Source organism: Amphibalanus amphitrite, unplaced genomic scaffold (assembly GCF_019059575.1).
Source record: "Amphibalanus amphitrite isolate SeventyFive unplaced genomic scaffold, NRLGWU_Aamphi_draft 000134F_arrow, whole genome shotgun sequence".
NCBI classification, from domain to species: Eukaryota; Metazoa; Arthropoda; class Thecostraca; order Balanomorpha; family Balanidae; genus Amphibalanus; species Amphibalanus amphitrite.
This window is the reverse complement of record NW_024881629.1, coordinates 936,163-1,007,660: the sequence shown is the minus strand read 5'-3', so window position 1 is coordinate 1,007,660 and position 71,498 is coordinate 936,163. Positions and strand designations below refer to the sequence as shown.

The following is a 71,498-nucleotide window of genomic DNA, read 5'->3' as shown; positions in this document are numbered from 1 at the left end:
TCTGCTAAAAAAACATACAAGCAAATAAACACATACACACATATACAAGAACTTAAAATGGATTCAAACAAACTAAATCGCCGGTCGCCGCCACCAAGCCGAACGCGTCGCGCATTAGAGGTTGCCCAGAGAGCCCCGTTGCCGACGCCACCCCACCGAGACACGCCCATCCCGCCTCGTAATTAAATAGTCAGAGTGTTGGGATTGTTAAGCGCCCAGAATTAAGTAAGAATGTGACCTGAGAATGTGACCTGAGATCACGTGACCTGAGATCAACCTTTGACCTTGACCTTCCGAGGACAACATATACATATATGATTAGATGCGGATTGACGAGAGGATCATGATGGTGCCATTAATTAGTTCCTAGCTTGGCTACTTCAAAAGTTATTCGAGAAAACTCTTCATTTCTAGCGCCGCCATTTTGACTTTTTTGACCCCTGTAACGTCATCTTTGACCTGACCTGAAAATGACCTTTTAAATATTGTAGACCTCGCGTCCGTGCGTACCCCATACCGTTTACCGCTTGTCGCTATCTTGCTTTGTTTTCGAGATCTCAGGGGAGTGGTCAATCGCCCCCCCCCCCCCCCGTCGGTTCAAGTTGGCGCGGACCCCTGTCGGTGCGTGGGTAAACGTTCTCATCAAGGCCAGACACGTCCTGCCCCACTCAAGTGACTTCAATTGGCTGCGTCTGCTCCCACCAACCAGAGACCATATCCGTCAGGAGACCCATATATCGAACGCCAGAACGACTTTATCTGGGCCCTCACCACTAAGAGTCCAATGCTCCAATTCTTTCCCAGAGCCGTTCAGTACCTAATGGCCGTTTTCACGACGGAATAGCAGGCATCTATTTGATACCAATATAATCCTTTGGTTCCTCAGGAATTTTAGTAGTTCTTTTTAGTAGGTTTACCAGCTTTCGAATGAATGGCGCGTTAGTTTGCTATTTTTCTATTAAATATCACATCGATTTACTTTATCTAAGAATTTATCACTAACATCAACATAAAGCGTAAGCACAATTACAAAATTATGAAATTAGTAAATACTAGTACAATAGTTAAAAAAAGATACTGAGTTGCCACACTACAAAAGATATATTCATTTATGGCGCACGACAGACATTTAGAAAGCAGCGCCCTGTTTTATTGCACGCTGCTAGCCGCTTCCATTGGGTTTTGCAGGCCGACGTTATTGGTTGTTACACGTATGATGTCACGCGACTTGTGGCCTATCACGGCTCTTTAATGATCTCCACTAAATGAATGCAACAATGGCCTTTTAAGTTGATATCTGTGGCCATCTGTCTATGGAGCGACCAATATGAAAGTTAGATGAATTTACCGGGGTTACATGACTATGAGCAAGCAAATGTGTATCAGGAATGGATTCAGGTGGAGAATTGCGCTGGACCATGAGTGCTCGAGCGCTCCCAATTCCACGCCGGTTTGGCTTTGGAGCCGAGACAGACGATGCGGGTCAAGGTCACCGCTGGGGTAACGCTGGATTGGCTGCGCCCGAGCACCCGTAACGCGGCACAATTCTCCATCTATGGATTTTCCTATTCGCTCAGCATTGTGATAGGCGTTCGTAATAGCATTTACTCTGCTCATGTACCTATCCCCGGTTATTTAAAAGAAGTTTTTGTGGGGGAATATCACGGCTTTAGGTACTCGGTGGCCCTATTCACGACTTTCAAAGAATGCTCCGATAACTAAACACCGCACAGACCTACTGCATTAGTGAATCTGACAGGTCTGTGGAATTACATCCCCCCTCACCACACCCCTAAAAACTCATCCAGTGTCCAAAACCACTTTTATCGACTCGCCAAAAAAAACAACAAAAAAACACACACACATACACACACAAAGCATGGGGCATGTCAGCTCTCAGTTCATTTATCATTGTCTTTACCATGGTTCAATTGCATTGCGCGATTTAAAGCACGTGAGTGCCTATATAGTATATATGTAGAAAATAATATCTACAGCAAAACATCCAAAATTACAAAGGCTACAATGCTTAAAAAGTAGGTTCATCAAGGAAGCCCATTTTTACTTGCGTTGTGTTGCCAACCATGCGATTCCAACGCGGGCTATTCGCAACGTCTGTTAAGGCACGTTAACAACTGACAAGCCGCCACCGCTGCCACTTATTCATAGATGGTTGATATCGCAGCTTGGGCGTCAGCAGCGCGGCCCACAACGCGTCGGCGCCAGCGCACGCAGCTGTTGGCACTCGGCAGCCGGTGTTGCGACTTAACGGCCGGCCGGCTCCATGAAGGAGAAGCTCTTGGTGAAGCTTTGTGATCGCCTCATAGCCGCCTTGGATGTCATCTTTCTTGGCAGATCCATCCGTTCAGATGGTACGGTGCAGTCTGGATAAAGGACGAAGTCCAACGCCGCTAACCCCGCGACCGCCACCCCACAACGTGGCCGCAGACCGAACGGGCGTGAGGGCCGTAAGGGCCACCCGCCATCCGGTAGGTGGCTGAGCAGCCGGGCGCAGCGGCGCCTGGGCGGCGGCCGCGCTGAGATGAAGTCCCAAACCGCCATGTCGCCATCACCGCCATCACCATTGCTGCAGCTGTTCCCAACCGCCTCAATCGCCGCCGTTTTGCCAGCAGTCGCGCCGCGGAATGGCAGAAGCTCCAGAGTAGCCTCCAGCGCCCCTCTCCGCACGTGTGCAGGTGCACTGCGGCCGCCGGGTCCGACGTCCAGGCAGAACATGATATTTCCATGCTGCTCCGACGGTGGGCTGGTCTTGTTTGGGCGTTCCTCCACTGTGACGTCGGTCACGCCTGCCCCGGCCAGGGCGCAGAGGCCGACGTGTCACCATCCGGTTGCGGTCCTCAGTCGGGTCGCAACGTGTACCTCTTCCGCAGCGTGGAGCGCGCTCCCGCTGGGCAGCGATACAGCCAAAAGTAGCATGCGGGCGGCCAGCGCTGCGCCGGACAGCGGACCCATGCCGGGGGTATGCCGGTCTCGGCCATTAGCGGGGTCGTCGGGGCCGAGGCTGTACATACAGCTGGTGACCGCGTGAGCCGCCAATCGAAGCTCACGGCTTATAAGCTCGACGCGGGCATCACACGCCGTCCCGATGGGAGCTCCACGACGCCGCCGCGAACTCCAGCGCGGCTCGCAGCGCGAAGACCAGTACGGACGGCCGGGGCAAACGGCGTGCGGGAGTCGCAGGCGACGTTCTGCGGACAGAAAGGGTTGGGCATAAGCTGGTCGGCAGGACACTCTTGAGCCGAGCCTTTGATGTAATTACAGATGATCCAGAAGCATGCACAAAAATTCATGACACACTATTCTCATTTATGTATTTGCTACATATGATATGATATACCAGCTCATGATCAGTGACGCATTCTGGGCAATATGTTCTAAAGTGAAGTAACTGAAGTTACAGCTTAAAAGCTTAAAAAAACAGCTTAAAAAAACACACACACACATTCGATAGCTTATGAGAATAACATGCCTTGTGTGCTTAATGCAGGAAAATATTTTTTTTTAATTCGTTAAGTGCTTGCTGAATGTAAGGCATTTATTTTAATCGTTTAATTGTTTTTGGATGACCTCCTTACAAAATTATACTTTTCATTCATGTATTTTTGTTTTAGATGAATTTTCGGCCACGGGCCATGATCACATCAATGCCAAATATAAGAATATTGGAAGACAAAATACAAATTAGGTACAAGTCGAATCATCGTCAGTTTCTATCTTTCTACTTTTCGCGTGATAAGAATGACAGGCACTTTCACACTTGGTAATGGGTACACTCAAGTAATCGTTACATTCGCACATATCTGCATGGAAACATGAAAAAACACACTTAACCTCATCCTATCACTATAAAGGTAACACTTTGCTTTCCATGATACACATTTGGCACAAAATACTTAGGTATGAATTACTGACTTATGAATGTGCGTAGGCATGATGTCTGCGGCGAGTGATAACAGCTACAAAATGTGCCAAGAAGATATGTTTCGGTTGAGAATCGGTCTGTGTTTGCGAATTTGGATAGATTCACATATTTTTCTGTGTGGATGGTCACTTGTCTTTTGCAGGATTTCTACCGATAAAGGTGTGTTCCCTGAAGTGTCAAGATACTCCAGATGAGTGGCGGTAAACTCTCAAAAGCGCTCTAACTCGTTCAGCTTTCTCTCAGCCACAATGCCCGTCTGGCACACGGACATGTCATGCTTGTGAGTCTGGTCTTAAAGGTAAATGCTTAACTTCTGGGGTAGTCTACAAAATCACCTGTGCGCTGTGCAAAGTAAGGGGGGAGGATGTCACATACGTAGGAGAGACAAAAAGACCCATCAGGCTGCGATTTAACGAACACCTTAGAAACGCTAAAAACAAAACACCGGATACGCCCATCGGAGATCATTTTACCGCCACTCATCTGGAGTATCTTGACACTTCAGGGAACACACCTTTATCGGTAGAAATCCTGCAAAAGACAAGTGACCATCCACACAGAAAAATATGTGAATCTATCCAAATTCGCAAACACAGACCGATTCTCAACCGAAACATATCTTCTTGGCACATTTTGTAGCTGTTATCACTCGCCGCAGACATCATGCCTACGCACATTCATAAGTCAGTAATTCATACCTAAGTATTTTGTGCCAAATGTGTATCATGGAAAGCAAAGTGTTACCTTTATAGTGATAGGATGAGGTTAAGTGTGTTTTTTCATGTTTCCATGCAGATATGTGCGAATGTAACGATTACTTGAGTGTACCCATTACCAAGTGTGAAAGTGCCTGTCATTCTTATCACGCGAAAAGTAGAAAGATAGAAACTGACGATGATTCGACTTGTACCTAATTTGTATTTTGTCTTCCAATATTCTTATATTTGGCATTGATGTGATCATGGCCCGTGGCCGAAAATTCATCTAAAACAAAAATACATGAATGAAAAGTATAATTTTGTAAGGAGGTCATCCAAAAACAATTAAACGATTAAAATATTTTTTTCACTTTTTTAGAAACAGCAAAAGAGTTGTTAACAAGCCATGTCAACTATCTAAACAATTTTTATGGAAACTGCTCTAGCTAGCTTAAAGTTCCACAACGTTTCCGGAGCACCGTACCCAAACTCAGTTCATGTTACAAGAAAAACAGTAATAATGCCTCCTAATTTTGAATGAAATATAGGTATGAGTAATTTGATTTGGAAAGCAACAAATTTCCGCACATCATTTTAGCAAAATTAATATTTTCTTCAGCCATCAGGTTACACAAAACTATAGTAAACTTTATGATCTAGTTTACACAAAACCAAAGCACCGATTTTAACAAATGTAGGTAGATTAAATTTAAACAATTTTAAAAAATGTATCGTGGAGAAAATGAAAAGTGTAGATTTGTAAAGCCGGGATATTTCACGGATTAGGCACTTAAAGAAATATCTTCACCTTTCTTTGAGCCACCAGCCTTCACCCAAGTTTTACACGAATGTAGTGAAGCAGACAATGTGGCAACTCAAAATTGTGATGGTTTGAGATAATTATGACGGTAAAAGAAAAAGCAACACAAGGTTCCTTACGCTCGTTTTTTCACATGGGTTCAGATGAGGCTTCAACTGTTGCCGACCTGAGGAGCTATAGGGACTTGAGCTTTCCAAAACTCAATTTCTAAGGGCACTGAGCAGTGTTTGGCTTTCACACGAATGCGATAGTAAGTTATATGAAGTTGACAAAGCAAGCAAAGCAAAGCATGATGCCCCGCGCATCCGCCCGCGACCACGCCCCGCGTCCGACTCCCGACCGCCGCGTGACCCGAGGCGCCCGGCGGTCACGTGACCTACCGGCCGGGACTGCAAACGGCCTTCACCACCATTCTTGTATGACGTCATATCCTACTGAGGTGCTGATTGGTCGGAATTAGATACCTGAAGGTAATTATCTGCCGTAGTTATTTTTGTTTCATTGTTTTGCGTGTTTTCTTATATGAAATGTAATTAAAAAATTTGCCATATTTTAATCACCATTAAAACATAACTGAATAGGTATGAAAGAGAACTCGATATATACTTTCCTTGTTTTTAAGAATTCCGGAATTAGATACCCGAGGGAGCAAAAACCCGGTTTACATAGGGTTTGTTGCAAGCTTATATCTCCGTCCGTGATGTTGCAAAAGATGCCAATGGTGCTTCACAATTTACAAAATGATCCCTCTAAATATTTGAAGACCACTGCATCGAAATTATCGCCAAATTAACAAGCTAGAGCCTCGTCAAAAATGCTATGTAAACCGGGTTAAAGAGGGAGCAAGTTGCCACGCTGATTTGATACCTCATAGTCGAAAGGTGGGCTACTAGAACCGAAAATTGCTGTGTTTGTAAATAAATAAGTGATTTGAGGGCAAAGAATGCCCGGATTTAAACTTCTAAAATTATTTTGAACATAAAATATTTCAGTTTGAGGGATGTTAAGGCCTCAAAGAGTAGGTACTTTTTAGGTATCAAATAAGTTCCTCTGCGAAAGTTCCGTCGTGAAAACGGCTAATATGTATATATTGGTCAACTGGAGGTCTGAGTTACGGGACAGCCCAGGCATATTATTCGTAGTAATCTCCCCAGCTTGGGGTAAGGTGGCGACTGGGCCACGGCCTGTGGCTGGTAGAAGCCCTCGTCGGCAGAGACGGCGGCCACCACGGCCAACAGCAGACACACGGACAGCTTCATGGTGAAAACAGTATACAGTTAACAGGGAGCCTAGATACCAGTAAAACGCCTTTTGGGCGAAGAACGAGCGAGCGAGATAGTGAGCCCTGCACGTGCGCAAGGGCGAGAGGGTACTTCCAACGGGCTTGTGCAAAGCACCCTTCTAACCGGTCGCTAGCGGTGTGCCAAATTTGAATGCAATCGGCCCAGCCGTTCCTGAGATCTGGAAGCGGCATTCTGCACGTGCGCACGTGCAAACGGGGTCCAAAATGACTTTTGCACGGCACCCTACTAACTGGTCCCCAACCGTGTACCAAATTTGAGCGCAATCGGCCCAGCCGTTCTCGAGATCTGGAAACGCCCCCTGCACGTGCGCACGTGCAGTAGCACCCTAACCGCAACACATGGGAATGCATTGCCTGGTGGGTGCCTACCTGTATGCCAAGTTTCAGCGAAATCGCCCCAGTAATTACCGAGTTACTGAAATGGGAACAAATTTGGCACCTCTTATTGTTGTATTTTGCACGTGCACTGGGGGTGACCCACATGCATCGAGAGTATCCTATTTTGGGTAGAAGGGATGCTGCTACCCTACAAAAATTACCGCAAGTCAATCGCCCAAGCGGCTGCTGAGATATGAGCCTCTCAAAATCACTACTTTTGCAAAACAGCTTGAACACCCTTGACTTTTCACGTGGCACGTGCCACGACGGTCACTGAGATGTATCAAAAGTAGTCAATTACGGGGTAGAAGGGATGGGGCTACCCAACAAAAAATACCGCAGGCCAATCGGTCCAGCGGTTGCTGAGATATAAGCCTCTCAAAAGCGTTACAGGCCGGGCCGGGCCGGGCCGGGCCGGGCCGAGCCGCTCATACTGAGATTTTTCCGTTATATTGAAAAGACTCACTTCGCTCGCTGCGCTCGCTCGCTCGTAATAATAAAACCAAGCAAACTACACGACGCACGAAGTGCAACCAGATATCCCATCATGGGAATCCCATCAATAAATATGATAATTACTCGCACCATGGATGATATAACACTGGATTGGTGTCTCGTGGAAATTAACATTGGGATCCGCGACATTGGGATCAGGCCTGCCATCTAGCGAGAGAATTATCGTAAGTTAGGAGCAAGCCGAGTGAATGCCATCTCTCAGCATTATGACACACGTGGGCGTAGTGTGTTAGTTGGCTTGGAGTGCATATTCCCACGAGTTGGAGGTAATCTTACTGGACCTGAGACGACAAAAATTGTCTTAAATGCTTGAAAGCCAAAAACGTCAAACAGCCTTTAAGTAATAACGAAAATAAAATGCGTACCTAAGACGGTGTGTAATGAAACGCCCAGTCCGATCGGCTTGTACGACCTTTTATATGGTCATTTACTCACAATGTACAGCAGTTTGACAATATGTCATACATATTTGGTAGGCTTATTCCTTCTTCTCCGAATTTCGCTCCATTTTCTTCATCTTAGTTAACGTTACGGCACGTGCCACGTGCCAACTTAGGGGTGTCGAAATTGTTCCACATAAAGTAACTCCGCAATGGCTGGGCCCATTACAGTAAAACTTCGTCAATAGTTAGGCGCCCAGTGGCCCATGCATTTCCATGTGTCACTATGAGGATGCTACTGCACGTGCGCACGTGCGGGGTGCCGCTTCCATATCTCAAGAACGGCTGGGCGGATAACACTCAAACTTGGTACACAAATGTCACATCGATGCTCGCACTGCACTGATCAGTGCTTACATTGGTGCAGAGTCATTAGGAAAACGATGAAATGAGATGCGTGGTGTTTATGCCTTTCTGTTCCAGCAGCTGATTGATCCTCAACAGGAGGTCCCTGTTTGTGAAGGCGTCGTCTCCCTTTTCCATTCCTTGTTTAAAATAACATAACAATGTACGAAGAAGATCACACATCAAAGTTGTTTTAGGCGGCTATCTTGGGCCAGGGCTGCGGAGTTGTAGTCAGAGCCAGCGGTTCTGTTCCGACTCGGAGTCGGTTGATTTTTAAAAACTGTAGTCTGAGTATGAGTCGAACGTCACCGAAAAGTCATCGACTCCACAGACTTACCAGGGCTGCAGAGTCGGAGTCAGAGTCGGAGTCTGTGTGAATTGCCAGTTCTGCCCGGAGGAGTCGGAGTCGATATTTGAATACCGGAATCGGAGTTGGAGCCCAAGTCACTGAAATTTCATCGACTACGCAGCACTGGTTGGGTCCTTTTCATAGAGCGTCTTGAATGACATATTGAGCGGCAATGACGTTAGCAATTCCGTTTAACTTTTTCATTAGACTTGTAGATAGTACTTACGTTCGTTTTGTTCTTTGATCGGACAATTTGTTTGATTTAGGCCAAGTAAAGACTCATGTGAAAAATAGCGAAAATGACACGTGCTGGCGAAGTCTCCAATAACTCCCTGTTTCACGATTTAAAGAGGAAATAACAGGGAACCGATTATATTATTACTCACCCTGCACATAAATTTATTAATTTCTTCGCTTTTGCTGACATATTAAGACATAACATTTTGAAAAATTGCACAACAAGCCTGCTACTACACCACACTCCCGTGTGTCACAATGCTAATCAGCGGCGTTCACTCGGCTTGCTCCTAACTTACGACAATTCTCCCGCTAGATGGCAGGCCTGAGCTAAATGTCGCCAAAAACTGCGAAGACACCAATCCATTATTATCTCATCCATGCTCGCACTTATCGCTGCCATAGCACCGTCATCAATTTATGTTTTGACCATATTAGATGCTTTCTCTGTGCGCCGTTGTCACCTATCTCAGAATGCACGCGCATCATCATCAAGTACCATGAAAAAGAGGTCTGTTGTTTATCGGCAGCCTGATGATATAAGTGTGGGGTCTATATTTTCTGTGTCACTTGCTTGGCCGACTCGTCACGGTGAGCTGGGGTCGGCGTCGCCGGCGGCTGGCCTCAGGCAGTGCCGGAGTGCCTCGGCGAGGGCCACTGAGGCGCCTACCCTGCGGCTCGGCGGTCGTTGTCCTGTGGCCAGAGGCACAGCGCGGTCCAGTGTGCGAGCCGTGCTGCCCAACACACCCAGAGAGGGATTCGTCAGCCCGTCACTGCCTTGTTGAAAAGCTTATCAAGGTCAGTAGCATTGATTTGATGGTGTGCTCGTTTGTATAGTGCAGCTTATTTTAAAGAATGGTTTTGACTGAGTGTTTTTAATTCCGCATTCCGTATAAATAAAACTCAAAATCATACGGTTTGCGAGACTAACCAATTCTGACATGGTGGCTAGTGTTACATCGAGTATGATCTGTTCAGTTTATGCGCATGTGACGTAAGCTGCACTATCCACTAACGACGCTATTCAGACGCTCTTCGTCCACCCCTCTGCCGTCTCCAGCAATCACCATGAAGGCGTCCATGTGGCTGCTGGTGGCAGCGGTGACCGCTGTGTCCTGTCGCCGAGACTGGCGCCGGCCACGCGGCTCGGGACGACCAGCATCTCTGCCCGTCTACAGCTCCTACTCTTCCTATGACGGCGACCTGCCACCGGCAAAAGAGGGGTAAGCACTCTCACGTGCATCTGAACCGAGACACGCGCCCATGGTGTGGCTCAGGAGTGCCGCCGGATGCGGTAGCTCTCCGCAGGGATTGAAGCCTGCTGCTCAGTTTGGGTGACAGTATAATTAGTTTCACAGGTACTTGAATTATTGAAGATATTTCCAGCATCTGATGCATCATGAGTATACAACTAGGCATGGCGTCGATAGAAATTGTTTTTCGTTGCCTGGCCAGGTAGTTAATTCAGCCTTAAGCAACGCAAATTTATGTTGCCATTTATGTTGAGCGCAAGAACACTCTATTTGGCTTTAACCTTGGAGCATAAAATGTCGCTCGTTAGCTGGTTTTGCCCTTTTGCCCATGTCCCCTGGAAGGTGCTGGTGCGCGGTCTAACGATAACGTGTGGCTGCGGGAAGTTTGCGGTCATGTGGTCGACTATCGTGAATGCCTGATTTCGTTCCAGATGGGCCGATAGACTGCTGGGACCCACCCGGCGCCAGGATCTTGGCGATGCCTTTACCGCGCTCGGTGGATTCGGACCAGGTCAGTACCGCACCTGGCGGCCTATACCAAGAAAAGGGTCGTAGCGCTCTCCACTGACTCGTAAATGTCCTGGGACCAGATCATGTAAAAAACATGTTGCCAGAATAAGGAGCATCGCAATTAGATTATTGTAATAGTCACCATAAGAAATGGATTCGGTTGCACTTTTAGATCGTTTGGAATGTTTGACAGACTGCTGCGCCGTTTTCGCATACAGACGCCCTAATCGTTGGTACTTGTTTTTTTCGTCAGAGTCGTTGCTGGGAGTGGTGATGGGTGCCATTCTGTCCGTGGCGCTTGTCGGTACGGTGGCCTACGCGGGCGCCGTGCTCAGCACCTCCGGCAGAGGTCTGGACAATGACGCCTGGGAGGTGGACCACTCGGTCTGGATGAACCAGCTGAAAAAGGACTTTGAGGAGGCGTGGCAGGAGTAGTCACGGGAGTCGGCGTCTCCGTGTCCCCTGAGAGCATTCAGTGTGCAGGGTCTCGCAAATAAACGGCGCTGCAAGTGGCGGATTGTAATCATTGGCCAGCTCCCACTGCATTATATTGTACTTGTCGACATTCTCCAGTGCATTTAGTTTTTGAGACTTTGTGAGCCATCGCTTCCAAATAGTGGATTATCTTGTTTGTGTTTATCTTAAAATATCTGATAGTTTTACGTTACTCCAGCTCAGTTATACGTTGTTATTTCTTTGTATTGTCTTGATGTACACATAGTATGTTCGTTGTGACCCCGAATAGTGGACCTAGTCCTGCCAAGATCAGTTCTTGCCAATCAGAATAGTTGGAAATGCTCGTATAAGTGAGTAAGATGTTGACATTTGAACAGCTAACTAAACATTACTCAGCTGTTTACGCATTTAAAACATTTGAAGTGCAATACCTTAGTCAAGTTACTACGTTGTTATAATGTTACGCGGCATATATGTAATAATTGCATTCTTTTTTCAGTTACATAATAATGTAACTATCTCGTTGAATGTTCAATGTGATGAGTGATTGATGTTGGTTCCCGCATGTAGTGGACTAGTAACGCATTTGTTGACAGTGCACACTTAGTTAGTTAACTGATGTTGAATATAGATTAATCGTTTATGAAAGAACTATATCATGCTCGTATAATTTACCTAAAGAATCGTACAATAGAAACGTAAGCTTACACTCAACAATCGTTGCGCACGTCAGAGCACGCTTATAACCACGTCTGAGGTCGCACAGCCACCAGCATTTTTCGACAATGTTTATTACAGAAAACACGTAATGCTGAAGACACTGTGGATGTATTTAACCATAGACACCAACTACCTGAAGTGGACACTCAGTTTTGGCGCGAAAATAAGGGTCACTTTTGCGATTACGACTCATAGGTCGGGAACAATTCGGCCGATCATGTTCAAATTTTATGTGCGCTCAAAGTTTTGCAAAGTGCGATCTTCCATAAACTAAGGAGGTTGTAGCTCTGCACGTTCTCAAGTGCGCAAGTGCACACCCTTCTGTCATATCTCAGGAAAGGGCAGACCGATTGTAATGAAATTTGGTGCGTGGTTGGATGCTGACAACTGTGTAATTCGCATGAGTTTTCGAAGTCAGCGAGGGACCCGAGGTCAACACCCGAGGTTGATCTCACCCGAACAAAAAGTATACGATTCGACAAGCCTGAGCTAGACAAACACGATGGTATGTACGGTATGTACCAAATTCGCGGAGCTGGGACCTTTTTGCAAAGGTATTTACAAAAAAAACGAGCCCGTACATTGGGCCACTGAACCTGCCTTCAGAGGTCACCGGTTGACCTTAGACCATAAATCATGTGTCGCACATGCCCTTTTCTATATTTTGTTTTTGGTGACCTGACCTGAGCTTGACCTTGACCTTTACATGATATTGCATGCAACGAATATTGCCTTTGAAGCCTAAGAACACGTTTTGGGCAATCAGTCTCAGTCCATTCTTCGGCAACTACGGTGCAAGGCCGATACTGTAGAAACTTGCATTTTGTACCCTTGACCTGACCTTGACCTGACCTCTTACCTACGTAGGCAACAAAAATAGGCTCTTAAGATCCGCCTTGTTGAGAGCTTTTGATTGCCGTTTTCCCCGTCTTTCTACGACCATCGGTTCGGAAGTTAGACACGGGGGCAGAATCTGGTCCCCCCCCCCCCCAGCAGGGCGCGTACGGCTGAATAGCCCAGCGCGGCGGGGCGCAGGTTAATAGGAATACTTATCCCGACTATTTTGCCCTTTGGAACATCCTTAATTGCTGGTTAATGCGACATAGGAAAACACGATGCTGACGGCAGATTCTAAGCGATCTCTTTGACGTGCATTCAAAGGAATGTGCTCTCTCTCTCTCTCTCTCTCTCTCTCTCTCTCTCTCTCTCTCTCTCTTCTCTCTCTCTCTCTCTCTCTCTCTCTCTATCTCTCTCTCCCTCTCTCTCCCCTTCTCTCTCTCTCTCTGTCTCTCTCTCTGTCTCTCTCTCTCTGTCTCTCTCTCTATCTCTCTCTCCCTCTCTCTCTCCCTTTCTCTCTCTCTCCCTTTCTCTCTCTCTCCCTTTCTCTCTCTCTCTCTCTCTCTGTCTCTCTCTCTCTCTGTCTCTCTCTCTCTCTCTCTCTCTCTCTCTCTCTCTCTCTCTCTCTCTCTCTCTCTCTCTCTCTCCCTCTCCCCCTTTCTCTCTCGCTTTCTTACACAGCAACAGAAACACTTGAACGCAACATAACACGTTCACTGTTTTCCTCGGCTGACCAACAACTCATTTACGGCATGGAGCAGCTGGCTTCGGATCTGGGTGCGGTTTGGAAGAGTTGAACATGACCATATAAACTGGGATGCCACGCTGCAGCTGTCATTGCCTTGCTTGGACCGTCGTTGAGAAGGTAAAGCTCCAGGCGAGGGAGGCGTCTCTGCTCGTTGATACTTTGCTCTTGGAATTGTAGCATTCTATCCTTAAAAGTGAAGCCCCCTCATTATTGTGTAATGTGTACGGAGTACCGCGAATCTAACTGGAGGTAGCTAAATGATTCGGATTCGGGATTATTCTGGTATGCAATATCGACACCTTTTTTTTAAACCCCACATTTGTTCTCCCGTGAAGTTCAGACAAGTTGTTTAGAAACCTTCAAAAAAGGTACAGTCACTCGATTTTTCTCAAGTTTGTCTGTCTTGGCAGATCAAGCAATGCCAGAGCAAGCTTACGAACACACAAATTTGATCAGGATCGGACGATTGGACACTTCTTAAAAGACATCTTTCGTGCTTCCCGGAAATTCACCGGAGAACAGATGTGGGGTTTAAAAAAGGTGTCGATATGTAAAATACGCCTAACGACTTTTATGGAATTATCGAACTGGCTAACACCATCTGGAATTAACTATAATAATTAGGACTATATATTTTTGATTATTATGGAATTAAAACTCACCATTTCATGTCGAGCCATGTTATACTTTGCACAACAACTGGGAAAGGAATTAGTGAAACAAATAGTTTATAGAATAAGTATTAATTAAGAAGAAATCGTTTGAAATAGAAATAAACTACACGACAAAAACGTTTGCATGGTGACTAATGGCGACCATTTGACAGTCTAGGCTTCCTTTTCAGTTTTCACCATGAAGCTGCCCGTGTGTCTGCTGCTGGCCGTGGTGGCCGCCGTCTCTGCCGACGAGGGCTTCTACCAGCCCCAGGCCGTGGCGCAGCCTGCAGCTGAGCCCAATCCGGCGTCCTACAGCTACTATGACTATGAATACGCCGTGGAACCGCCGAAAAAGGAAGGGTACGTTCATCACTTTCACGACACCTGGCTAGCGTCACTGGTGACAGGAGCCAGACTTAACACGCGCGTGCGTTAAATGAGACGCAGTCCATACAACCGTTATTGCCAGGCCGTGGTTAACGGAAAACCATATTATCACTGCTTACAATGTCGACGATTATTTAAAACAGTTTGAATTTCAACGTACTTTTACAAACCAGTATAACGCCTTTTGGGGCGACTAACGGAGCGAGCGAGAGGGTGAGCCTTGCACGTGCGAAATTTCGAGGGGGTACCTACAGCTGACTTGTGCACGGCACCCTACTAACCGGTCTCTAGCGATGTGCCAATTTTGATCACAATCGGCCCAGCCGCTCTCAAGATCTGGAAGCGGCAGCCTGCACGTGCGCACGTGCAAAATGGGTCCCAACTGACTTTTGCACGGCACCCTTCTAACCGGTCCCTAGCCATGTACCAAATTTGAGCGCCATCGGTCCAGCCGTTCTCGAGATCTGGAATCGACCCCTGCACGTGCGCACGTGCAGCAACATCCCAACTCTGGCACATGGATATGCATTGCCTAGTGGGTGCCTACCTACATGCCAACTCTCAGCGCAATCGGCCAAGTAGTTACCGAGATATTGCAACAATTACAGAAGTGACACCTCTTCGTTTTGCACGTGGTACGTGCATAAGGGGTCACCCACATGCATCGGGAATAGTCCAATACTTGGTAGAAGGAATGAAGCTACCCTACAAAAATTACCGCGTGTAAATCGGTCAAGTGGTTGCTGAGATATAAGCGTCGCAAAATCGTGACCACGGCCGGCCGGCCGGCCGCTCATGCTCAGAACTTTCCGTTAATCTAAGGAAAGACTCCGCTCGCTTCGCTCGCTCCGTAACCAGTATAACGCCTTTTGGGGCGACTAACGGAGCGAGCGAGAGGGTGGGCCTTGCACGTGCGAAATTGCAAGGGGGTACCTCCAACTGACTTGTGCACGGCACCCTACTAACCGGTCTCTAGCGACGTGCCAAATTTGGGCACAATCGGCCGAGCCGTTCTCGAGATCTGGAAGCGGCACCCTGCACGTGCGCACGTGCAAAATGGGTCCCAACTGACTTGTGCACGGCACCCTACTAACCGGTCCCTAACTGTGTACCAAATTTGAGCGCAATCGGTCGAGCCGTTCTCGAGATCTGGAAACGACCCCTGCACGTGCGCACGCGCAGCAGCACCCCAACTCTGGCACATGGATATGCAGTGCCAAGTGGGTGCCTACCTACATGCCAACTTTCAGCGCAATCGGCCAAGTAGTTACCGAGATATTGCAACAATTACAAAACGGACACCTCTTCTTTTTGCACGTGGCACGTGCATAAGGGGTCACCCACATGCATCAGGAATAGTCCAATACTTGGTAGAAGGAATGAAGCTACCCTACAAAAATTACCGCGTGTAAATCGGTCAAGTGGTTGCTGAGATATAAGCCTCGCAAAAGCGTGACCACGGCCGGCCGGCCGGCCGCTCATACTCAGAAATTTCCGTTAATCTAAGGAAAGACTACGCTCGCTTCGCTCGCTCCGTAATAAGTGATCTAGGCGTGATTTTCCAACCTAAGACGAGAGAGTCGCTTAGAGCGTAGCACTGGCCACGTGGTTTCCTACACCAGCTCCAGATATCGTGGACTTGTCAAAAGCTTCCAGAGAGAAAAGGTACACACACAGCATGCTGTCTCTGCACCACCTTCATTGTTTTAAAAACTGTCCCTACTCAGATGGTTGCATCGCAAACATTTAAAAATACGTAAATAGCGCATTGGAAGCAGCGGTGTCGCAGCACACGAAGTGACGGTTGTTGTCCCTCCTGCGCCACAGCTGGCTGGACCGTCTTCTGGGCTCCAACCGGCGCCAGGGACTGGCAGCGCTCTTACCCCCTGGACTGGCAGGACTCGCCTCAGGTAAGTCATGGGCATGAAAAGGTCGCCTGTGAAAAAAAGAGTCTGTCAACGAGGCGGCTAATGAATTGCCAGAACAACACAATGTTGATTTAAACAGAAAATCGTAGTCGTTCGAAATTCACAAAACGCTACGTCATTCAAACACACGGAACATACCAAAACCAATTGTACCTACGTCTAATCAAACTTGTTAAAGGATAATTGCAGATGCAATATTGCAACATAATTTGTTTTGGCCTGTCAAACCCTGCTTAGATGTTATCCTTTCAACTTGATTTCTTATTTAGGTTATCTATGTGGTATATTCTATGATTACCCACGTTGTCATAGGGCGGCGGCTGACCGCCTGCGCCCGCCCGTCTCTGCAGGGCCGGTGATCGGCGTGGTGGTGGCCATGATTGTCGTGGTCGTGGTCGTGGTCACGCTGAGCTACCTGGGCACCGTGCTCAGCTCCTCCGGCCGCGGCCTGCACGCCGACCAGTGGGAGGTGGACCACTCGGCCTGGATGGACCAGCTGCAGAAGGACTTCGAGGACTCGTGGGAGGGACAGTAGTGCACGGTCGGTTCCAGGCTCTGCCGACATTGTTACTGTTACGGCCGCACAGGATGATGTTAGACGTGCAATACGAATGTGATGAATGGATCCTGTTACGATTCAGAAGACCTTTATAGAGCTTGCCAGTCACCTTGGAGCATATGTCATTCATACAGAATTCTTCAGTCAGCTCTGAATAGATCAAAAGTTAATATGGATACGCATTTTAATGTTAACAAACCCAACTTTAAACAGCACACATTTTAATGTTAACAAACCCAACTTTAGATAGTCCCAAACGGACACTGCAAGTTTAAAATTGGCAATTTTTATATTCCATTAAATACGTGTAACAGGAAAGTCCCTTGCCATAGCTGAGAAGTCGACTTTTTATCATTGCTTCCTTTTGTTGTCATTTCAGATAGTTCTGGTGTACATATTATAGCCGCTTTCACGACGGGCTATCTGGCGAATGCACCTAATTTGACCAAATCTGCACCTTATCTCTTTTACAGCAAATATCTCCATTTTATGAATTCATTTCGGTGTTTTAATCGATGATACTCCCTGATAACATGATAAAGCAGACGTATTAGCAATCAGTGCAACCCTAGCTGATAGCTTCTAAGAGACATGCTGAACCTAATTTGACCAAGTTTGCACCTAATGGCCGTTTTCACGACGGAACTTTCGCGGTGGAACCTATGTATTTGATACCTGGAAAGTACCAACCCTTTAAGGCCTTAGAATCCTTACAACTAAAGTCTTTTACCTTCAAAATATTTTTAAAAGTTGTAATCAGGCGATTTTGGCCGTCAAATCGCTTATATCGCACCGCGAAAGTTCCGTCGTGAAAACGGCCAATATGCACCAAATGTGCACCAAATGTGTACCAGATGGCCGTCGTGAAAACGGCTATAGTCTTCAAAGCCCTTGCCCAGTGTAAACTTCATACCTTTGTCACCTTTTAAATCATAATAATTTTACAAGGAACAATGAGACCTTTGTCAAAATCTTCATTTGATATATTTTTGCTTGAAAAAGTCAAGGAAGAATAAAAACCCATTTTATTAATTATTAACACAAGCACTTTGTGACAAAAGTTTCGTAGTTCTAAAGAAGCGATACAAGGAACCAAAATGTACCGTTACACATCTTTTCATCATTCCAGATGTTTAAAACAACATAAAAAATGTACCTAATGCGAAATTTTAGGCTCTGAAAAGAAGTGTTCATGATAGTGCTTGCTAAATGGACAATTAAGACGCAGTAATACGCTTTCTTACAAAAGAGCAAATATAGATATAGATTAGGTATACACGATACACACTAAATATACGTCCAAAGTGATATCAATCAAATGTCCGTAAACTAGATTTGGTTTAATAGGGTTATATAGTCATTTGATACCCCTGTGATAAACTGTGAAACATGTATGTACCATCATTTTCTGGTGTGGCTTGATCTTAATCAGCGGGTGGCCTAACTTTTAACTAACTATTGGGCCCAACTATTTGGCTAATGTGAGGGTAGCAGCGCTCGCTTTTCGGCTTTGTTGGTAAAACTGATAACTAATGTCCCTCACACTCCCGTTAAGAAACGCTCGTAAACAGCTTCGCTTGTCTGAGCTGAGCTTGAGAGTTGAGACTTTCTTATAAACCCTATAACACGTCCCCCCACTACAACAGCAATTCGCATATCCTTCCGTTGATCTCTGCTGAGATTCAATTTATCGGCTGTTGAGGGCTGAATCTGCTATCTCTGTGCATCTGCACGTTAGGCTATGGCCTGGATGGATATTCCTTAACGAAAAACTAATATTAGCCGTTTTCAGGACGGGCTAGCTGGCGAATGCACCTAACTTGACCAAATCCAAATCTCTTTTACCAGAGGCGGATGCAGCTCAGAGTTTGGGGAGGGGGGGCAAACCATAACAATTTATCGATTCTTTCCATGCCTCGTCCATAGGCGTAATGTTAAAATTATGCCGTTTGGGGGGGGGGGCAAATGCCCATTTTGCCCCCCCCCCCTTGGATCCGCCACTGTCTTTTACAGCAAGTATCTTTAAATTATGAGTTCATTTCACTGTTTTAGTCGATGATAATGTCTGATAGTATGACAAAGATCAAAGATGGCATATAAACAATTAGCGCAACCCTAGCTTATAGCTAGGAAGAAACACACCAATAATAATTTGACCAAATTTGCACCAAATCTGACCGAATGTGTACCAAATGTGTGCCAGATGGCCGTCGTGAAAACGGCCATTTAGTTTTAGACCAAACCCTGTCAGGATTCCTATAATGTCACAAGTCGACACGATACCAATCGTTCTCAAATTAAGGACTTTGTGTGAATTTCTCGACAAAAGAAAAGAACTGAATCTAAGATGATATGATATTTTAGACATTAATTTATAGGCAGATCTTAGTACCTTTATCCTAGTCTTTTGCGAACATGCCGTGTTGCGCAGTCAGCGTTTCCTTTATTTTTATCTTGTTACTCGTTAAATGATCGGATATCTATGTTAAATGACTTCAATGCCTTGCGTAGAGTTTTGTGAAATGGTTTTTGCAGTGACAAACTCTTCTTTATCTTTGGCTGGCTTAGGTACTGTTGTTGTTATGATAATAATGATTGCGAAATATATCTGCTAGATAATTGGAAGCGTTTGCTGTTATGAACTTACCTCTGCCATATTCTTTCATATGATAGGTTACTAAATGATTAAGTAAAAAAGTACCTAAATAGCTTAAGGGTAAATTGGTTAACAAGTCAACATAAGTTCAGGTGATGTGTTAAATAAAACCTTGCAGTAAGATTATTACGGTCCGGGTGCAGCTTTCACTGGGCGCTCTTTTTATCCCGGCAGGGAGCGATTCCGTTATGTCCTCAATAGAATGCTATCGCTATTACTGACCCGTAGAGCTGCGCATAATGTTGAACATCTGTGAGTTGAAGTAAGTAATACACTCTGCTTTCTATTCATTTATGTTGATTGTTATTATTTACATCAGTAACAAGCGGTGTATTATCCACGGCTTTATACCCAAGCGGTTTATTATCCACGGCTTTATACCTATCTCCTAATTTCGACAGCAGTGGGAAACAGGAGCGCTCCGGGAGCCGACAGCCACTAACGCCGACACACATACACAAAGTTTCCGAATATCAATTGGTTTTCTAGAATACCGGCCCTCGTCTCATCAGCCCGCGGCAGGGTCGGGCTGGTTGCAGAACTCGGCCGACAGGTGGCAGGGTCGGCAGCGCCATGCCAAGTGCCATCTGCTGGGATAAGCGGGAGGTGGCTCCTCACTCTCAGGGCGAGTTAGAAAGTTTACACCTCCACAGTCCGCCATTCAGGGTACCTACTACCTAGTGTTCAGGGTAAATTTGGTCATACCGTTGTTCACGCCTTAAATTCATGCTGTTTGCTAGAGGTCTTGTACCTATGTTTTAAGGCCATAGCCCGGCAGTTGCTAGGATAGGGGAGGATGGGGTACAGTGGGTCTATTTAAGATCTCCAGAGCCACCACGTGGCGCTACGGTCGGGGTAGGGCGAGTCCAAATCCCGAGGGATGTGAGGTCACCGGTCATGGTGGGGGAAGGAGGGAGGGGGAGGGGTGACGCGGTATCACGGCGCATGGGGCGTGCGTAGCGCCGGGAGTGGGCCGCCCAGGGCCGCCCGCCACTGCGCCGAGGCTGAGGGGAGGGGATGATGGTTGCGGGTGCGTTCACTCCGGTATGGTGGTATCCTGTTCATGTGGAACCGGCAAGAACGCGACTGAAGGGAATCATTATCTCAAAAAAACGGGCAAGCCAGAGGCAGCGTCAGTTCCAGCCAAAATGTTGAACAATGATAATTGAAATCTAGGACGCATTCATAGCATGCAACTTTTCAGTCGATAGTTGCATGATGCTTTTCATGATGCATGATGAGGCTTTTCTAAACTGTTATTTGAGTTCGATATTTTTCATTTGGCACGTTCAGTTTTGGTGGGTTTTATCGGGTCGAAAAGAATCAGAAAAGAAAAAAGAGTTGAAATGGCTCCAGACAAATGACCAAAAATATTTTCCTGTAAAATGAAACTTAGCTAAACGTTTATAAGCGATAATTTTGACTTTTGGGGAGGATATTGGGGAAAGATGTCATCGTGCTTAGCTGTGTTGCAGTAGAAGGAAAGGCTTTGGTTGTGTCTAGATAAAACCAGACCCGGAAGTGGGGTTCGAACTCACGACATCGCGTTCAGCTCACAGGTTACCCAACCTCAACGCTACGAGCACCCATCGCCCTGCGCAGCTTGCTCAGTATTTCGGCTAAAGTTCGGCCAAAGTGTCTGACGTCTGTCAATGTCACGAGGCGAAACCCCGAGGTAAATGTCCGTCCCGGTAGCTCGGTCGGTAGAGCGTTGGACTCCATGTGCCATGTGGTGAAGGCGCACGTCCCGGTTGCAAAAGTCCGGGTTCGAAACACGACGTGTGCTTGACGTTTTTTTAGCCTCCTGACGGGTATGGTTGTGGTTGGTGGCAGGCCGCTGCCAGGCGAAGTCAGTGAGGGGACCGGCCGCGCGCGGCTATGTGCGCACGTTAAAATTTGGACTCTAAACCATAGACCATTTTGCCATAGACTAAACCTCAAAACCATAGTCTGCAATAGACCAGGAATTGCTTGATCGGAGGGTAGATGGCAGGGTCAACGCTTAACAAGCTCAGCTTAGCGTGGACTCTGTCCTTGTGACTCTTTCCATTCAAAAGGTTCGGGCCAAATTTATATTAAAAAGGGGGGAGCCGAACCAGGTTGGGCCGAGTTGAACCAGGCTGGACCGGGGTCATACATGCAATCATGGTCAGACAAAACAGAAGTTAATTTCGGGTCAAATATTTTTATTAACTAATCTTATTGTTTGTTAGCTTACACGTATAATAACTTCTAGCTTTTTATAACTCGAGACTTCATGCACAGAAATGTGGCGTTCGTCCACTTTTCCTCATCGTCTCTTAGCGACTTGATTTCATGTGGTGGCGGAACGGGGGGGGGGGGCATCGGGGCACCGTGCCCCCGTTTGATTTTTGGCATTTTAACATTAGCCCTATGGGCGTTGCATGGAAAGAATGGGACCAAAAGTCGGCAGTGCCCCCACTTCATTAAAGGTGTTCCGCCGCCACTGCTTGATTTGACCCTAAAGGCGTCTTACCAGCAAAAAAAAATCACCTGCGTTATACCTAAATATTTGCCCAAGGGCGCTCTACGCAAGAAACGCCAGCCGGTCAAAAAACTGGCGAACGAATACGATCTTTCTAGTGCTTATAGCTAGGCGCTCGGAGCATTCGCTAGCATTCCATTGCCCGCTGCATTATCAACGCCACATTTGCATTACTCTGGGTGCATCATAAGTAACAGTAGGTGAACCGGCCACAGCAAAACGATGCCTCACTATCCTTTCCTTCCAAGCTGCCAAGCTAACCAGCCGCCCGGCCCACCACCGCGATATGGAACAACACTGGAGTGCGCCATTTGCCTACGGAAGTGCCCCACCGCGCCGGGGCTGTTTGACAGGTCACCCGCACCGTGACCTCGCCACCCGCCCCCCCCCCCTCCCCGCCCACCTCCCCATCGGGCCCAGCTCGGTAGTGACCTCTCCTTGAATTTGACATGGACTCGACTAAGGCTCAACGCCATCTAGTTACGTCTGGAGATCCTAATAAGATCCACTGTACCTAATTTGGCCGGCGCGGCGGTGTAAAGCGGCCGCCCTCACCTGTACAATATCTGACAAAAGTGAATGAAATAACTCTAGCCCCTGAACATTTGCCATTGGTGGCACCAGCCACTAACCAGTGGAAGAATGTCAAAACTTCCCCTCGTAATTTTATTCAAAATCAATGAAACGTGAATTTCACTAGATAATGGTAACTTTTACTTCCGTTTGAAAAGTGGTAAGGGAAGATGGGGCAACACCTCCCTTTGGGGAACACCGCCCACCCCGATATCAGAAATATAAAAAGGTCTAGGGCGACAGCTGACTGTCTTTTGGCAGCGTGACGACAACAAGAGTGCAGGTATGGGCACTGGGCAGTGCACCGCATTGGTTTAGGTGATTTGCGAGAAATTTCGAATTTTACGTTTCGTGAATACGTTTTATACTCTCTCTAGTCTCTAGCATAATAAGCAGAAGAAAACTTATCTTATTTGACAGACATTAGTCCTGAAGTAGTATTATAATTTGCCATAATTAGGACTCATCCAAGCATTACGTGCTCCTGCTCGAGCGAAATTTTTGTCGTGTTGCCATGTTGAAAGATTTTTTAGAAAAATGCAGACACTTGGGTAACACCGCCCACTTGTGAAATTCGGTATTTAATAGCACATTGTGACAACTTACCCAGGAGTGGTGCATTTCAAATAAAGAAAGAACGTTGTTGCTATGTTTTCTTTTTAGAGGATAATGAAAAATTAGAGAGAATGCAGTTTTGGGACTTTATGTCGACTTCTATGAGGCTTGTCGACTTGTTATATAAATGAGTACTACATTGTCCCAGGAATATAATAAAATGGTTTCCACTGTATTTTATAAATATACCAAAACGCCTCGAAATTTACGATAAGAAGAACAACTTGATAGTCCAGTAATCTGCAAATCTCGTTGCCTGCTGAGCTCGGGCGGTGTTACCCAACGGTCGGTGTTTCCCCGAAAAAAAATGTAGACATTTACTAAATGTGGAATAATGCAATAATGAACGATACTAAAAGAAAACAATTGGCTGATATGTATGTAAAATTGATGCGACAATCCAATGAAACTGAGAGATTGATCATTTGGACAAAAATTACGTGACTAGACCCTAAAAGGTTAAGGGGGTCGGTGTTCCCCGGTCTTCCCCTATAAGATGTGTAGTATTTGGGCTGTAAATGAATTCCGACATTGTGGCGCCTTTCTTGAGGGTGTTCAGCGGCCGCCCAACCAAATGCAACCAGGTGTCAACCAAATGCATCTTCTCAACCCGCGCATGATTGAGGGGGGGGGGGGTGGAGGGGGAGGGAACTGTACAGAACCATCTCTCGTTTTTCTGCAATATCTTCTAAAGCACTGGACGTATCAGCACGAAACTTGCAGTACCTTCGGCTGCAGTAATTAGGCAATTTGTGTCCAAATAAAAAAATTCTTAGCTACCATAGGTCTGCCGGAAATGAGGTCCAAATGACGTCATGTTCGGCCGATTTTGATGCAAAACATGGAACTGCAGCAATCCCTCTCAAGAGCTCAGTTTTTAAGTTAGATCCAGTTTCTTTACTTGAGGAGACTCAAAATACCTACACAGTGCTATCAAACTAGTATTCTCGGATTTTCCAAGGTTTGAAACTTTCTGAAAATAATGCATACAAAATCTCAAAAATATATTTTTGATTTTTCCATCTAGCTTTTTAATTTCTCAAAAAATGGATGATTTGTGATAGATCACATACCGATGATCTACTCCAGGAAGTTTAAGCCCGATATCTTCAAAAATAGCAAAGTTATCCGCCTTGTAGTTAGTATTTCATTATTATCAATTTTTCAAATCAATTTTTCAGTAGGTTTTCGACATCGTACACTAAAATGAATAACATCATCGTGTTTCTGAGCTACAACTGCATCCGATAAACATTTTTCTTTGTTAAAGAAATTCAACTTCAAAATTTGACCTTTCTGACCTGAAAGTGACCTGATCTCAGCTATATTCAGCTGAAAATGGCCTCAAATGACACAAGAGAACATTGTTTGCTAAATACATGGCTGAAATACCCCAGTCATGCGAGGGTTAATATTCACAGCGCAGATGTATCTAGATAAGTGTTCAGCATAGGCGGCGGAACGGGGGGGGGGGGGCACCGGGGCACCGTGCGCCCCCTTGATTTTGCCATTTTAACATTAGCCCTATGGGCGTTGCATGGAAAGAATGGGACCAAAAGTCAGCAGTGCCCCCCCCCCCCCACTTCCTCCTTAATTGAAGGTGTTCCGCCCCTACCGATGTTCAGGCATTGCATATCTACTAAAAGCTTCATCTGCACAGGTATCAATTGATGTTTCCACTGTAAACGGTGACCACTCGTAGTTCTGGGAAATAAATGATGTGCCGTAGTGGTGGGAGTAATAAAACCAACATCTCCTATTGTCAATTCACTGAAACGATGCGCTTGAGTGATCGGCAGAGCTTTTCATCAAACGACGGTATTGTATTGCCCAACTCTGAGGCACCGTGGGTGCTGCACTTCGAGTAAAAGCTGCTGACAGTGTGGTTGGCGAGCTGTCTTTTGTCTCTGTGAGCTCAGAGACGGGAGACGGTGCGGGGAGTGGGCGCGGGACTACATACGTCAAGTGGCCGTGTCGATATCTGCCTACCGATCGTCTCGAGACCGCTCGGCTCCCGACCGGGTCCGGCTCGGTGGCGAACAGACCACTTTCCCCGAAAACACGCATAAATCTTTTTCATGTCAGGGTAGGCACGGTTTGGTACGGCGCGCTGACATTATTTCCGCAGGCCGTAATACAAATGTTTTTATTCGCTGAACTTCGGACAATCCATACAAAATAAATCTCACAACGATTCAATCCCACGCAAGAAATTCAGTGATATAAGCATGTTATGCAACTGGCTAGTGCTATGCATCTGCCTAGGTGCGGCACGCCCAGTGTTTCAGGCCGAGTTCTTTTAGCACAAGGATGATTCCCATCGCCTCCTCTAAACGTACATACACAAATGCTGCGCGTGATTTAGTCGCCTACAGGTGAACAGGTGTAGTACAGGTGAACTACAGCGTGATTTAGTCGCCTACAGGTCGCCTCCACTTACATGTGGAGTACACCTGCCCTCGCTTACTCTTGCTTCACTCCATTTCCCCAGCATATCCAAACGAACTGTGCTGTACGGCAATCTCATCATATAAGAGCTCGCTCCTCTATGTGCACTTGCACAGAGGGATACATTTCGCTCTGGTACCACGCAGGTCTATGCAGTGTTTTATGAGCTCTGTAATCGTACTGATTGATCTGTGCTTTTGAGTGTTTGCAGCTACTCCTAAATAAATGTTGATTCTGGAAAGAGTGAAAGTTTTGTGTGACTGGGCAAAGTTAGGAATGTTCTGTAGTAATCAGGGTGTGTTGTCCAAAGGACTCCTCTGACGGGCACAAAAACTGGATGCGGAATTCACCACGTCACGTCACGCACGGCATGCTATAGATGCACACACGTGCCTGGAAACAAACTGCGGTAAACGTTAATCGGCACAGCAGCCCGAGCCCAAAGTGGTAGGTACAGCCGCGCTAGCGCCCCGTGATCGGGGATCGGGCGCACTCTACCTCATTTTGTTTACGCGTGTGCTGGACATTGCCGGCCTCCAATGAGAACTCATACAGCTTGACCTTCGATGTACTTTGGTGGTCTCATTTTGACAAAACTGAAAATTATGACAGCGTTTTATTCTTTATCTGGGCGGAAAGTTTTCGTCCCCTTCCGTGCAAAGTTGGTTCAGATTACCTCCTGTGACCTTTGTGCAAGCTCATGACCTGACCGGAAAGTTAATGTTCCATGCAAGTACATGAGATCTGCCTTGCCGAGATGTTCACATCCAAAGCTTATATTCGCTGTTCAGCACATATTTTTAAAGCTTTTGCTTCAATCTTTTGGAAATGATATTGCTTAAGCCGCACACAATGGTAATCTGATTTTCATTCACTTCAGATGGGCAAACTTGGTTATTTTCGTATAAAAAGTCAAAGGTTGATTGTTTAGCCTTGTCTATACCACTAATTATCCGCTTTCCTACTGATGAGGTTTGAAGGAGACGTTGTAAAAACGCTGAGTGGTCCATAAAACTCAAGCTGCTGCGGGAAGGTGATCGCTCAATTTGTTACACCGCAATGGGCATTATACTCGTTACCTCTCCGTCTCAACCACGTTTACGGTACAAAACCACTATCACTTACGTACACATACATATCCGTGTGTCCGGGTGTCTAGCACGAACATACGGACACACAAACACAAACGCACAGCGGCGTCGGCGTGGTCGGTGGCCGCGACAGATAGCAAATAGAAACGTACGCTCGACGACAGGCCGAAACTCGGCTTCCGTAATTGATGGAGAATCCGGCGAAAAAAGCAACACTCCAGCGTATAGCGTCACACAAAGGATGACTTGGCAAGTTGAAAACCATCCAGGCTGCACCTGAGTTCTTCTACAAAAGTGTGAGTGTGTGGACTTGGAGCGCGGTCTCAGAAACCGACAAAGTTCCGCCGGTGGACAGACCTTTGAGACAGCAGCGTCGGTGCCAGTGACACGCGCATTGGTATTGCACTGGGTGATTGTTTGTGCTCAAAGAGGAGAACTTATACTCACCATACAAGGTAAGGAATCAAATGTTCGGTACCTAGTGTAAATATTTATAATGCTTATGAACATAATTATTCCCCATTTAAGATGTCAAATCCAGCATTCCATATCCTTCATTATACTCGTATATTTTTTATCAACTCTTGCTATGCTGGTATGGACGTGAAATAAGTTATTGCTAAGTGACAAATGCAAAACTTAAAGCGTTTTAGCTAATAATATCTGCACCTTTTTTAGGTGGTTTTAAAATTGGTTAGGGTATGCTTAATTATTTAATTCGTTGGCCACTCGTAGTAAGCCACCGAATTACTAGGCAAGGAAGATTCATGATGAAGATATGTAAGAAATGCGATAGAGAAATATAATGCTTCATTTGAAGGCTTGATGGGCAGTGGAAGGCTCTGATTTACCAGTGTACCTAATATTTGGGCTACAAAGTTGATATGTCAATTCGCATTGAACAGCTCCAATATTCTCAATTATGCAACACTTTTGTTAGCAGTTTTTTGTGGACTTGTACGTACAAACAAGCTCATTTAAGAAGCGTTGATAGAAAGCGAATGTACAAATTACCTTCTAGCCCATCTAGGTTCAGAGTAATGCAGGATCTATTAGATCTTTACCACTGAGTGACTAACCAGTATAACGCCTTTTGGGGCGACTAACGGAGCGAGCGAGAGGGTGAGCCTTGCACGTGCGAAATTTCGGGGGGTACCTCCAACTGACTTGTGCACGGCACCTTACTAACCGGTCCTTGGCGATGTGCCAAATTTGAACGCAATCGGCCCAGCCGTTCTCGAGATCTGGGAGCGGCATCCTGCACGTGCGCACGTGCAAAATGGGTCCCAACTGACTTGTGCACGGCACCCTACTAACTGGTCCCTAACCGTGTACCAAATTTGAGCGCCATCGGTCCAGCCGTTCTCGAGATCTGGAAACGACCCCTGCACGTGCGCACGTGCAGCAGCACCCCAACTCTGGCACATGGATATGCAGTGCCTAGTGGGTGCCTACCTACATGCCAACTTTCAGCGCAATCGGCCAAGTAGTTACCGAGATATTGCAACAATTACAAAACTGACACCTCTTCGTTTTGCACGTGGCACGTGCATAAGGGGTCACCCACATGCATCGGGAATAGCCCAATACTTGGTAGAAGGAATGAAGCTACCCTACAAAAATTACCGCTTGTAAATCGGTCAAGTGGTTGCTGAGATATAAGCCTCGCAAAAGCCGCCGCTCATACTCAGAAATTTCCGTTGACCCGGCGGCCGCTGGGCCTCCGCGCCATCCGCCGGCCGCTGGGGGGGGGGGGCATATAGTTGCCCCCCCTTTACTTCTGCGACGATATCGTCGCAACGCGAAGAGATAGAGAAGCGAAATTTTGCACACATCTTCCTGAATACCTAGCCGAGGTTGTGTCAAAATTTGGTGTCGATCCCATTTGAAATGACGTCACAGTGACGTCATAAGTGAAATTATAGATTTGCGACTCTCATATTCCTCACGATACATCAGATATATGGGACCGAATATAAAGGGTCGATTATTGGTCAGAAACTAGATGGAAGTGTAGTTAAATGTTTTAGGATGACAGCAGGTGCTGTCTAGTTCATTTACAGTTGAGTTTCATGCTCAGCGTCATCAGAAACGGTCCATATCGGAAAACGACAAAACTTTATGACGTCACTGTGACGTCATCTTAGGTACTACAGCCACCAAACTTTCCTCAAACATTGCCTAGGTATTCATTTGAAGCTATGCCAAGTTTCACATTCGTAGCTCATCAGGTTTCGGAGATATTTCACAAAACGTAAAGGGGGGGCAACTTTATGCCCCCCCCCCCAGCGGCTCGTGGGTTAATCTAAGGAAAGACTCCGCTCGCTTCGCTCGCTCCGTAATAATTTTTCTTTATTTGGACACCATAGATAAGCATTATTTACGTTTCTTATTTCACATCGAGATATTGTGAAAGACTAATGGGTTCACAGTTCACATTGATGCTCGCGACTGTGTGTTATCCATGACAGATATAAACGACAATATATTCCAATACACAATTAAGAAAACAAGTGTTTTTGTTAATTGTGTATTTGAATATATTGTCGTTTTTTAAATATGATGCTCGCGACCATAGTGATGCGCGCTCATTGAGTGTCGCCGTGTGTGTTCTCAGATGCAGCGGATGACTCGCCTGGCGGTATGTGCCGTGCTGGTGTGCGGCGTCTCCTCTCAGTACGTCTCCTCCTTCTCCAACTACTATCGACCGAGCGGGCCGGGCTACCCGAGCGGCACTGCAGACTACTATCGGCCGCCGGTCTCCTCCCCGGGCATCACAGACAGGTGAGACATCATAGACAGGGGAGACATCTCATCCCAGGCCTCCCTGGGCATCACATACAGGTGAGACATCATAGGCAGAGGGGACATCTCATCCCGGGCTTCCCGGGGCATCACATACAAGTGAGACATCATAGACAGAGGGGACATCTCATCCCAGGTTTCCCCGGGCATCACAGACAGGTGAGACATCATAGACAGAGGGGACATCTCATCCCAAGCCTCCCTGGGCATCATAGACATCTGGGGCATCTCGAAGAGGTCAGAAATCACATCCCAGGCCTCCCGGGGCATCACAGCTACAGGTGGGAAACCGGCGGCAACAGGACACGGCAGGGGTGTCAGCGAGTCACAGGAGGCGTGTACTTCCAGCGGGTCATGACAGAGGTAGTGTGTCATGGCAGGGGTAGCCAGCGGGTCAGGGGAGGGCTGGGATACTGCAAAGGTAGCCACCGGGTCACGGAAGGGATAGCCAACAGGACACGGCAGGGGTATCAAACGGCTGACGCTTGGGGGTGACCACCGGTGCACATCACTCGACATGGAATTGGATAGCCCAGCCAGAGTTAGACAGCAGGGAACAGACGTCAGTCGGCAACACAACAGGGCACGATCACAGCTGCATCACGCTTCGAAATGCCGCGTGCATGTGTATTTACCTATGTGCCGGTCAGAAAATCCATAAAAAATATTTAGCCTTGAAGAATGGCCCTGATCAGCGAAGTTTTTCGACATTCAAACCATAGACCACTACATATCTATCACTATATATCTATACATACAGTGGTCTATGTTCAAACATAAACATTTACTGTTCTTTCTAAAGCTTCTGCACCTATTTTTGGTGTATCATGATATTTAGTGCAAATTGGCCACGAATTGACCTTCATTCAGAAACATTCGCCATGTCTGTGTCATGTCAAGCAAACAATGAACGCAAGCCTATCGCTTTACTATTCGGTATTAAGATGTTTAGGTGGAAAGACATCCAATTAAGCTGAGACGTTTGCCTACAAACTCAATAAACTAGAGCGGGTGAACGGTTCTCTCGGCGGTCTGCCACCATAAAATGCTAACAAATGGCCGTCAATTAGTCTCGGATGAGTAGTTTCAAGTTAATGTGCTCAGTTAACGTGCTCGGTAGCCGAGGATACATTCCATTAAAGGGACTATCCCACCTTCTAAAATGTTGTTAAAACCAGTTAAATTGTGCCCGACTTTATAGATTGGATGACCAGGAACACGGTTCTGGCATTTATTTTTCATTAAACATCTTAGGCTTCCCATATTCCAAACACAAACTTTCAAATATGTGACGTCACAGCCCAAAATTACCTCCTTCCCCAGGCCACATTACTGTCATAAAGCTGATTCTTTTTACTCTGTAGGCACCACAACAAAGTTCAGACCAAGTTTTAAGCGATTTTTCAACGAACAAACCCATTTAAATCAGAATGACTAAACGAGGTGACGTCACACTAACGGTCGCTCCATGTTGAAGATAGGGCCTTGCGCAAGGCCCATTTTCAAATGAAGGGAACGAATTTCTTCAACACCAAGAGGCCGCGGGGGTTGCAACCTAGATAGATAGTGGTTTCTGAACCTCGCCGCAAACTTGGCTATCTCAACTCAAACCCCATGTTAAAGGTGGGATAGTCCCTTTAATAAAGCCATAAGACCGCCTTGCTGAACATTTACGCGGTACTCAGTGTTGTTGAATTACATAGATGTTTGTGTGAACATATGCTTTGTATGTGTTTGTGTAGGGCTTGAAAACATGAATTAATTTTCTTGGTCTGACACTCACATGGAGTCAGCCCGCACTGGGCCGGTGCTCGGCACCACCCGCAATGGGACGAGGAGGGGGGGGGGGGGGGGTGGAGTGAACACTCGCACGTAACCTCACACGATGGGCTGGGTGGCATTAAAAAAGCAAAAAATGCCTTAATTAAGTATACGGTTAATTTTTAGATCAGTTCAAAGGTCAGCACACCAGAAGTCAGCAACTGACATCTTTAGCTTAATTTGGTACTTTTTGATAAGTCAGCGAATAGCCTATAACCTGCGCCGTGCTTGTGGTCTGAGTTTTCCGTGTCGTGCTGGAGGGGGGGGGGGGCGTTTTCACGCCTCCCCCGTCTAACTCGGCTCCTGGGCCACGTAGTGACACCACGCGGTAATCGGCATTCAAAAGAGCGTAAAAAATAATGACGGAAATACCTGGGTTATTTTTATGAAAGGTCAAAGGTCAGGTGACCAGAGATCATCAAAGGTCAAATATCGTCTATTTCAACAATTTTCGAAACACCCGACGCATAACTCAGGAACCCATAGGGTTATAGCACCACAGAAAAGCGCATTCGATAGCACTTTTACAAGCCTCTCTGAGTAATGTTCTCAGGTTTGACCTCAGGTCAATGGTTCAGCCTCCACAGGGCAGAAACTCCAAAAATAGCTGTTTTACGAAAATTGTTTTTTTCATTCATAACTTTTGACTCAAGAGCACCACGACAATAGCCGTTTTCACGACGGCCATCTGGTACACATCTGGTGCACATTTGGTGCAGATTGGGTGCAGATTTGGTCAAATTAGGTTCAGTGTGTCTCTTAGTAGCTATCAGCTAGGGTTGCACTGATTGCTTATGTGCCTGCTTTGTCATATTATCAGAAAGTATCATCGATTAAAACACTGAAATAAATGCATAAAATAAAGATATTTGCTGTAAAAGAGATGAGGTGCAGATTTGGTCAAATTAGGTGCACTCGCCGGATAGTCCGTCGTGAAAACGGCTATTTTTTTTGCCAGCACGGTGTTCTCCTCGTCGAGACGCGTTGAATGAACTATAAGTTGAACTTGAAAGGTCATCTTGAAACTTTGACCTCAGGTCAAGGTAATGACCTGACCGGAAAGGGTCATGCTGCATTTCAGTCGATCCGTATTGTCGAGCTGAACACATCTGACATTTTTTACCGCTCTAGCACGTCTCTATCAAAAGTTGTAATTAAAAACTACTGGTGACCTTTCATGACCTGAGATGGCCTCAGGGGCACAAAGAGGGGTCACGGGTGCAATGTTCCTATTCATTGTGCTATGTTTACCTAAAATCCGATGTTTGAGAGTGTTAAAAAACACCATTCGGCCAAAAGAAGCGCATTTCATTTTTCTCCCATTGACTTATGATGGAAAAGTCGTGAATGACCTAAATTTTGGTCACTGATATCAAAATTTTAAGATATACATTTTAAACATACTTTTGTTTTTATCAATCCCTTAATCAAAGCGGTCGTTCAACCGGTGTAGCTATGACGAACATTGACACTTTTAGCAAGGTCATTTGACATGACCTAGTGACTTGACATTGAGCGACCTGGATCAGACATTCTAAAAACATGACAAAAAAGGTGTGCCATTTTTTTAGATAATGCGTATGGGAGTGCTGAAACACTCCTCCCTCCACCACCCTGCACCCCGGCTAGGCGCGGATCGATGGCAGCTCTCTTATTTTCTTATGAAGAATTCATTCAAAAGATGTATGTTCAATGAAATGGTACAAGACAGGTTAAAAGTACCGAATGTGAGAAAATAGTTCAAGGCAGCAGTATCAACAAAAAGCGAAGTATAGTTTAATTACGCATATGCCTTTTTCAGGTTGCAGAACATTTTTCAAGGATTCAGTGACAGAACAGACCCCGCATTCTTCTGTAAGTCTTGAATGCCGACGCCGTTCTAAATAAGAATGAGAAACTATTGTAAAATTGCAAAGAATATATGTCACTTTACTTCATTTGATAGTAATAAATTTCGCGTGCCTATGGAATATCATGCATATAAGCATGCGATAGCTGAAATATAAGCTGGTGGTTGAAATGTGACGTGAAGTTGTTAAGAATGCATCTGTACTTAATTATGTCGACGTTTATTGATGATAGTAGTCAACCTCGAAGAGTAGACTTATTGGCGCGTATGTGTAACCCGTTTCGGCTGTGTCCCGTCCCGGCAGCGGCGGCGCCGTTCCTGCTGCTCTCTTTGCTGGCCCTGGTCGGTCTGGCCGTCACCGGGGTCGCCTACGCCGTCATCACCAACAACTCCTCCGGCCGCGGCCTGGACTCGGACCACTGGGAGGTGGACCACTCAGTCTGGATGGACCAACTCCAGAGGGACTTTGAGGACTCGTGGTCCACCGAGTAGCGGGTGCATCACTGAGCATGGTGCTCCGAGTGATTTATTTAATTGTTGTGTACCTCACAGCTGTAAAACTGTAATTGTTGAATATTGTTGATGTTGTTTTTGTTTTTGTTTTGTGTCGTTAATAACTGTTCAGTCCCACTGTGCGGTCATTGCTACTGAGGCGGCAGGCACTGTTACTGAGGATATGCGGTTGACAGTGAACAGAAATATTTTTTGTTCACGCTATGTCACCAATGAATGTTATGCAGGATGACATCACGGCCGCAGGGAACTGCTCTATTGGCTACATCTGGGTTTGATTGTTTAAATCCAATGGTTGTAATACATGTATGAATGCGAGCCATCTTGCTCACAATTGCTTCTGCCTTTTCGACAGTTAATTGCGATGCGCAGAGGTGCAGACTGCACATAGGAATTTAGTGCACTTTGATACCAAGTGGTGAAATATCAATCGGTAAATATTATCCAGAAAATATTTGATCTATAGTATGCCTTTGTTGCATAGCTGGGTGTTCTAAAAAAGTGCAATTAGTAGCATCCTAACCATTAGCTTGCTTTGAATTGAAATCTGCTTTGTTTAATTACGCCGCACAAACGGACGATAGGCGTTCAGTTGCCCTCCATTGGCGACCTACAAGAAGCGAGATCGACTATAACACAAGAGTCAGTACCGTGAGAACACATAACCGACCGTCTCACGGTCAGACCACAAAACTATGTTAGGACTAAGCTTCATCTATTAAAAGCCAATAAGCTGAAATGATAAACATGGTCATTCCACTCTTACAAAGTTTTGTGGATGCCAAAGCGGGGTCTGTTCTAGGATATTAGGAAGTGTGACGGTGTGACGTTTATGGCGCGTGATGAGAGAGGGAGAGAGAGAGAGAGAGAGAGAGAGAGAGAGAGAGAGAGAGAGAGAGAGAGAGAGAGAGAGAGAGAGAGAGAGAGATAGCGACAGAGACAGAGAAAGAAACAGGAACAAACAGAGATAGTTAGAAAGAGACATGTACAATTGTACAGAGACAGAAAGATACAGAGACAGACAGAAGGAGACAAAGACAGAGACAGATGTAGACAGAGACATAGACAAAGACAGAGATAGACAGAGGCAGAGTATGTGCCAGTGTGTGAAGTTTATTTTTGCCCCTGGGGATATGACCACACCTTTTGCCAGGCGCTGTGTTCTAGTAAAAATTTCGAAAATAACTTTTCACTAGCTTTTCTGCGCAACTTTAGCCTATCGTTAGTAGGTCTGTGACCCATGAGCTGTTGATTATAATGTGTCCACTGTCCACGTCGGTGTGATTCAACAGTAAAATAAGGCTGAAATAAGGCTGAAATGACTTTAGATCTCATTCAACCACCGGTTGAACGTTGAAACATAGGTCTTCTATAAAGAACATTTACTCTCTTGGTGGAATTTGAGAAACTACCGACTTTTGCCAACAGTGGCTCAGGTTTTGAGCTGAATGGGCGGGACAAAAACTTCAAACATCTGTCGACACATGGCGGTGGCCGCAGACCAGAGACCACCGACAAGGAAAGAGTCAAACTAATATACATAAACCCATACAGACGGTATGTAAATACAGACACAAAATTAGGCTCCCGGAGCTCATCTGTATAATGTTCACTAGGACAGCTATGGGCAGGGCTCTCCACACATACCTGGCCGTTTTTTTGTGGTCGTAGGTGACCGCATTCGACATCTGTGGAGGTTGTTTCTGCTGAGACCCGTGCGGTATCCGTGTAACACGCCGCACGCGGTCCTAAACTTTGAGCCAACAGCAGGGCGATGAACGACCTACACTCAGACAATCGATTAGAGCCGAGTTCACCTGAAGTCTGCTCAGACACATTATTCATCACCATTAGAAAGTGATGGTGTCACAGCACATTACGTTCCGCGCAGAGGAGACTTTTTTCGGGATAACTATGGACTGCTGAAGCACTGAAGGCTGTCTTAACCCGCGCCCCAGTGGCGGTCTCAGCCAACTTCGCCCTAGTGGGGGGGGGGGGGCATATGTTACCACCCACCTCTAACTCAAAAACTAAGAGGGCTAGAAAGACGCGGTAAAAAGCAGTCGATAGCTCTCAATGCGTACGTTTGAAAGTATTTCAGTCATTTTTCATCTTAGAGCAATATTGGGGTCACCAGGGGTCATCAAAGGTCAAAATTTGCAAATGGTCATTATATTTTTCAGAAAACATGCCGTTATCTCAGGAACTATGGTAGCTGGAAAAACGCATGGAAACGCAATCGATAGTTCTTAAACTCTTCTTTTGAAAAGATCATTATCAAAATTGACCTCAGGTCACGGGTTTAGCCTCCAGAGGGCAAAAACTCCAAAAATAGCTGTTTTTACGAAAAGTGTTTTTCGACAATAACTTTCGAAAACAAAAAGCCACGACATTTTTATTGCCAGAATCGTGTTTCTCTCGCCGAGACGCGTCGAATGAACTATAATTTGACCTTGAAAGGTCAACTTGAAATTTGACCTCAGGTCAAGGTCATGACCTGACCGGAAAAGGTCATGTTGCATATCAGTCGATGCGTCTCGGCAAGACAAACACAATGAGACCATCCCCAGAGTTCTATCTCTTTCCAATCGCAAGTTATTGGCAAAAATCTGTTTGTAGCCTCAATGACCTCGGATGACCTTTCTAGAGGCTATCAGCAAAAATGACACCTTGGTCATCACGGGTGGTCCAAATCATTGTGATTCTGAAATATTTGGACTGTTGCTATGCGTACACACGGATCTAGAGGCATTCTCATTTTTCTCCATTGACTTGTAATGGAAAGGTCACGCCACTGACCTGACCTTAGGTCACGGATATAAAAAATCCGAGATATGCAAATTGTAGGCGCCCATAACATCATGCAATCCACCAAGTTTAAAACCTTTCTGACAAACACTGCAGGCTGGACATGATTGCAAACTTTTTTTTAGGCTTGGTCAGTTAACTTGACCTGGTGACCTGACCTGACATGACCTGGGGTCAAAAATTTCACACATTGTCCAAAATTGATGTACCAAAAGCTACTCCAAGCGGCGCGGCGCTACGCGCCGCGGTTTTTTATTTACACGCAAAAAACGCGACAGGGTGGTAACATATGCCCCCCCCCACTGGGGCGAAGGTTAACCCGCGCCCCGTAGGGCTACCGGCGGACCCTACCACCCGTAGAGGGGGGGGGGGCGTTTCGGCCCCCCCTAAGATCTCGGAAATTTACCGGCCGATTCTCAAAATTCAAACGGGATTCGATAGCCCCACCCGGGAACTACCTTGTGACCAAATTTCATTGACCTAGGTCAAACCGATGACGTCAGAGGTCAGGTCGAAGGTCGGATTTTCACCGTTCACAGGCATTTCAGGAAATGTGTTGTGAAATCGAATAAATTGGTAAGTTATTGAAAACCATCGATAGTACATTGTTCGTCAAACACATACTTCGCTATCTGAGGTCACTGATACCAGGTCAGATCACAGCGAGGTCAGGTCACCGGGGGTCACAATATGAAAGTGTCGTGTGATACATGTTTTATGGTCCATTTTACATGACAAATGCGATTATGTGGGTCAGGCAGCCTTTTGGGCCAGCTTAGGTCACGTTTAGGTGAAGGTCAGGTCAAGGTCAGGTCATATTAGGTCAAATTTCAAAATTGATATTTTGGCATAAATTGGATATCGATTCGATGCAGCTCGTCACGGGAAGTCCAGTGGTGGTTTTTGTTTTGCCCTACGTGGTCTAGAATTGCCAAAAAAAGAGTTTGAAAATTTGACGTCATCATTTTTGAGCAGTTTTTTTTCGCTATAACTTGGCCAAAAAAACGAGATATCGATCTGAACTTTGGTATGTAGATAAAAGACGGTAGGTAGTATCACATATATTCCGTTTTTTTCGAAACTCGAAAAACTTTTTGGATTTTTTGGCTTATGTATTCAAAAATCGCATTTTTGATTTTTGGGGGTCAAAACTCAAAAGTTTCAAAAATCCGAGATAGCAGTTTTGTAGCCCTGTCAATTCTAAAACTTTTATGTCCAATCATTTTTCTGTATCTTCAAAGCTGTAGGCCTGACAGCTCTTATCGCGAAGGTCTTTTTTCGGTCGAAAATGGCAGAACATGACGTCATTCTGACGTCATTTGCAGCCAACCTATCATAGCCTCTGGAAACATTGTTGGTCACAATGTGTAAAATTGATGCCCGGAGGGGTCCTGAAAGTTTGGTGGCGATATCTATCTCCAGTCGTTTAGGAGATATCGACGGAAAAGGACAGGGGGGCCGTTACGCCCCCCCCCCTACGGGGCGCGGGTCAAAACCTACTGCAACCGGCATTGCTTATTGCTTTGGTAAATTATGTCATGCATGTATTCTCTCTCTCTCTCTCTCTCTCTCTCTCTCTCTCTCTCTCTCTCTCTCTCTCTCTCTCTCTCTCTCTCTCTCTCTTCTCTCTCTCTCTCCCTCTCTCTCTCTCTCTCTCTCTCCTCTCTCTCTCTCTCACCCTCACTCTCACTCTCTCTCTCTCTCTCTCTCTCTCTCTCTCTCTCTCTCTCTCTCTATCTATCTTTCTATTATGTATATCTCTATCTCTATCTCAATCATGCTTCATCTCCTCATTTTCCATGGTCCTCTCATTCCTGCATATCCCTGTTCCACACCATTTACCTACTAAGGCCCAGATAATGCGATAGGATTCTCACACCTTCCGGTCTGCCGGACCGACCCCGTTACTCGGGGCTGTGCCGCTGTCAGTTCCCAGGATAACCGATCTGTCCGGCCGGGAGGTCAGGGAACGGCGGGGCCATCTGCTCCTCCCGTACCCGGCGGCTCCCTCCCGCCGCGGGGAGGGTAGGGGAAGGAGGAGACCCGGCGACCCAGTCTCCCATCGGCATGGCATACCGGGCGCCGCCGGCAGATTATTATCCCACGCCGTCGTCAACAGGGCGGCTCGGTACGCACAACAACAGCCCCGGGCAGGGCCGGAGTGCGTACCGGCCCTTTGGCTCCGACCCATAGCCCGCGGCCAGCGTGACGTCATCGGGGGCTCTGCGTCTTCTTGGCTTCCGCGAACCCGAGGGCGCAGTGGCCAGTTGCGCTTCAAGAGGCTCGCGGAAGGGTTCCAAGAAGCGACCTGACTCTTCACTCAGGTAAGCAGTGTCCTTGCTACAACAGCCGCCTCGAGCAAAGTCCAAGTGTCGTGGTTACTAGCGCTTCTACATGTAAGTTTCTGGTATGCCGAGGCATATCTCTGAATCCACTGAGGAGGTACCCGACAAAACTATCGCTCGGGATCCAAACGTTTAGAGCTCATACGTCTCCTGGTCTGACCGCGAGCTGTAAGCCGGACGGAGGTCGTGCTGGTCCGTTTTCACCCAGAGATGCTGCATGGTTCGAGCCTGACGTACCGCCGTTGTTCCGCAGACACATCACCATGTGGAAGCTATTGGCTGTTGTTCTGCTGGTGGCGGCCGCACAGGCCAAGGAGCAGCGGTCCAGCTCGTACGACACGGCCGACTCGTACCAACAGAGCTCCTACTACCCGACTCCCGAGTACGGAAACAGACCCGCACACTGTTTCTGAGTTTCCCTTCGCTCACTGTCTCTCTGAACCACTGTCTCAAACCCTCCCCTTGATCTCTGTCTCTGAGCCCTTCCCTCTCTTGTACACCATCTCTGAGCCTCCTCACGCACTGTCTCTGAGCCTCCATTGGCGGTCACCGTCTCTGAGCCCTTCTCCCTCGCCCGTTGTCTGTGAGTCTTCGGCTTGCTCACCGTCTCTGAGCCTCCCTTGCTCACAGACTCTGGGCCTCCCTTCTCTTGCACACTATCCCTGAGCCCCTTCGCGCAGTGGCTCTGATCCTCTCCTCCTTTGTCGTCCCTGAACTTCCCCCTCTCTCAAACTGTCAGCCCCTGGTCGTTTCATTTCGACCACTGGACCGCTCCGTCATGGTTTTTAATTGTCAATTCAGGATCAAAAGCTTAGCAGCACTGCGTGTTATCAATATGTTGCGTGGTTGCATGCTGTTAATGCCCATGTCTTTTCGCTTTGCTGATACTTTATCTACGGTATTTACATTTTGACGACTCTGTATGGGGTTCACATTTTTTGCTTAAGCTCACAACAAAGGCCAAACTCATGCAAACTTTCCACCAGATAAGTAGCCTCGCTAATTCAATAATCAACTATACCTGCCGAAATACAAGTCGCAACGCTTACCGTAATGCAACTGGTAGTAGAAGTGATTATTGTTTCATATGTTGACATAGCTGTCTTCCCTTTCTCTAGGTATGACGGATACAGCAAACCCGGTATCAGCCTATTCAACACTGACCTCGGTAAGTAACACAGTGCACATGACAAGTGGCATTTCACAGGCTTTGCTTTCGAATGTCTTCGCCGTCTCGAGTGGTGCTAATAGAGTGAAACCAGTGAGTTTAGTCAACAGCTTCCAAGCATTGCGATATTTACGTACGAGCCATTGTGTTGACTTTTGTGTGTTGTGTTGTTTCCTCGTAAAACGTTTCCCTTCTTACGAAATATTCACTAGATAGATGGGCTGATGTTTGACGATAAATCTACCCAATGCTTTACATAACGAGCTGCATTCAAATTAGTCGTAAACAATAAAGACTAAGCCGTATAAATGATGCACGGCACATTGCAGCCACCTGTCCTTTACACCTCTCGTTGGTGCCTGTGCATTACACTATTTGCAGCCACATGTTCGTTACACTACTTGCAGTAACATGTCCATTACACATCTTGCAGTCACACATTAATCACACCTCTCGCAGCCACCTGACCTCTCTCTCTTTCTCTCTGCAGAGGGCTGGATCAACCTGGGTCTGAACGTGCTCATCCTGGTGCTCATCGGCTTCGTGGCATTCACCATCAGCGCGTCCGTGGGCAGCGTAATCGAGAACGCTGACGAGCGGCACTTCAACCTCGGCGGCATGGACGTGGTCGGCACCATCGAGCGCCTCCAGAAGCTCTACGACACTGTGGTGGCCAAACAGGCCTAGAAGACCCCCAGTCTCCCTGGATCATAAATGACACTGTTGTTACGTGGGAAGATGGGAAGTGTGATCAGCCAGCTTAGTCTTGGCATTGTTATTTTGTTTTGTCGATCTGTACACGGTGGCCCAGCCGCTCACGGTCACGCATACGGGTATACGGGGCATTGTCAATATCATCCCTTTGTTGACGCACTGTCAGAGATAAAGGAACACTGAAATGTTGTGTAACTTACGGTGTACGTGCTATGCGCGATTTGATAATATATTTGTTTGTTATTTTGGGTTGTGTCGAAAGTCAAGCCAGCTTGAGAGTTTGTTAATAAATCACCATGGACATTTGATAAAATAGCATCAACTCATATTCCCGTCGATTAGCAAATACGAGTAAAGTAGCGACAATTTCTAATAATCCTATAGGTCTTCGTCGAGTTGGTTCACGTCGTGGGGAACGCAATCAGATTCAAGACTCATCAGACAAGCATGCACATAAAGGAATGTTCTCTGACGCGTTTACCAAGACACAGGTTCATGGACTATCATAAGGCTACATTACTAATCTGCCTCAAGTAACCTACGAAGCCTGATCATGACCCATACAACTATCCTCCATTTGCGTGTAAAATCCAATGGAAGGTAGCGGACAACTCTGCAACATGATATTCAGCCATTCTGGCGGCTGCAGAGGTAAAATGATTCCTTCGTTACCAACCGATATTTTACTATGAAAATGAGCACATTAATTAATAATTGAAATACATCAGAACTCTCGAAATTATGCGTTAATTCCATTAATTCCAGATACCTCTATATTCGCAAAGCAAATACACGCATATTCGTTCAAGCATTTTTTTTTTCAGAATTTTAACGGAAGACTGGTCTCGACTAACAAAACGATGCACAATAGCACATTACGCCAATTTTGCACTTTGCGAAACAAGTACTGATGCACGAGATGATAAACTGATATCATCAGCACTTCAAAGTTGTACGGCGCTGTTCTCTGTGGTTTTAATATCTCACGTAACCTAGACGGCGAAGCATCCAAAAATGCCCACTCCGACCATGGCAAAGGTTTAGTGGGCTGTCTTATCTAGGGCAACATATATCGGCAATCGGCATCAATAGGAGCCTACCCAGATCAATCTTTAATTGTCCGCTGGAAATTTGAACATTTTGAAAATCGTTAAATTTCCGTAAGATCTCCGATTATAACCTGCATATTTTACCAACTCTAAGGCTTCGCCAATTTTCTCGGACATTAACGCGGCAGGCGGTGGGCCTATCAGCCACCTTCCGCGCGGTGGGGGGGGGGGGGGGCATTTCCCCCCCCCCGTATCTCCGAAACTACTGGACGGATCCGGAAAATTCAAACGGCGTTCGATAGCCCTGTCAAATTTGTCTAGGGAAACCAAATTTCATTGACCTCGGGGTCACCGATGACGTCACAGGTCAGGTCAAAGATAAAATGTTTCACCGTTCACGGGGCTTCTAGGGAAAGCGCTATAACACCGAGTAAAACGCATTTTGTCGAAAATCAGCGATAAGGCGTCAGTTGTCTAGTACATATGTTGCTATTAGAGGTCACTGGTCATACCAGGTCAGGTCACAGGTCAGGTCACCAAAGGTCACCAAGGGTCACCACATGAGCCCAACTTTACTAAGGTTATGCGATGCATGTTTTATGGCCAGTTTTTCATTTCCAACTCAATGGTGTTGGTTATAAGACCATCAGGTACGGTTTAGGCGACTTTCTGGTGGAGGTCAGGTCAAGGTCAGGTCAAAAAAGGTCAAATTTCAAAGTTGATATTTTTGCATAAAATGGGTATCGATTCGATGCAGCTCGTCACGGGGAGTCTAATGGTGGTCTTTGTTTTGCGTCACGAGGTCTAGAATTGCTAAAAATTGAGTTTGAAAATTTGACGTAATCAATTTTGAACAGTTTTTTCGCTATAACTTGGCCAAAAAAAAAGAGGTATCGATCTTAAATTTGGTATGTAGATAGAAGGCGGTAGGGACTATCACATATATTCCGGTTTTTTCGAAATTCAAAAAACTTTTTGGATTTTTTGGCTATTATATTCAAAAAATATATTTTTTGATTTTTGGGGGTCAGAATCCAAAAAATTCGAAAAACCGAAATAACAGTTTTGTAGGCCTTTTAATTCAACACCTTTTATGTCTAGAACATTTTTCTGTATCTCTAAAGCTGTAGGCCTGACAGCTCTTCCCGCGAAACCTTTTTTTGGGTCGAAAATGGCAAAAATGACGTCACTCTGACGTCATTAGCGGCCAACCTATCATAGCCTTTGGAAAAATTTTTGGCCACCATGTGCGCTAGCTGCTCCCGGGAGGGTACTGAAAGTTTGATGACGATCGGCGCAGCGGTTCTTGAGATATATTGAAAAACTAAAGGGGGGGGGGGGGCAAAAAAATGCTCCCCCCACCGCCTGGAAGGTTAAACATGTGTAATATCTTGGAAAACTTGGACGAGATCTTCCGGAATAGGTATCTAAAAAATCAAATTCCTATAGTTTCCGCTCAACTTTAGCCAGACATCAGCAGTTTCAGCAATTATTTATAATGGAGCCTATTCACCATATCGACATTTATCTGATGGCCCCGATCCCGACACAAGCCCACCAGTCAAAAGCGGACAGTGAGAAGGTTCGGACCCATAGTTTCCGTCGCCTCAATGAACGGGTAATCGATCTAATCCGCTCTCCCAACTGAGCTACTTATCCATACAGCCTTACTCCCCATACTCTGAGGATGTCTGGGGTCACTATTTACACGAGCTAACGGTAGATTGTCCCTTTGACTCTGCGACTGGAGACGGCTGACTGACAAGACGGCGTAGTTGAAGCCCTATTCAGTATCTACGCGCTATTGCATGCGTGATACGCCTAATACACAACAACCGATACCAGGCGCGAACAGCAGGTCTGTCGGTGTCGAACATCAAACATGGGGCGCTCAAAGTTCGCTAAATACGCATTAACCCGCGCGGGGCTGGGGTCTCCAGCCGAACGCGCGGGGCTGGGGGGGGGGTAAATTTTACCCCCCCCCCCTGTTATCTCCCGAACTAATGGTCCGATTTGGAAAATTCAAACGCCAATCGAAAGATCTCATCACGAACAACTAAAAACATGTACTTAATTTAAAGTTTGAGGTCAAGGTCAAGGTCAGGTCAAGGGTACAAATTGCAAGTTTCTACAGTATCGGCCTTGCACCGTAGTTGCCGAAGAATGGAGTCATGGACTGAGACTGATTGCCCAAAACGTGTTCTTAGGCTACCAAGACAATACAGGGTGTTGCAGGTAAATTGGGAATTTTCAGACCTAATTTCAACATGCTATTAATACGGTGAATGAAAACACAGAAAGTTGAAAATTCGCACGTGTATTGTGTCATGTACGCACAGCCTTGTCACTCGATGTGACCGCCGTCGGCGTCCCGCACCCTCTCGAGACGGCGCCGGAAAGCGGAGCACGCGCGCCGGGCCTCATCCTGGTCAATGGTGCTGACTGCCTTCCTGATGGCCTTCTTCAGGTCAGAAACGTTGGCAGGAGTGGTCGAGTTGGACTTTTGTTCTACCACGCCCCACATCCAAAAGTCGCATGGATTCAAGTCAGGCGAGTTGGAGGGCCATATGTCCTTGGGTACATATAGGGGGATCCTCTGGCTCAGGAAATCTTGCACCCTCTGGGAAGCATGTGCTGGGGCGGAGTCTTGCACCAGCATGACTTCGCTCAAGTCATAGTATTTCATCATCCAGGGGATGAGAGACTCCTTCAGGATGGTCAAATACGCGTCAGTGTCGATCATCACACCAGCAGGTATGAAATGGGGCGGCATTATGCGGCCATCACTTGCGACGGCCCCGAACACCATTACTGATGCCGGATTTTTGCCTTTCATCACGGGAGCCACTTCATCAGGGCTGTAGGCGATAGCCCGCGAGTTCCTGCGGTTGGCGACCTCTTCTACGATGATCTTTTTCTCATCGACAAATACTCTGACGTCACTCCCGAGGTGCTTGAGGAGATTGAGGACCTTCGGTGCCCTCTCCCTTCGTATCGCTCTTGCTGGTTCGGTCAGGAGGCTTCGTCGTTTTCTGGTAAACGACTTCATCCCGAGGTCCTCTCTCACGGCTCTGCTGATGGTGCTCTTGCTCACGTGACGGGCACGCGCAAGCTTGTTCATTGAGGTCCTCGGTTTGGCCTGTATCGAGCGTTTCAAGCCGCTCAGGAATGTTGGTGTCCGTTTTCGGTCACTGCGAGGTGTGTGAGAACGTCGAGCGACATCCCCTCCAGCTCCTACAGTCGCGATAGTTCGGTACACGGTAGACTTTGGGTACCCAGTTAAACTTATTATGTCCTTCGCGCTCTGTCCGGCGCGAACTAACTCACCAATCGTTTCCCTCCGACGCTGCTCCATGACTGCGCGATATGTTAGGATTAAAATTTCAATATCAAATGAAAAACAATTGTTGAAATTATATTGTGTCAAATTTCCATGATGTTCCTCCGCATAGCAAATTTTTTTGTAAGGTCATGAACTTAGTCCCAATTTATCTGCAACACCCTGTATTCGTTGCATACAATATCATTCAGAGGTCAAGGTCAAGGTCAGGTCAGGTCAGGTCAGGTCACCAATAACAAAATATAGATAAGGGCATGTGCGACACATGTTTTATGGATCATTTTACTCATAGAATTCAATAGGCACACTCAATAAGTTATATGGACCACCTCTGGATGAATTTCAGGTCGAGGTCAGGTCAAGGTCAGGTCAAGTGAGGTCAAATTTTGAAGTTGGTTGTTAAACCTAAAAAGGTGTCTGTCTGATGCAGTTTTTCACGGCAAATCGAATGGTGCTATTGTTGTTTCCGTACGAGGTCTAGAACTTCCAAAAAAATCATTTTTTTCAAAATTTTTGTGTGTCGTGACGTCATAAAATTTTGAATAACTCCCACATTTTTGAACCGATTCTTCTAAAAATTGGTATGTAGGTGCACATAGACCACTTCTCTGACATATATTCCGGTTTTTTCGATACACTCAAAATTTTGGATTTTATAATTATTGTCCCAAAAATTCAGTTTTTTGAAAGAATTTGGGCCAAAATCCAAAATTTTAAAAAACCGAGATAGCCATTTGATAGACAAAGTAGAATTACGTATAACATTTTTTGTTACGTCTTGATTCCTTTAAAAATGAAGTTGTTAGCGGCGTTTGAAATTTTGCCGTTTTTGAGGCGAAAATGGCGAACATGACGTCACTAAAACGTCAATTATTCAAAAAAATTTCGACGGATTTCGCTCAAATTTTCAGAGAACGTGTCCAATTGATGTAAGAAAAGGTACTGAAAGTTTGGTGGCGCTGGGCGCCGCCGTTTTTGAGATATTGCAAAAATTCGCGAGGGGGGGTAAGATTTACCCCCCCAGCCCCGCGCGGGTTAACTGACAAACTTATTCGTTTCAAACCTCGCCCCGCTGGGGCTCCTGTATTTCCCACACCCTGCTGGGGGGGGGGGGGTCTAACTCGGCTCCTTCTAACTCGGCTCCTGGGCCACGTAGCGAGACACAGTAGACGTTGTTCGAAAGAGCGTTAATAATGACGAAACTATCCAGTCGTTTTTTGGGTCAGGTCAAATGTCAGGTCACCAGAGGTCATCGGAGGTCAATTTTCGCCTATTTCGGCAATTTTCGACAAACCGGCGCATAACTTGAAATGAATAGAGCTACAGCACCACAGAAAAGCGCATTTCACAGCCTTGTTAACGTTCTTTCTGAGTAATAGATTTGACATAAGTTCAACGGTTTAGCCTGCAGGGGTAAAAAACAACTGCCAATTTTGTTCTTGCGGAAACGGTTTTTCTGCAATAACACTTATCTCAAAGCTTGCACGAGCTTACTTTCGAACACGAGCCGGTATCGTGTTCCTCTTGTTGAGACGCGTCGAATGAGCTATAATTTGACCTTAAAAGGTAGACTTGTAATATTGACTTCAGGTCAAGGTCACTGCCTGATCGGAAAAAGTCGCGTTGCATATCAGCCGATCTGTATCGTCGAGCTGGACACAGCCAAAGTATTTCCATCGCTCTAGCATGCCTCTGTCAAAAGTTATTTGCGAAAAACTGTTGAATACCTTTGATGATCTGGAATGATCGAAGGGACATACGGAGGGTCACGGGTGCAATTTTCCAATCCGTGTCTCATTTTCACTTGAAACTCGATATTTACAGAGTTTTTAGGATGACTTTCGTCCAAAATAGGCGCCCTTCAATTTTCTCCCATTGACTTATAATGGAGTGGTCGCAAAAGGACCTGACAATAGGTCACCGATATCAAAATTACGAGATACGTGATCTATAAGTACAATTGCTTTTATCTGTCGCTGAAAGTTTCAACGTGATCTGTCACTCAACCTAGCGATGGCAAGCAATGGAACTTTTTTGTAAGGTGAGGCCGCTTGACGTAACCTGGTGACCTGACCTTGAGAGACCTTGGTCTGAAATTTTGACAAGTCAATAGGTATGTGCAGAAAAGAGGTATGATAAGGTGCGCCAAAAGCGATGGTGCTCTGCTGTGCCATTTCTTTAGATGTTCGCGAAAAACCGCAAGCCGGGATTCAAACAGCCCCAGCACGGCACGGGTTAAGTAATATCATTCCGCAACCTTATAAAAGAAAAAATATTGTTACTCTTTTCTTAGGCTGATAGGTAGTACATACCAGAACAACATAGTTTACCATTGTTATCGATGAATAAAAAGGGGAAGGGAGAGAGAGAGAGAGAGAGAGAGAGAGAGAGAGAGAGAGAGAGAGAGAGAGAGAGAGAGAGAGAGAGAGAGAGAGAGAGAGAGAGAGAGAGAGAGAGAGAGAGAGAGAAGGGAAGGGAAGGAAGATAGACACTAGACAGGCACGCAGGCAGACAGGTATGAATAACAGAAGATGGAAAGCTCCCTAACCGTATGACGATGTGCTGTACGACAGCTGGTTCAGACTTCACAATGAGCCTTCCAAATCTAGTGTTCGTTTTCACAGCCATCAAGTAAACAATAAAAATTCCAATTTAACAGTTGTCTCCATCCATTTGGATTGTGTCAGAGTTGACGTACTCTATCACAATATGAAATTCTGAGTGCGCTGCGCTTTCACTCATTTGTCGTGGAATGTCGTCCCGCAAATGGTGTTTATGCTGCGAGCTGACTCCGCTTATCCACTGTCCCGCGCCTCGGCTTATCGGCCCAATTCTGTGTGTAAGATCACATTCCAGGTTCACGGGGCATCTTGACATGCGCTCTGTGTGCGCCGGATAGTGGCATAGCCGATCCGCGCCCAGGAAGGCGCGGTGTGCCACGATGCGCCCCGCGATGGCCCACATTTGCGCCAGTTCCGCATTTCGAGCCGCCGGGGACCGCCTAACATGTTGTTTACTCCCCGACACGTAGCCCGGATGCGGTTGTCGCCTAGGGCATGTTGAGCCGCCCTCTAAGTCTTCCACCCCGTTCGATGTCTTAGTTGAGTCCCAGGCGACCCCTCGAGCGCATCGGCTGCCTGTCTGTGACCGGGACGACCCGCTGCACGTCTGACAGAGGTGAGCTGTATATTGCGCCCGTCAGTCCTCAGGCTCCTGTGTACTGGTTCAGCGGCTGGCCCGTCCGACTGTCCCAGAAGGTAATGACGGTGGTTTACTCAGCTACTTGCCGACAATTAACGGCTGCGACTCACTCTCCTCATAACAAACCGTCATCCTCGGGAAAGGGACGGTAACTTCCGGGTATACAGAGGACAGCGTGAGACACAGGATAGAGGCCGGGGGATATCATCTCAGGAGGCCGGGCTGGAGATGTGATTGGGGCTGGTGTGACGACCTCTCGCCTGTCAGTTTGGGCCTACACTGGCGGTTACAGTCTAGGGCCTAACACTGGCTGTCAGACTGTTAGGCCCACACTGGCTGTTCACCTGTGAAGGCGTGTCATGCACGTGACTATGGGAGGCTGATGTAGCTTGCCAATGCGAGAAACTATCCAAATGCCTGTGGGATTATGATGTGGCAGTCTGGCTACGTCAATGAGCCCGCATCGCAAACGTCATGCCATGATCCCGCGCAGATTTATGACTTCACTTGAGTATTATCTACATATGTATAGTACTTACCATCGACTTAGAAGTGCGGAGAGATCACCTATTTAGCGCCATGCTGAATCTGCAGTCAATTTTCACTAGCTGGCTCCCACTTTGATAGCCCCCATAACCTATCCCATTGTTCCTCCCATGTTGCAGGTTGCAGAGATGGCGCAGTCACGGACGCTGTTGCCTCTACTGGCGGTGGTCGCCCTGATGATAAACTCGACCAGTGCCAGTCACAAGAGGAGCGACCACTACGACTACAGCGGCCCTGTCAGCGCCTCGCCGTTCTCGTTTTTGGATACACTGTGAGCTCGCCTGCACGCTAATTGCATGGTCTATTGGGTATTGCAGTGGTTTATCGTGTCGCCACATGAATGCGTGCTTCGAGTAATGCAACTTGTTCCAAGTGTCAAGGTATTTTATGCTCGTAGAAGCAATAGATTTACGTTAAGTAACACCAAACTTATAATGACGTCACTTATTAGCGGATGAAATCATTTTTAATAATGAAATTTCCAACAAATTTAAGCAAGTAACAAAAAACAAGCAACTAACAATGTGATTTGAACAAACCCGTAATGCAGGCATTAACCCGCGACCTGGTGGGGGGGGGACTATTTTTTGCCCCCCCCCCCCCTCCAGACTTTTCAATATATCTCCAGAACCGCTGCGCCGATCGTCACTAAACTTTCAGTACCCTCCCGGACATCAATTTTACACATTGTGACCAAAAAATTTCCAAAAGCTATGATAGGTTGGCCGGAAATGACGTCAGAGTGACGTCATGTTCTGCCGTTTTCGACCCAAAAAAGGGTTTCGCGGGAAGAGCTGTCAGGCCTATAGCTTTGCAAACACAGAAAAATGATAAAAACATAAAAGCTGTAAAATTAACAGGGCTACAAAACTGCTATCTCGGATTTTTGATTTTTTTTTATTTTGACGCCCAAAAATCAAAAAATAGATTTTTTGGATATAATAGTCGAAAAATCCAAAAAGTTTTTTGAATTTCGCAAAAACCGGAATATATGTGATAGTCCTTACCACCTTCCATCCACATACCAAATTTTAGATTGATACCTCTTTTTTTGGCGAAGTTATAGCGAAAAAACTGTTCAAAATTGATGACGTCAAATTTTCAAACTTAATTTTTTGCAATTCTAGACGCCGTAGCGCAAAACAAAGACCACCATTAGACTCCCCGTGACGAGCTGCATCGAATCAATACCCATTTTATGCAAAACTATCAACTTTAAAATTTGACCTTTTTTGGCCTGACCTTGACCTGACGTTGACCTGACCTTCACCAGAAAGTAACCTAAGCCGTACCTGATAGTCTTATAACCAACACCATTGAGTTGGAAATGAAAAATTGGCCATAAGACATGCATCACACAACCTTAGTAAAGTTGGGCTCATGTGACCTGACCTGTGACCCTTGGTGACCTGACCTGTGACCCTTGGTGACCTGACCTGTGACCTGACCTGGTATTGTCAGTGACCTCTAATAGCAACATATCCACTAGGCAACTGACGCCCTATCGCTGATTCTCGACAAAATGCGTTTTCCTCGGTGTTATAGCGCATTCCCTAGTAGACCCGTGAACGGTGAAACATTTCATCTTTGACCTGACCTGTGACGTCATCGGTGACCCCGAGGCCAATGAAATTTGGTTTCCTTCGACAAATTTGACAGGCCTTTCGAACGCCGTTTGAATTTTGCGGATCCGTCCAGTAGTTTCGGAGATACGAGGGGGGGCAAAAAATAGCCCCCCCCCACCAGGTCGCGTTATAAACAGACCCCACCAGGGCGCGGGTTAATTTTTGAAACTGCGTGTGCAGGACGAAATCACAGACACTTTCCATGTAGGTCGTAACATAAACCCCGACCGCCCCTCTCCATGGGACCCCTCATGCCACGTACTCGTATGTGTAGGTATTCCGGGTCTCAATTCCGTCGGAATCTGCCGCCTCCTCGACGCCACCCCTCCCCCTCACAGGACCCGGCCGCCCCTCTCCCGCCCAGGATCCTACCATGTGGTCCTAGTCCTCTCCCATTCACACTATGGCGTCATAAATATCCATTTGTTTCCCGGCGTGCCCATGACAAATCATCTCACGCTTTCTCTCTGCGTGTCAGGACGATAAGCGAAAGCGGACCACCGTTTCGTCATAGCTTTTCTTTGAGGAGGGTTCCGGCTGAAAAAATATAGGTACCTATTTACTATAATACCCCAGCCCGAAAAAGACTGATCAAAGCTTTTTCAAGCTTCCAATGGATTGACCGTTCTTATTGTAAACTTTTAAGCATTATTTACTGGCATATTTCTTACTTTGCAGAGTTTTCGGCGCGAAAATCCCGTAAAAATGAATTCCATGACATACGATTTTAAAGCGATAACTTGCTAATATTTCCTGCTCTTAACCTTCCAGGCGGTGGGGGGGCATTTTTTTGCCCCCCCCCCCTTTAGTTTTTTCGATATATCTCGAGAACCGCTGCGCCGATCGTCACCAAACTTTTAGTACCCTCCCGGGAGCAGCTAGCGCACATGGTGACCAAAAATGTGATCACCTGACCTGTGACGTCATCGGTGACCCCGAGGTCAATGAAATTTGGTTTCCTTCGACAAATTTGACAGGGCTATCGAACGCCGTTTGAATTTTCCGGATCCGTCCAGTAGTTTCGGAGATACGGGGGGGGGGCAAAAAAGTGCCCCCCCCCACCGCGCGGAAGGTGGCTGGTAGGCCCACCGCCTGCCGGGTTAACCCGCGCCTCGTTGGGCTCTGCCGAGCAACGCGCCCCGTTGCATTGGGGGGGGGGGGCAATTTGGCCCCCCTAAGATCTCGAGAACCACGCAGCCTAGCGACAAGCGGCAAACGGTGTTGGATAGCCCTATCAGAGAACTACCTTGTTACCCAATTTTGTTGACCTAGATCAAACTGATGACGTCACAGGTCAGGTCAAAGGTCGAATTTTCACCGTTTACAGGCATTTCAAGAAATGCGTTGTAATATCGAGTAAAATGCATTTCATTGAAAATCATCGATGGGGAAATGTTCTTCAAACACATATTTTGCTATTTGAGGTCACTGATACCAGGTCAGGTCACAGAGGTCAGGTCGCTGGGGGGTCACAATATGAAAGTGTCGTGTGATACATGTTTTATGGTCCATTTTACATGACAAATGCGATTATGTGGGTCAGGCAGACTTTTGGGCCAGCTTAGGTCACGTTTTGGTCAAGGTCAGGTCAAGTTCAGGTCAAGGTCAGGTCAAATTAGGTCAAATTTCAAAGTTGATATTTTTGCATAAAATGGGTATCAATTCGATGCAGCTCGTCACGGGGAGATCAATGGTGGTCTTTGTTTTGCCCTACGTGGTCTAGAATCGCTAAAAAACGAGTTCAAAATTTTGACGTCATCATTTTTGAACAGTTTTTTCGCTATAACTTAGCCAAAAAACGAGATATCGATCTGAAATTTGGTATGTATATAGAAAAGCACAGGTACTATCATATATATTCCGTTTTTTTGAAATTCGGAATTTTTTTGGATTTTTTTTAGTTTTTTCAAAAAATCATTTTTTTTACTTTTTGGGGTCAAAAACCCCAAATTTGGAAAATCCGAGATAACAGTTTTGTAGCGCCGCTTTTTGTTTACTAGACCATATAAAGAAGTTTGAAATTGCTAGGTAACTGTAGATTTGGTGAGCGTTCCAAGATTGCATGTTTTTTGCTCATTTTTGCTCGAACATGACCTCAGTTTGACCTCAATGAATCCTGACCTAAGGTGACCTAAGACTTGAAATTCGGTGTGAAGGTGTCAAATTGATGCCCGGGAAGGTACTAAAAATTTGGCGGCGCTGCGCGCCGCCGTTTTCTTGCTATTCAGGAAAAACCACAGGGGGGGGGGGCAAATTGCCCCCCCCCAACGGGACGAGGGTTAATTTTGAACAAGTTATCACAGTCATCATTTCTGCGTTCCGTTGTCAAAAGTGACAGCACGGGGCTACGAAAATATGGGGTCATAATTATTACATTTTTAGGATCAACAACTCTGACTGCCTGCAATGAGTCATGTACGGAGAGAAATTCTGATCAATGTTGTCCCCAGCAAGTGGTTTATAATTCGATCCGCATCTCATGTAATATACACGTTAAAAGCATGCTCACAAACGTTTTATCTAAGATATAGACTTTTTCTGGTAATCTATTACCCTTTCGTGAACCATGCATTTAAACCTTTAGCTATCAGAACAAGGTCTATCCCTATTCAATGTTTTGCAAGTACATGCCAATAAACAATTCTATTGTTTTTTAGTGTGCCAATAACATGCAACGTTCCATTGCAATTCTATTCGGTACTCTAAATAGACGGACTTATAAAAATCATTTTCAATCACTATTTATGCTTCGATGGTCCTGTGCTTACGCTGGCGGTTTTCCCCAAAGTCGCTATGAATTTCGAAGAATGTGAATTACTGTAATGTTCGATTTTATCGCTTCATCTTCATGAAGACCGACACGCTGTTAATAAACTAAAATTAGCATCGACACTTTCCATTTTCCTTCAGGACACTAATGAGAGAAACTTCCGATTCCTTTCAGGGTGGACAGCTTGTTCGACTTCCGAGCGGGACGTCTGTCTTCGCTGTACGACTTTTATCGCCAGGCTGGACTTCAAGATGGTACGATCAGTTAATTTCGGTGAATATCACCTGAATTATTCGCGTCTTTTATCCACAAAGTAATCGCAGTTACGTGAGAAAAGAAATATACATTGCAAATGAATTTCGTAATGCTCGTTTTCTCTGCTCCTCCAGGGTAAATAAAACAATCCAATCGAGTTGCCAATAGTATTAGCATGGATGAGATAATAATGGATTGGTGTCTTCGCATTTTTTGACGACATTGAGCTCAGGCCTGCCATCTAGCGGGAGAATTATCGTAAGTTAGGAGCAAGCCGAGTGAACGCCGCTGATTAGCATTGTGACACACGGGAGTGTGGTGTAGTAGCAGGCTTGTTGTGCAATTTTTCAAAAGGTTTTGTCTTTATATGTCAGTAAAAGCGAAGAAATTAATACATTTATGTGCAGGGTCAGTAATAAGATAAGCAGTTCCATGTTATTTCCTCATGAAATCGTGAAACAGGGAGTTGTTGGAGACTTCGCCAGCACGTGTCGCTTTCGCTATTTTTCACATGAGTCTTTACTTGGCCTAAATCAAACAAATTGTCCGATCAAAGAACAAACGAACGTAAGTACTTTCTATAAGTCTAATGAAAAAGTTACAAACGGAATTGCTAACGTCATTTGCCGCTCAATATGTCATTCAAGACGCTCTATGAAAAGGACCCAACCAGTGCTGCGTAGTCGATGAAATTTCAGTGACTTTGGCTTCAACTCCGATTCCAGTATCCAAATATCGACTCCGACTCCTCCGGGCAGAACTGTCGATTCACACAGACTCCGACTCTGACTCCGACTCTGCAGCCCTGGTAAGTCTGTGGAGTCGATGACTTTTCGGTGACGCTCGACTCATCACTCATACTCCGACTACAGCTTTTAAAAATCAACCGACTCCGAGTCGGAACAGAACCGATGGCTCTGACTACAACTCCGCAGCCCTGGCCCAAGATAGCCGCCTTAAACAACTTTGATGTGTGTTCTTCTTCGTACATTGTTAATGTTCTTTTAAGCAAGGAGTGGAAAAGGGAGACGAAGCCTTCACAAACAGGGATCTCCTGTTGCGGATCGATCAGCCGCTGGAATAGAAAGGCATAAACACAACGCATCTCATTTCATCGTTTTCCTAACGACTCTGCACCAATGTAAGCACTGATCAATGCAGTGCGAGCATCGATGTGACATTTGTGTACCAATTTTGAGTGTTATCCGCCCAGCCGTTCTTGAGATATGGAAGCGGCACCCCGCACGTGCGCACGTGCAGTAGCACCCCCATCATAGTGACACATGGAAATGCATTGGCTACTGGGTGCCTAACAATTGACGAAGTTTTACTGTAATTGGCCAGCCATTGCGGAGTTACTTTACGTGGAACAATTTCGACACCGCTAAGGTGGCCCACGTGGCACGTGGCGTAACATTAACTAAGATGAAGAAAATCGGGCGAAATTCGGAGAAGAAGGAATAAACCTACCAAATATGCATGTGACATATTGTCAAACTGCTGTACCATTGCGAGTAAATGACCATATAAAAGGTCGTACAAGCCGATGGGACTGGGCGTTTCAATAGGTACACACCGTCTTACGCATTTTATTTTCGTTATTACCTAAAGGCTGCTTGGCATTTTTGGCTTTCAAGCATTTAAGACATTTTTGTCGTCTCAGGTCCAGTAAGAATACCTCCAACTCGTGGGAATATGCACTTCAAGCCAACTAACACACCACACCCACGTGTGTCATAATGCTGAGAGATCGCGTTCACTCGGCTTGCTCCTAACTTACGATAATTCTCTCGCTAGATGGCAGGCCTGATCCCAATGTCGCGGATCCCAATGTTAATTTCCACGAGACACCAATCCAGTGTTATATCATCCATGGTATTAGCAATACATTATACGTTTGTTTAGCTTTGCTTGTTGCCGTATTCCATCGTTGTTGTTTTTTTTTTTTAATCTATGAATGCAAATTAAAAAGGGATTAATGACAGTAACCAACACATTGGGCATAGAATGCAAGCATGTTTTTTTTCCAGCCGTGGTTATAATTGTGATGTAAATGAGACGCAATGTTTCTGTCGTCTGCCGAACAACTAGCCACTTTTATGCGTCGCGAACGTCTGTGCTGGCTGGCCGTTCGATGCACAGCGCCTCTCCCGACCGGCCATTCAAAGCATAGTGCCTGTGCTGACCGGTCGCTCTGCTATACCGACGTGCCGATCTGTGTATAATACTGACCGGTCGCCCTGCGTGTGCCCTGTCCGACCGCTGTGTGCATGATACTGATCGGCCACCCTGCAGCGTGTCCCATCGATCTGTATAATGCTGACCGGTCGCTCTACGTGTGCCCTGCCCTGCAGCCGTGGCCAGGACAGCCGTGGTGATGACGTTTGCCGGCGTGGCCGTGACCGTGGCCATCGGTGTCGACTACATGATCCAGATGCTGAGCACGCTCACCAAGAAACGAGCTCTGTTAGAGGAGCGAGGCATCAGTGAGGAGCACGTGGAGACGGCTCTGCGACTCCTGGAGCGGGCCGCCACCCTCTGGCAGTAGTGCCGGCTCGTCGGGCCCGTTTGATCGACTTCAGCTAGGCTCAATACCGTGGTACTGGCTGACTGTACAGACCGCAAATGACCCGAAACCCTTCGAGGAGCTGTTGCGATTCCAAGCCAGTGTTACGCCGAGTGCGTCGAGATGTTTTCAAATTTCAAGCATGTCATACTCGTCGATTGAGGTCTGTTATTTGTTAGCCACTTCAATGACGGTGACATTGCTTGATGCGTAGCTGAAGAGCCATGATGTTCGAGTGGCATTACTCCGAGGAGCTGCATGAGGACCACTGCTCTGCTATTTCTGTATTAAACTTTCGTTTTCGACGTCTTGTTATTGATCAAAATGGTTATTTTGTCGATAATTTCTACTGAATATGTGAGTTGACAAGTGACGATAATAAAATGCATCATCAAAATAAAAGTGTGTTTAGTATAACTTGCTCTCTATAAAAAAGGATGTGGAGCAGCAGCCATGTCCGTAGCTCATACCTTCGTAGCCTTTCATGCTGGTCTGGGGCCATGTCTAAAGCGTTTCTAAACGAAAGGCATTCAAAAAGCAGATCAGACAGAGCGAATCTATCCGTTTCAAATCGGCCATTTGTGAAATATACAATTTATAATGAACCTGTAAAGCCTGCTTGCTGGGTGATATTTTTGATGAGTGGTGCAACGCAATCGATGAAATTAAATGCTTTATTGGCATGGCGATTTCGAAGCGTTTAACGAAAGAACGACTTCAGATACATGTTTTTAGGATTTGCTTGATTTGCTTATTTAGGTCTGGCCACACTTGCATTTAAGGCATAAAAGGTACCAATTACCCCCTACAGTCACTCGAGCCGGTGGAATACGAGTACACCTCAGCAATGCGTTAGCTTATCTGAGCATAGGGCCTATGCTACCAATATGACCCATTAAATAGTCCTTTCATGTCTACGTTTGAAAATGAAAATATGTCGTATAACCGAAAAACAAATTATCTGGTTAGGTATGGCGCAAAACAGTAGTAGCTATGTACGACGGACGTATGTACAGTCTACAGCAGAAGTAATGTGCGGTTTCAGTCATGGGTATGTTCTGCTTCTGAAGCTTAGGAACGATTAGCCAGACTACAATGAAACTTTGAATGTAGCTTATATGTATCGTCACCCTTGCAGCTGCAACTTTAGCTATTGACATCTTTTCGATCACTCGGCATTAAACAATCGCCAGTCAAAGCCAACCGTTGAGATTGGTAAAACCCTACATTACTTTAGCGGTGGGCTGTACGTATATCTATAATTTGTTTGTGTGTTACGCTGCTCTGCTCGAGTGAGGAAATTTAGGGAAAGGTCATTCAACACCAGAGTTTACATATCATATCGGGGCATATAATATCTCGTGCAGATTATATTGCAGATTATAGTAAAATCAACCAAATTACAATAGAACTTGAAATTACAAGCCCCAAGCTGATAGTATCTGAAAAGGTGAAAAGGTAGCATCTAACTATAACATCCCTACTCCCCTACTCCAAACGGTGTACAATGTCGTCGAAAATGTTTACTATTGTTCTTGTTTTGATTTGTGGTTCTGCAAGCCAGAAAAGATTTGTACGCTTTAGGTAATGTATATTACATGTATGACATGACACCTGCCCTCCGGTAGAGAAACATGCGCCGCTTGTTTCACCAAACATAATTTCATTTCGCTTTCTACTGTTGCGCCACTCTGGCGTCGGCGGGAAGAGGAGGGTGCACGTGCTGGGCCGCTGCGCCGTTCCGCCTCCTGTCGGCTGGGCGCCGCCGCCGGGAACTGCCGGAGGCTGCCTGACGTAACGGCGCCAGGAGGAAGCAACTCGACCCCGATCTCCGCCGCTAGTTTCGCCCTGCCACCGGACGGTGAGGCCGGCGGCGGCGGAGACGCCTAATCGGCATGGAGGACGCAGTTTCACGTGTCGCCGGAATTCGGACCTTTCGACAGCAGGCTGTGCCTCTCACCTGCCTTCGGGCACTTCATAGAAAATAGGAAATTTAAACACTGCTTCTCCATACAGACATTGAAAGTGCTCTTGTTTCTGATAGTTATCCTGGCGCCATTAAAATATTCCAATGACAACTATGAGGAGTTTTTAATCGTTTGGATGGTTGGCATGAAACTAAAGAACCAATACAATTTTTGGCATGTTATTTTGATCATTTTCACATCAATTTTGACTATGAGGAGTTTGGCCGAAAGGAGACTTCTAAACGACATAACAGTTAGGTTATTAAAATTAGATGAATAAAAGCAGTTGACCTTTTCCTCGACATCAAAAATGTAAAAGCCGAATGATATATTTAAAAAACGGTGAGCTTTCGGCCACTGGCCTATATCAATTATTCACAGGATTGTCTTTTAACATTGTTATCACGCTCGTTTGATAAAGGACAGTGGCCGAAAGCTCAACGTTTTTCAAATATATTTTTCGGCTTTACATTTTTGATGTCGAGGAAAATGTCAACTTCTTTTATTTATCTAATTATATTCAATATGTTCCTCGCCTGAGCACTTAATAGTATAACAGTTACGGTTGAGCTCCTTATGGTGCACTTGAACATTCGTTAGCAAGTTGTTACACCTCAAGTGAAACAAATGTAGGAAGGTTAAAAAGTGTGGTTCAGTTAATTGCTTATATAGTGTGTTCACTACTTCCTAAAATATAGAAACTGAATATGTGATAAGCTATCGAACAGGCACGTATGTATGCAAGACAATCATTGAAGACCCGCACTACCAAAGTGTGTGACGGAGATGTGAAGGTAAATGTAAGACGTTGTAAACTTGGTAATCTAGGCGTCCTAAAGCTGAATGATGGTGATTTACGACTACATACCTACGTATTTATATTTCTCGAACCTTTACGCGTTTGCCCAGTGTATCGAATGTTAAGATTGTGGCTTCCCATTCATGAATGAATCAGTGACTGATTCTCGTGTTGATCAATTATGAAAGATTATTATCATCAAATCATTTGTTATGAACTAAACAAAATAAACAAGATATAAGCACATGTGTATTGTCAGAGCCAGGCAAAAATCGCAAAATTGCTTCGTAAAAGTACAATGTAAAGCTAGAAATACTGATGAGGTGAGCGGAAAAGAGCACAGCACTGGCGGAGTATGACAGCATGTCTCAGATGAGTTGATAACACAGAAAAGCAATAGTAAAAACGAAGTCAAGTGCAGCATGAGGTGGCATAACGATAGGTAACAAATGCATAGATGAGCTGCACGTAGGTAATAATATTTAACATAACTCTCAGATAGTACATTTGTCTTCTGGTGCTGTAGGAGAGTCAAGCGAATGCATCAGCCAATTTGTTTGCATTGAAATAAGATATCAGGACAAAAGAACACAGAAAAATGTGTTAATCACAACAAAGAGCAGCTTCGCAACATAAAGATAATGATGCAAGGCGTGGGCGGGTTTCGCAGAGGATAACGGGAAAACAAGATTAGATGTAAATGCAGTGATGAAAGGTAGTTGGAATTGTATAATCAAGCAGAATAAGAACAAAATGAAAGCAGGGAAGAATCATGGAAAAGGCACGAGCATCAGGTGCGGTTACTGCTGAAAACATAAAAAGTAAAATGAAAAAGGGCTTTGCAATAATGGATACGTAGATGTGAAAAGTAACAGTATTTTGCGAGCACGGAAAAGCCTTCATTGCTTTTGCGATGCAACATTGAATCAAAAGGAAATAGAACAGCTGATGCGTCCCGATACATTTTGGTGTAGAGATGACAATTATGTTCTTTTTAGTTTACCGAGAGTTTTGTTTACCGAGATTTTGTGAAATGAGAAGGGAAGCAATTATTGCACACAAGCATTGGCAAAAATTACGTCTCCCATGCACTGGGAGTTCATGACAGACATTTGGCAGTCACCAGCAACAATCAACAGCATCAAGTAACAACATGAAAACACTGTAGTAATATACAACAGAACAAAAACAAAAAACGAAACGAGTTAACAACTTGTGAAATCACAGCATCGTCCAGCGGCGTGCATTTTGGGAGAGACGGGCCGGGGTGCAGGGCGTCTGGAAACGGTATCTACTCCTCGGACCACGAGTCCTCGAAGTCCTTCTGCAGCTGGTCCATCCAGACAGAGTGGTCCACCTCCCACTCGTCGGTGTCCAGACCACGGCCCGAGTTGTTCAGCTGGGTGAACAGGAAGGCCAGCAGAGAGCCGAGGGCGAGCGCCGCCAGCAGGCCGAGACCGAGCAGGAACAGGGGCCCCAGGACTGGCGGCAAACGGGTCACACCACGGTCACACTCTGGTCACACTCTGGTCACACTCCAGTCACACACAGAATGTCACTCCGTGAACAACCGCAGAATCACAAACCTAAATGTAAATTTTTTTTTCATTAATTAAGATTTTTCGGAAATGACGGGACGAAAAGAATTCATCAGGGCTTACAGCGCGAGCAAAGCTGACCCGGCACTCGATCGGGAACTTCCGGGCTGTGATGGGAACAAATAGAGGCTAAGCTTAGTATGTCAAAGTAGGCGGACACGGTCCGTCCCACTTGCTGACTAACTGGGCGCGGCTGCTCCCTCCAACCGCAGACCGCAGACGTCAGCAGTCTCATGGCTAGCGCCTCAGCCCCCGATAGGATACTCGATCTGGGGTCTCACCGCCGTGGGAGCCCGCAGCGCTACTAACTGAGCTACGCGACAAAATTCCTTGTATACTCTCCGATTGCGTTTCTTTCCGGGAGTATGGTACATTTCCAATCGGCAATTGAAGCCCATACCCAAAATGAAATAATGAATAGTTTAGTTGTCGGCGCTCTCATGGCCACCTTTCACCGGATGCTGCTATTTCTATGTGACCAGCTCCGAGTGATGAAAGTGAAAGAAGGCAAGATGAACTAATCCACACAAAAGCGGCTTAGACATATGGTCAAGTTCGAATGAAATGCACCGACAACAAACGAATGTTATTCGCCTCTGTCGAGTTTACGTCATTGTGGCCGGACGAGACAATGCGGATGTTACGCCACGACTAAATTGACGCCCCGGGTCCGGACCGTTACCGGTACGCGCGCACTGGGTTCGGTTCTGGTGACGGGCGTTACTCACGGTCGCCCTTGCCGCCGCCCTGCTGCGGGTGCGAGCTGTAGCCGTATCCGCCCGAGCTGCCCGAGTAGCCCGAGTAGCCGGTGTCGTAGCCGCCCGAGGCGCGGCTGACGATCCTGGCGGTCACCATACGGTCAGTGCGCGCCGAGTGGCTGATAGGTCGCTCCGATTGGCTCACAGCTGCGTGCATGGGCAAATAAGATAGCTGCAAGCGTGAATATGCGGCTCATTTGGTGTCATGGAACGACACACGTTGCTTTTTGAAGGCAGTAAGTGAACAGTCTTAGAACGTTGGTAGACACAGATCATATCCACAATCATATTCAGCACTGCAACACCAAGGATTGGCCATATCCATCAGTAGCGTAATGGGCTGTGATCCTAGATTACGTTTTTATGTAAGCCATCTATCTAAGTCATATAACTAAGTCATATATCTAAGCGCTTGATGTAACAGTAGAAAGCATAAAAGACCAATACGCATGCATTTGATACCTACAGCTTAAGACGTGTTTAAGGGCTTAGGAAACGGAACTGATGAAAATCTCGACGGGATTCAGGAAGTGTTGGGTGTGTCATTTGTGACATGGCAAAAAATTGTGCACGGTCACTGCCGCGCGCTGAGGGAACTGCTCGGAGCGGGGCGGGGCGCATCGTCACCTGGACAGCCAGCCGAACGGCGACTTGTTGCGCCGCACCGGGCGCGGGTTCTGGTGGTTGTAGTAGTTGTTGTAGTAGGTCTCGTCATCGTTCAGCGCATACTCGGTGTCCCGCTTCTGCAGGGTTCCTGCGGGGCCGGGGAAGTCGGTTAACCCAGTTCCCGAGGCGCGCACAAACAGCCGTCAGCCCGGTGGTGGGTAAACAACCCTCCCCGCTCTGCCCCAGCCTTCCCAGCTCCGCCCCTCCCCGTTCCAGACCGCAGGCCGCAGACCCGGATCCCCGGCCCGAGCTCCTGCCAGAGGGCACCACCTGGTGGGAGAGCTCGACCGGCGACTCCTCTGCCCCGCCCCTGCATGCAATATGGACTGCCTACTATGTGCAACATGGACGCCGCGTATGCGAGCTTACCCGCCATTCCTCTCGTTACTGACATGGCTTCCCGATCTCAGTAACTATGCGGATGTCTATTCAAATTTGAGAGGTGAAAATCGCGCCGCGTTTCGTCCTTAGTGGGTCAGACGGACCGCACGCTGTGTCCGTTCCCGCTGCGCGGCGGCTGGTCACTGCAGGTGTCTGGGACGGCGCGGCCCGCCAGCCGTATGGCGGCTGTGGTGGCCACTGAGTCTGAGTACGCCGGCCACGGCCACGGCGCTAGCAGCCGGAACGAATGCGCTCCGTTCGGCGACAGGGAAAACGAGCGGGCTCATCAAACTGTTTCCAGGAAACCGGGAGCGGTAGCTGGGCTCCTAAAATAGCCGAGACTTCAGAGTCGTAAATCTAGGGAGTCTGGAGCTAAACGGTAGGGGAGAGGCGGGAGAATTGGGACGCAGGAGAATAGGGACACGCCAATAGCTAAACAATGGACATCATCCTTGCACGATTATTGCCCTCACCTTTTGATTCTATGTGTCATGCAACGATGGGAAGCCTCAGCAACCCTTTTGTGGCCGTCGTTCGGGCTGTGCTGGCTGGGCACCAAAAAACTTGTTTTTTCGAGTGCTATTCTGAGTTGTCTGTGCATTGCATATGACAAACTATCTTTCTTTCAACATGTTACGATGTTAGATTAACACCGTCCTTATGCGATTGCTAGTTTGTATGAACACGCTCTGTAACTGATAAATGACAAAAAAATGCGTGATTTGTTATGGCGGTGTTGTGGGAGAATAGGGACACCAAATGGTAAAAACGGTAAAGTGGTGCAAAAATATGTGTTTTTACCTTCGTGTTTTGGAAGGGGTTGCAGCTGCACCCTTAACCACAAATACATCAAAGCGAAGACCAGAAAGTCTTACTCTGGTAGGAAAATGTGCATTTTATGGGAACATCGTAATCGTGAAAGACAATCCCGGCATTTAACGAAACAGATAGTGTGAAGATAAGTTCCAATGTATCAAATGATTGCCTATAAACATAGACACGACAAATAATTCGAGATAGAGTCATCCAAATACCCGATTTTTATATGTCCCAATTCAGCTTCGTGTCTGTCCCTTGTCTCCTCGCATGTGTCCCTATTGTCCTGAAAATGAGTGTTTTTGTTTTTGTCCACATATAGCTACATCATTGCACAGGCTCGCTATTTTATGATGGCATAATGCAGAGAAATGGTGGACCTTTTATTGGCGCTGGGCAAAGCAGCTTGGCTACAATACTTGCCAAATAATACCTCAATGAACATGGCCTGAGAAATAAGTCCCAATTCTCCCGCCTCTCCCCTAAATGAGACATTCGTGAGTTCAAAGCAAATTTATGGTACTTTGGATGGGAGCCATTTACGTTTCCTTGTATCCCTAGCTCAATAGTACTCCCCGAAATACTTGAAGAATCATTGGCTCGTTTGGGAAAGTGTCCAAGACAGCATCTCACCGGAGGCAGCCACAGCGACGCTGGCGCAGATCAGGGCGGCGAGGATGTACTTGTTCATGGCTGCTCGGCCTGAAATCAACAATGACCGGTCAGTTTATGCCGCCTCAATAAAACGTGAATCGCCAAACGGCACATAACGAAACATCCCAAAACATGCCTGACGCATAACGCTGAAAGCTCTGTTATTCCTTTGTAACGATAAACGGTGGTAAAGCCATACCACCTTGGATATGCCTATGTAGTTAAATGAAACTGTTTTGACAACTACAAGGATTATCGAGCTGTAGAAAACAAAACAGAGGACATGACAAAAATTTGGCTTGCTGCCATTATGCGATGGCCGAACTGTGGCCGAGCACACCCTATCAGACTTTCAATGCACTAAATGAAATCATGCGTTTGTGGAAAAGTTTGCAGTAGATCTATATTCCAAGAACACTTATTCGAAAGGTCATCGGTAGGTAATCTGCAAAGTTCGTGTTACGTGAACTATAAAAGAAAAACGCACATACTTTAATCAACAAGTGAATTAGAACGCAAGAGTCGTGATATTTGGAGAATAGGATGAACCATGATACCTACTTAACTTTAGGTACTGTAACTTCGATCATTGTGAAAAACCGAGACAGATCCTGCCTTGCGTGACTTTTATTCGTACAACAATCATTTTTTTTCACATAAGTCACGAGATTATTCAGAAACCGTTAAGGTCAGGAATTTTTGTTGAGTATTCCTTAGCCATAACTCAAAAATGTGTTCCCTGTCTGCGGCCATTTTCCGGAGCTCTGCTTATTGTGAAATAGGATCTCAGGTGGATATTATCTATGAAATTAGTTTTGAGTGTAATTGGTGAAAATGTACCGATGGGCGGCCCGGAGGAGCCGGCATCTCTCCCGTTTCTCCGCGCCTGCGGCCTTCCGGCATTCACCGACAGGTCCGGGGTGGTGTGGCGAAACTCCCCTCCCCGACCCGCCGCTCATGGCACACCGGGCCGGGGGCGATCGGCACACCTTCCACGAACCGCGGCTGCCGGCCGACGGGCGACGGTGAAAGCGCCGCCTCCGACAGAGAGGGATGGCCGGTACACGTGCACCTCCCGTGGAAAGCCGCCGAGCGCCGCCGCCGAGCGCCGGCGCGCCGCACCGGATGGCCGAGCAATGGGACGGTTACCGGCCGATCGGAGCGGCGGCGGGCCCGCTGCCCGATTCCCGAATGGGCCCCATTGATGAGCACTTATGATGAAAGCTAGAAAGCGTGAGTCTTTTCGTTAAATCAGCAGATCAATTTCGTTGATATAGTCACAAAATGCAAGGCACAAAATGTCGCAAAATGAATGTGAAAATTGAAGTAGGTATCTGCCTATATTATTTGCAACGTTCTTTCACAATAATAAAACTAAGGCCGTCAAACAAGTTAACGGTTTTTGGAGCTTGCTTTTGTGCTAGTGTTACGACCATTTCTAGGTCTCAGTGCACTATAGTTTCGATTAAAGAATCAAAGGTACCGAATTTGTCATTTTATATCGTCCACTAGGTAGGTATCCGTTAAATACCTAAATACACTCCATTAGTTAACTCGATAGCCAGCCTATGAGGCGCCAATTACCAGCTATAAGCATTGTAAAATGCAGCTTCTTTTTCACAAAAACCAGTGAAGTGTTATTTTTAACACTTTTGTTGGGACGTGATTTGACTGCAGCAATCGCGATAGACTTCGGTCGTTGAAAGATGTTTTAACTGAATAATTTTGATGCATGTGTGAGTCCTTGTCACAGCAAGCGACTAAGAACGCGGGAGGGGAAGCCATGCGACACACACATTCTTTTTCTCACGCCCTGTGACTCGTTGGGATAAGCTCGCACCCACGTAGCTAGCATTTTTTCGGCAGAACATAAGTAGATGTCACTACTGTCTGGCTGAGGCTGATGCTTTCTCCTGGCGGTGAGCCTTGGGTGAGCCATTTCATGACCAAGCCAGTCGGGAGCTCTCCGAATAGGTGACGCTGCGGTCTGGATGGCGAGAGAGAGAGTGCAGCAGCCCCATCAGCGAGGAGGCCCGCATCTGACGTAGATGTCGCTACCTCCTAGGTCCTACACCTACCACTGTCGTCTTCAGCGAGAGAAGCCTAGATGGCGGCACTGCTGGATTGGAGGAGACCCCAACCTAGGTAGAGCCACCACCGCACCAAGGAAGGGAGTGGGAGTCAACATTGAAAAGCAATTGATTAACATTTGTCATAACTCGATGGACATAACACACTTTCGGTGGTTTGGTTTGCTGGAATATTATTTTTTTCTAAGAAGCTTCGCTTCAAGCAAAAGACTTTTATGAAGAGTATAGTCAATGATTTTGAAAATAGTCAATGATTCTGTATATTTTTCAGCGATCGTAACCGTTGTAGCCCCCTTTTACGTCATAGCTTCCTTTTAGAGATACTCGATTGAAAAAGAGTTGAAACCATTGATGGCGGCACAGTCTCCAACAAACGGTGCTCAAATCTATCTGGACTCGGGACTAAGCCGATGGGCGGCTGTCCGGACACCAGCAGCGGCAGCGCCACCAACGACGTGCCGGACGAGGGTAGTACGGCGAGAGGCACCGCTGGCGGCACAGGTGGCGCCAGGCACTCACTAATGGTCCCCCTCCGACCACAGTCGCCAACACCAGTCAGCTGATGGGCAGACCTGGGATTGAAATGATCACACATAGCTTTTATATATATTCAAGAAGTTAGATATAATCAAATCTCAAAACATTAATTGATTTTGTCGAGCGGTGGCAAATTTTGTAAGGTAGGTATGCTTGAGCATTTAAAGAAAGCCTCTGAAGTCGGAAGAGTGTAAAATCAAAATCCGCACGAGTTAATTCGCCGTGCGCTGTGCGTAGCGAGCACATTTTAGCGGGAGCACGAATAGTTACTGAAGCAGCTAAGGCGTGAACCGTTCCCGAGAGAAACCGTCAGGGAGGCGACTCGTGCCCCGCCCTCCTCGGTCCGCCGACGTTCCTGGGGGGGGGGGGGGGGAGCCGTGAGGAGCGTTCCGGGCTGTGCGCCCGCTGCAGCTACAGATCGTGACTTCCCCGGGAAGGCGGCTGGCCCAGTGACTGGCAGAGGCGAGCCGCGGAGAGCGTGCCTCACCGGCCTGATCTCGGTGGCGGACTCTGACCCGTCCCGGCCAGGACGAGAGCGCTGCCACGGAGTGGAGCAAAAGCCATGGAGACCAGGTCACAGAGAAAGCATAAAGGGCACGAATGTCTTGCGGCAATCGGCAAAACTGCTCTCAAAGGCTGACAAAGCATTCGGAAAGTCACGGCGAAGAGTAGCGGATTGAAGAGTCACTGCTGGTGAGGCGGCAGTGAAGGGAACTTTTAACTGTACTGCGTCGACAGCTAGTGGGTAGCGTGATGATCAGAAACGGTAGCGAAATCAAGATGACTCGATCGACCCAATTGAAAACATCTAGCTGCGTCTTGCGGCGCTTGGTAGGCAGACGCTTCTGATGTGTGAGTTAGATAAGTGGTTTTTTGTAGTTAAAAAAAACAACAACAAGAAATCCCCTCTTTCAAAGAGAAACACACGAATAAAACTCAAGCCGAAGAGAATAGACCGTGGAGAAAATAACTAAATTCGAGTGTGCCGGGAGATTAACAAGTGTAGTGCGAAACGGGAAAAGTCGTAGGTAGTATTGAAATCAAACAAGAAAGCGTCTATCGTGTTTTTAATTACATGGTGAGGATTAGTCATACCTAATAAATATAATGCTTCATTTCGAATAAGATTAGTCAAAATGATCAATCCTATGGTATTTGGCAGATTCCGAAAACATCTCAAATGGAAAATTGCAATGAAACGAACTTAGAACGATTTTTGCATGCGGGCCTAGATGAAATCTATAATTGGGTGAATACAGAATACGATTTAATCCCTATAGGTATGTCCTCGTCGAAACAACAAAACTATTCCCTTTATTTTGGCCAAGGGAAATAAGATATTGAGATGGGATCGGAAAAAAAGGGATTTCAAATATCCCGTCCTTACAATGATAATGTCTAATTTGTTGAGAACTATGGTGTTTACATTGAAGGCAAATAAAAATCCAAATGAAATGATTTAGGTATTCAAGACTGCAGCAGATTTATCGGGAAGATGATTTTGTGAGAGCTTCGTAAACACGCTGAGAGGCACCTTATCGTTTGTTTGCTAATCATGAACGCTAAGTTGTGAGCTTGAAAGTTCAAACTATAGTTCACAATAATAGTAACTCTTTTTAGTTATTACTGACTGAAAAGTGGTGTGAAAATTTAAATGAGTAGTTATAATGAACAATCGGATTTTTGGGAAAATATATCAAGAGACAAACTAAGCGAAAGAATTATGTTGTATACTCAAGTCAGGCGTTTCCGCAAAACAATATTTTGCGGAAGTTAAGTGAACAGAAATATGTTCCGTGTTGTCTGCTTATAAATGATCTTTGTGCACAGTGCCTAACAATTTTAATTAGTCTGTGCTCAGGACGGAATAGGGATGTGTACAATTAAATAAAAAAATAGCAATAACCTCGACCTTTCTTTGTGGAGAAATATCGCTTACCAATATTGAGGACAGGCACAAATACCAATTGCTTTGGTAATTATACAGCTCCGTTGGGTGGTAGGCCGCGCTGGGTGGCTCCGGCGAGCCCCGGGTCGCTCACACTTACCCGGTGGCTGGGGTTATCCAAGGAGAGGTGTGCACTCCACTGCAGGCTGCCGATCACTGATGCTGCTCTCCGCACCGCCGGCCGCCTTTATACGGGCACGATTTCGCACTCACTCTTGCCACAACATTTTGGCGAAAAACTAGGCCACGCCGTTGCCGATCACACTATTTTCATTCTTACCGAGCCGCGCTCCGAAGTTTTCTCCGGTGGAAGGCTGAGACTCGGGCACCGCGACCGCATGGCGCGGATCCCATAATCGGACACCGAGGCCTTATATCCCATCAAACAATCGCATTTATTTTGCAGGTTAGCTACCTATCGTTTCAGGAACATGCTATATTCAATTGACATAAAAAAAAATCTCACCAAAATCTATATTTTCGGTGCTATATTATCGAATGACGATTGCGCCCGTGATGATTTGCGTTTGGCGGCGGCGGAGTGGGCGGGGCCAGCGCGCCGCTCAGAGTCGGGATCGACTCTGCCAGTCTGCAGCGGCCTCAGTGCACGTGGCATCGGCCGCCGGGCCGGGCGGGCGCGTACCGCTCCCAAGCTTACACAGCTCGACTCGTGTTGGGCTTTCAGAGAATTTGACTATCCGGGAAACACGAGCAAGAGATCGAACGTTTGGTCTATGACCGAGAGAGAAGACATGTGAAGAAGAAACAGTCGAGATACTGGTTCAAGATTGGTGGCTGTGCTTACCGGTGGACATTTGCCAGTCGTTTAGCCGGACGGCGAGTTCAGTGGTCAGCGGTCAGCGATCAGCGGTCAGCAATCAGCGGTCAGAGCTCAGCGGTCAGCGGTCAGCAGTAAGCAGTCAGCGGTCAGCGTCCTGTCGAGGTGCGGCCCTCATCGTCTGTCCTCGGCGCCTGCGGACGTTACTCGTAGTCGTAACGTCGCGGAAGTGATGGGGTAGCTCCTCTCGTGTTACTTGGAGCGGTGCTGTCGCCGCGACCGTGGTCTGCCGCCGGCCAACAGCCTCATCATCGAACCGGCCTACTGTAAGATCAACCGTGCAAAGACGCGCAAAATGGTGTGCGTGAAATACGTATAATCTAAAGTTTTGTGCTACCAGTGTCACACTCAATGTCACTTTACATATCTATACCTACTAAGCATTTCCAAATTTCGCATCTAAAAAGCGAGCAGATATTCTCTGTTGTTACAAACTACGAGTATAACGACACAAGTTGCTGTTCTTTACATTTGCCATTGTATCATTGATAGTTCACTCGAACCAGTTACTAAGTTGCCTATCGTGAAGGAACATAATCACTTCTCCATTCACACACGCATTAATTAACCCGCGCATGACTGGAGGGGGGGGGGGGCTCTACAGAGCCCCCATCCCGTTTTCGGCAATATCTTCTAAACCATTTCACGAATCACCACAAAACTTGTAGTACTCTCAGCAGCATTAATTTGACACCTTATGATAAAATTTCAACTTTCTAGCTACCATAGTCTGGCCGGAAAGAACGTCAGAGTGACGTCATATCGGCCGACTTTGATGCAAAATAGTGAACTACGGCAAACGCTCTCAAGAGCTTAGTTTTAAAGCTAGATCCAATTTCTTTGCACCAATGGACTACAAATACACGTAGCTATTAAACTGCTATCTCGAATTTTCGAATTTTTGAAAATTTTGAGAAATATGTTTTTACAATTAGGTACAAAACAAATATTTTTGATTTATTCAAAAAGTTTTTGATTTTTCGCAAAAACCGGAATAATGTGATAGAACACAAACTGATGAACTACTCTAGCAAGTTGTAGCCCAATATCTTCAAAAAATAACCAAGTTATTTGCATTATTATCAAAATTTTACAATTATATACTTTTCAAAACCATTTTTCAGTACGTTTTGACCTCGTACACCAATATAAACGGCACCATCGTGTTCCTGAGCTCAAACTGCATCTGATAGGCACTTTTTTGTTGAAAAATATCATTTTCAAAATTTGACCTTTTCTGACCTGAAATTTACCTGACCTCCGGTAAATTCAGCTGAAAATGACCTCAAATGACACAGTGACAGACATTATTTTCGAAATCTACGTGTAAAATGGACCATAAAACATGCGTCACGTGACCGATACATGATATACAATTTTCGTGACCTAGGATGACCTGGCCTTGACCTGAAAAATTCGAAGGAAAAGTACGGTACCGTCAGGGTATCTAAGGTATATATCAAGGAGTGCGTAAACCAAAATGAGCTTGATTAGACATGTCAGCCGGCGGCCAGAGTCTAAATTGTAAACAAGCAAAAATGCCGATAATTTTATTTCGTCATCGATGACCTCGAGGTCAATGAAAATAGGTTTCGTAGAACAGTTTTTTCCAGGGCTATCAGACGCCGCTTGAATTTTGACTATCGGCTCAGTAGTGTCGGAGATAGGAGGGGACTCTGGAGAGCCCCCCCCCCCCTCAGTCACTCGCGTTATGGAAAAAACCCAGTCATGCGCGGGTAAATTGACCAAAAGATAACGGTTACGGTTGACACAGGATTCTGTATATGGTCTGCCTAGACCACAGATTGATTTTAGACATGCTTGACATTAGTGAAGCATCTGCTTTTAAGATACATCCCACTTCATTTTTCGTTATATTTGTGCATACGAGGCTGCAACGCCCAAGAGCTCTAATGTCGATGTGATTGTGGACCATATTATAAAGTAGGCAAATATACCAAAAATAGCTTATTGCTGCTGACTTGTAAGACGACTAAGACGTCTATAACCGCCATCTATTGCATAAGGCCTTTTCTTCCTTTAGAGGTTGGTCAGATAAGCCTCACAACAAACGACGCTTTGGATAGGTATGTGTTACT

General features: G+C 46.2%; 4 protein-coding genes across 4 annotated transcripts; 3 read left to right on the top strand and 1 right to left on the bottom strand.

Moving 5' to 3' along the window:
• Positions 1-27,561: 27,561 nt before the first annotated feature.
• On the top strand, positions 27,562-33,984 carry LOC122382173. The gene is made up of 4 exons (XM_043367150.1): positions 27,562-27,567; positions 29,590-29,756; positions 33,400-33,452; positions 33,752-33,984. Exons 1-4 carry the CDS (start codon positions 27,562-27,564, stop codon positions 33,937-33,939), a joined length of 414 nt encoding a protein of 137 aa, XP_043223085.1. The 3' UTR covers positions 33,940-33,984.
• A 5,051-nt stretch (positions 33,985-39,035) lies between these two features.
• LOC122382163 lies at positions 39,036-41,235 on the top strand. Its single transcript, XM_043367141.1, has 4 exons — positions 39,036-39,092; positions 39,367-39,495; positions 40,232-40,281; positions 40,772-41,235. The coding sequence occupies exons 2-4, from the start codon at positions 39,377-39,379 to the stop codon at positions 40,966-40,968; spliced, it is 366 nt and encodes a 121-aa protein (XP_043223076.1). The 5' UTR covers positions 39,036-39,092; positions 39,367-39,376; the 3' UTR covers positions 40,969-41,235.
• Positions 41,236-44,476: 3,241 nt separating this feature from the next.
• On the top strand, positions 44,477-56,360 carry LOC122382172. Its single transcript, XM_043367149.1, has 5 exons — positions 44,477-44,511; positions 48,560-48,641; positions 49,251-49,402; positions 53,701-53,780; positions 56,136-56,360. Exons 1-5 carry the CDS (start codon positions 44,477-44,479, stop codon positions 56,327-56,329), a joined length of 543 nt encoding a protein of 180 aa, XP_043223084.1. The 3' UTR covers positions 56,330-56,360.
• Positions 56,361-59,349: 2,989 nt separating this feature from the next.
• On the bottom strand, positions 59,350-68,720 carry LOC122382162. The gene is made up of 5 exons (XM_043367139.1): positions 68,662-68,720; positions 63,966-64,034; positions 62,097-62,223; positions 61,440-61,552; positions 59,350-60,595 (listed from the first exon to the last, which is right to left on the bottom strand). Exons 2-5 carry the CDS (start codon positions 64,021-64,023, stop codon positions 60,405-60,407), a joined length of 489 nt encoding a protein of 162 aa, XP_043223074.1. The 5' UTR covers positions 64,024-64,034; positions 68,662-68,720; the 3' UTR covers positions 59,350-60,404.
• Positions 68,721-71,498: the final 2,778 nt, after the last annotated feature.

Bases quoted from the DNA above. Each gene is read 5' to 3' on its own strand.
- LOC122382162 (XM_043367139.1), bottom strand. From the start codon at position 64,023: ATGAACAAGTACATCCTCGCCGCCCTGATCTGCGCCAGCGTCGCTGTG. The intron at 61,553-62,096 runs GTGACGATGCGC...GGTGACCGCCAG, and splicing joins CCGTTCGGCTGGCTGTCCAG to GATCGTCAGCCGCGCCTCGG. The intron at 60,596-61,439 runs GTGAGTAACGCC...GTTTGCCGCCAG, and splicing joins GGGCGGCGGCAAGGGCGACC to TCCTGGGGCCCCTGTTCCTG.
- LOC122382172 (XM_043367149.1), top strand. From the start codon at position 44,477: ATGGTGCTGACTGCCTTCCTGATGGCCTTCTTCAG. The intron at 48,642-49,250 runs GTAATGACGGTG...CCCATGTTGCAG, and splicing joins CCGTCCGACTGTCCCAGAAG to GTTGCAGAGATGGCGCAGTC. The intron at 49,403-53,700 runs GTGAGCTCGCCT...GATTCCTTTCAG, and splicing joins TTCTCGTTTTTGGATACACT to GGTGGACAGCTTGTTCGACT.
- LOC122382173 (XM_043367150.1), top strand. The intron at 29,757-33,399 runs GTGAGACATCAT...TGCCTTTTTCAG, and splicing joins TCCCCGGGCATCACAGACAG to GTTGCAGAACATTTTTCAAG. The intron at 33,453-33,751 runs GTAAGTCTTGAA...CCGTCCCGGCAG, and splicing joins AACAGACCCCGCATTCTTCT to CGGCGGCGCCGTTCCTGCTG.
- LOC122382163 (XM_043367141.1), top strand. From the start codon at position 39,377: ATGTGGAAGCTATTGGCTGTTGTTCTGCTGGTGGCGGCCGCACAGGCC. The intron at 39,496-40,231 runs GTACGGAAACAG...CCCTTTCTCTAG, and splicing joins TCCTACTACCCGACTCCCGA to GTATGACGGATACAGCAAAC. The intron at 40,282-40,771 runs GTAAGTAACACA...TTCTCTCTGCAG, and splicing joins CCTATTCAACACTGACCTCG to AGGGCTGGATCAACCTGGGT.